This window comes from Tyto alba, unplaced genomic scaffold (genome assembly GCF_018691265.1).
Source record: "Tyto alba isolate M040663 unplaced genomic scaffold, T.alba_DEE_v4.0 Super-Scaffold_44, whole genome shotgun sequence".
Taxonomy (NCBI): Eukaryota; Metazoa; Chordata; class Aves; order Strigiformes; family Tytonidae; genus Tyto; species Tyto alba.
The window spans coordinates 14,715,960-14,787,323 of NW_024881320.1; the positions used below are offsets into that span (position 1 = coordinate 14,715,960).

The 71,364-nt window shown below is 42.8% G+C and overlaps 2 protein-coding genes across 4 annotated transcripts; one reads left to right on the forward strand and one right to left on the reverse strand.

Annotated features, from left to right (window-relative positions):
• Window positions 1-19,350: 19,350 nt before the first annotated feature.
• Window positions 19,351-25,873, reverse strand: SPRING1 (SREBF pathway regulator in golgi 1). Its single transcript, XM_033001441.2, has 5 exons — window positions 25,562-25,873; window positions 24,782-24,938; window positions 23,375-23,526; window positions 22,767-22,880; window positions 19,351-21,741 (listed from the first exon to the last, which is right to left on the reverse strand). Exons 1-5 carry the CDS (start codon window positions 25,670-25,672, stop codon window positions 21,658-21,660), a joined length of 618 nt encoding a protein of 205 aa, XP_032857332.1. The 5' UTR covers window positions 25,673-25,873; the 3' UTR covers window positions 19,351-21,657.
• Window positions 25,874-25,905: 32 nt separating this feature from the next.
• On the forward strand, window positions 25,906-59,443 carry RNFT2 (ring finger protein, transmembrane 2). 3 transcript variants are annotated; one of them, XM_033001438.2, is made up of 11 exons: window positions 25,906-25,948; window positions 26,445-26,629; window positions 29,036-29,511; window positions 32,287-32,765; window positions 33,896-33,972; window positions 35,546-35,646; window positions 38,226-38,379; window positions 51,350-51,499; window positions 56,222-56,287; window positions 57,319-57,420; window positions 59,136-59,443. In XM_033001438.2, exons 3-11 carry the CDS (start codon window positions 29,429-29,431, stop codon window positions 59,268-59,270), a joined length of 1,347 nt encoding a protein of 448 aa, XP_032857329.1. In that variant the 5' UTR covers window positions 25,906-25,948; window positions 26,445-26,629; window positions 29,036-29,428; the 3' UTR covers window positions 59,271-59,443. The 3 variants fall into 3 exon arrangements, with proteins under 3 accessions (XP_032857329.1, XP_032857330.1, XP_032857331.1); XM_033001439.2 differs by lacking the exon at window positions 25,906-25,948 and adding an exon at window positions 26,145-26,163; XM_033001440.2 differs by lacking the exons at window positions 25,906-25,948; window positions 26,445-26,629 and adding an exon at window positions 26,655-27,077.
• The last annotated feature ends 11,921 nt before the right edge of the window (window positions 59,444-71,364 follow it).

Below are 71,364 nucleotides of genomic sequence, written 5' to 3' on the forward strand. Positions count from 1 at the left end.
AAATCGAAAGTTCAGTCATCATCTCACCAGGAGCAAATCTGGTTTTCCCCAGCTCCTGAGAAAACTTGTTTTCCCAAATAATTCTAGAACAGCTGTATGCCACTGGGACATTGAGATTCTGTGATCCTATAAAGGTGATGCCCAGTAGCTAAGGCATAACATAAGCCATGTTGAACATGAGGAAGAGACCTTGAGCTCTGCTAGTGAACCTGGGAAATCAACATAGCGAGGCAGTGAGATGCTGTGTCGGTAGATAAATGGCTGCTTTTTATACCCAAGGCAGGAAATGAAGGTCACAAATGACACATCTCAAACCTTCATTTGTTGTGATACATTCTTTTGCCCACTTGCAACTTAAATTTTTGTGGCATTTATAGCTACTCAGATGCCAAAAGCACTGGTAATGTAAAAAAATGAGGTAGTAGGCAGAGCAATAATACTCTAATATACCAGCTGAGTAAGATAGAGTCAAATCCCAGACTTATGGGAAACCATAGGTCACAGAAGATTAAAATGAACATCTGATGTGATGATACAGTATCCACTTGTCCTCTTTCGCCCTGTCCCATATACAATGCTCCTAGGTGTCCTAACTGTTTTGCTACAATTCCTGTTCATTGGGTAGGCATCTTTCTGAATTAAGTACTTACAGAGACTGCTCAGTATTTCCTTAGAGACTATGGGAAGCTTGAAGTCCATCAGCAGACTACATAGAAAATTCCTAGATTATTTTTGCATGCATGTGGTGCTTGACACGTAGCCAAATGAAATTTCATCTAGTGTAATAATGATTGTCTCAGTGTTTTACTTATCTTTTCATAGACATCGCAAGCTCCGTAGCTTTTATCCACAAATTTTGAAAGCTTATGGTCCTTTTTTCCCAGGTCGTTAATAAATTTAAGATGTCAATCTCAACAGCACACCCTAGAATGATCAATTATTATTTTTGTTTCACTGCAAGAGGCAGTCATTCCTAACAACTATTTTCCTTAATACTACATTCTGTGTTGAAACCACACATTTAACCTCCTTGTCTAAGTGCTATCACATAGGTGTGTCCAAACAGTGAAGATTCCAGATAATGTGTAAATTAGTATTGCAGAGTCCTCCTCGGTATTTGTTGAGGTTCTGGCTCCAAGACGTCATCTGAAGATGTGTTCACAGAAAAAAATACTGCTGGTCAAATTTGGAAATCATTAAAGAAAAAGAGAACCCTCATATACTGAGGGGTTTATCCAGCAAAGGAGGATTAGCAGGAAATTTTCTGTGGAAAAGAATATATTGAGCAGTCTGATGTAGCATTCTTACATCAGAGAATCTTCATTGCCTGTGGTTAGAAATAGGATGTTTGCAATTGTTTATGTGACATGAAAACTCTAAATGGCTCTCAGTGGCTGCTCAGCATTCCCTCCGAAACTTGTAAGGGAGCCGTGAACGGAATGTCTGCTGGGGTCAGCCCATGACTGCAACGTCAGAATTGAGGACCTAGTTGGCCATGGAAGAGACAACCTTCCAGACTGGCAGTCTCGCTCCGTTTAATGCTGCTATGCAGCCAGTTGACAAAGTTATTTTATGGGGTTTTGGGCTTTAACTGGAAACATTTACTTTTGAAGTGACATAAAAGAAAGCCTCCAGAGTTTTTCCTCTTTCCCTCCAAGAGGATTTTTAGGTCCTGACTAGCATATACAAACAAAAGATGACTGATGAGAATATTCATCCTCTGCTGCTTGTTTCATTTACTAAGCACTTGGGAAGCAGAGAAAAAATGTAAACCAAAACCAATTCCTAATATTTCATGTGTGAGAGAGGAAAATTTTTCTGTAGAATGCTCTGATAGTCCTACAAAAATGTTATATCTGGAAAATAACAGCTGCTCATTGGGAAAGGGATTTGTTGTTGAGATGACTGACTTCCCAAATCCTTCCTCAGAGTTCATGATTCATATCTGTGAGCCCTCAGTCAGAAACTGAAGACATCCAGACAACTGATTACATTACTAGCACACCACTAGCAGGCTGTTACCACGGTGTTTCACAGAGCGCTCTTGGTCTGTTGATGGCAGAGGTTAGCACACGCTGACAGACAACACTTCTTTTTCTTTACATCACTAAGAAAGAGATTCCCACTGGGAAATTCTTGATACCTGATGCCATGAAGACACAAGAAAATGGTCAGTATTTATAACCAAGAAATCAATTTATTTCTCTTACACTCCAGCATCCTAAGCTGGCAATGCTGCCCCATGAACAGGTGCTCTACAACTGCCTACTCACAGAGAAGAGCAGCATCCATCTATGGTACAGTTTTTGCTGATTTAACTACTTCAGAGTTAACTACTTCAGCAGTGGGATGAAATTAAAACTTACTTACGCCAAATACTATGTCATTCTGAAGGATGCAATCCTGTTTACTCTTACTGCACTGGCAGCCAAGCTCCAACTGTCCCAGATGGAGCAGATTAATTTTGGTGCATTCCTCCTCTCTGAATGTCATTCACCGATCATGGCTCTGCAGTTCAAAAGCTTCACTCGTAACTCTACCAAGTGTCAGTAATTATGGTATTTATTAAATCTCATTCTACATTTCAGATTGGTGATAGCTTAAAGAGTAGAGTTATATATGTTACAAGGTCAAAAAGAGTCATAAAACAATACAATAAACAAGGTTGACTGTGCTCATCTTGAATCACGTGTCACTGGGGAAAAAGTGTCCCTCAGATGGGAAGAGCAAATCAAGTGTATGGAAGGCAGAATTGGAAAGATCACCACAAAACAAGCAGATTCCATTTTCCCTTTAGAGGCCTCCCATCTGGAACAGTACGGGGAAGAGGAACAGTTCATATTGTTTGTGGCCCATTGCTAGCTGCCATCTGCTGATCTACGCAGCTGTGTTTATAGCCTTCAAGGTAAAGCAGTCATCCATCTTTTCTCACAGCCTGCTCTTATTTCAGTGTATGCTGGTACATGAGAATATGAAATGCAGTGTCTACTCATCTATGCTAGTCAAGCAAAAGACAAAGCCAAAACCACAGGATATCAAAGTGCAGCTGACCATTAGATTAAGATGCTTGGCTCCCTGTCAAAAAGCTCCCAAGACTTACAGCCTTGAACCATGACAAAAAAAAAGAAGACATTTTACCCTAAAGTCACTTCCTGCAACCATCAGAAAGTGGTTCTTGACACAGGCCGGCAACTTGCTGCCTTTCTGAGTACTGCTCAAGCTGCCGAGGAGTTCCAGTCTAGCACATTTAACCCCTTCTTCCTGTGCAGGAAGTCCATATATTTGTGATGTGCAATGGTTTACTTCCCTCTGCTCAGAGTTAGCATTCTTCCAGCAATTCTTCCTGTGCAGGAGTGCTGACAGAGCATGTGGTAACTGCATTCGCTACATGCGGCCAGCTGTACAATTCCATTATGCAAATGACAATGTTGATAATTAAAAGTGTTTATCAAGTAACCACAGAGGAACAGGGCTCTCCTCCATGACCAAGCCACACTCTGCATCCTTGTGAGCCTATATAATCTGCCTGTTAACTTTGCTACAATTGTCTCAGTAGCTGTCCAAGACACTGGCTTCCAGTCCATATTCTTCTAGGATATGACTGACTTTCACAGGATGTTGACAAAATAAGGGGTCTGGCATCTGCAATTTGGCATTTAACATCTGGAAACTAGTTTTGAAAATCCAGCCTATTTCTCCCTCTTTTACAAAAGAAATTCACTTTTGAAAGATGAGGGCTTCATCTAGAAAAATAGAAGGGCATGCCTGTCCAAGTCGTATACAGAAAAGAGGTTTCTGTGGGACCTATTGTAATGTTGGTGTTTTCTCAGATCTCTTTCAAGAAAAAAGACAAAACCACACAGAAGATCATAAATCAACCTGGCCTTTGAGTATCTACCAGCAATGTAGAGTTTAAAGGGAAGGGAGAATGGAATGAAGTACTAAATAAACTCTGAAACTGTTTGACCTTCACACAGGAATATGATATCACAGATTTTTCACTCATAACCACTTTCTATAAATGGAATTCAAGGGAAAATTATGTGGAATTCATCTGAAAGGAAAAATTGGAGAGAAAACAAAAATGGGAGTTCAGAAATTTTAGAGCAAAGAAACCAAAGCAGGTCAATGAGCAGAGAAGCCCTGAGGGAGAGGGACCAGCTGGGGAGATGGGAAAACTTGTATCCTGTTTGTCCAGATTACTTGGGCAGCCTGAGCAGTAACACCAGTCATTCCACTGAGTGACTTAATCTTATACTTGAGTAACCAGATGCCTTTGGAAGGAGATGATGTTTTACTTTACATATCTATGAATAACTCATTCCCATTTCTTTGATTAGCCTTACAGTTCCAGCTGGGATTCGACCAGCTGTTTCTCGGGGAATAAAACTCTAACCCTCCAAGTGACTGTCAAGCACACCAAAAAGCTATCAGAGTGTAAAACCTATTATTTATGACTCGGACTGCATTTACGCTGGCATCTCTGAAGTTCATCGGAATGATTTGCTCAAAAATGTCAAAATCAATTAACAATTTTCCAAAACCAAAACAATTTAGTAATGTTTTTGATGACTCTGATAAACCTTCTCAAGAAAATGTTATGATCAACGTTTTCCAGATATCCTGTCCCCCAGTTGCTAACACTTTAAAAATAACAAAGATCTATAATTTATTTTTATTTTAATGAAGTTATTTTATTCCTTTCTTGCTACAAATATAATATGCTATTTCCTCTATTCATTTTGAATTTTTTTAGGGGTTAAGAATAGTGACATCAGCATAACAAGTAGTAAGTGGGAACCAGCCAGGAATAGATTTAGAGAGTAATTAGGAAGAGGTTCCCTAACCATCAGACAGATGAGGTTCTTTAACAGCTTTCCAGTTTCTGCAGTGGTGACAAAATGGCACAACTATTAGCTAAAAAAAGTTAGTAAATTTACTGAATCACTGTATGACCCTGACATCAGGTACCTGAACTTGATGACATGGGTTCACATAGCTAGAGCAAAAAACACCTGACGATTCTTCTTTACAGCCACACCATGGATCTGACATTGGATGCTAGGCAACTCACTTAACTTTTGTAGGGTTCCCTGCTCTGTAGGGATCTTGGAGAGCTTCACTAGATAATACTATAAGCAGGCTAGGACTTCTGGAGTATAGGCAAGGTGGGAGAAAACCAGATTTACTTACATATATAAAGATCCTTGACTAGTGCTGACAGTTGTTAATTGCCACTTCTGGGTTTTTTCCCCTCCCATTAGAAAACATGGTCCTCAACAGAACTGAGACAGAATTTATTGAATAATATTTTGAGGAGAGAGAGAAAGAGAGAGAAAGAAAAGGTGGTAAAAAAATGTTGCAGTCACTTGCAACTGTTAAAATGTGTCTTGCTGGCAGCTTCATTTGGAGGAAAAATATAATCTCCAGTAAAAGTGATTTATCACAATGACACATCTCAATGCAGAGCTCAGCAAGAGCCACTTAATACACACACAAAAATGAGAATGAGAGACAGAACGCAGAAGAGAATAAAACCCCTACATTTCTGATACCTTCAGAAATGACAGTCCTCTTTCTCCTCCACCCCCCACAAAAATGGTAGCTTTCTCACCTGGCCCCCAATCCAATCCTCTGACAATTGCACATTATCCATTCATCTGAATTTTTTTCATTGAGAAGGACTTATTCTTTTATGTTTGTTTTTTATTCAGAGTAAGTTAAAAAAAAAATTGTATCACATAAAAATTTTAAGAAAAAAATACCAAATATTCTAAAGCTTTAGGTTACTAATTAAAACAAAATGGAAACAGCTAGCTACCATTTTTTCACCCCAAAATTAATATTCTTAAACAAAAACTTTTTCATTTCATCAAAAGGCAATTTTCTTTGGGAGAAAAATCATAGGAAGCTTTAGATGGGACATTTTTATATAAAACAAATGAATTAGTAAGTTCTTACAAACTTCCTGGTTAACACTGTATTTGTCATGATAGCAATAACAGAATTTTGGTCTGTCTCTTCTTTTTAGAACACACAAGCTTTGCTCTCTCATGTAACAGCCAATTCTCACGAGGTGTTAGCAGAGGAGGACCAGACACAGCTGATGAGGTCTGAGGGCAGGCAGAAGGCTGAGGCACGCATTCCCCCAGCTCTGCACTCCTTCGTACACTGCCTTATGGTCACACAAGTCTGGTCACGCTGTTCCCCTCTAAAGGCAGTGCGGGTAACGATGTATAAGAATTATGAACTTCTCCTCAGCACCTAGCACTTGGGCAGAAAGTACAATCTTTCCTTATGACACTGTCCAGGCTCACGAAAGATGACATTCCTAGTTTAGAGGGCGGCACAGTTAATGCAGTATATATCTCCTGATTCTGTGACCTGCTCAGTGCACAGACAGGACTGTTGCACTGCTAAAACAAACTCGGAGTGTGAGACAAAAATACCCACAGCTCCCTTCCCCTCTGTGAAGGAGTTCATTAAAAAATTTTCAATGCAAGATGAAAAACTGGCCAGATTACAACTCAGGTTTGAGTCATCAAATACTGTCAAAGTTTCTTAAGAGGAAAAAACCACAGGTGTAGCACTTACAAGCACTAGTGCCAGCAACAAGACTCACTAGTATCCAACTAGCTGCTAAAGAATGGCTCCATTCACTCACCTGCAGCATAATCCTTACAACAAGGCCAGCTATTCAGTCTTGTGCCCTAAGCAAAATACTACAAAGGAAGACGGTTTTATTTGGCATCGGTTGCTATGGGTATCAGTGCATCTTGCTTTTAAGTTAGCCCAGGTGTGGTTTAAACAGTAGAAATAAGGGATGTTGTGGAATTTTAGAAAGCCTGAGGACACAGTTCCCTTCAGAGATCAAATTTACAGATGTTATATTCAACAGCATTTCCTAAAAAAGAATTCCTCAGTAGGCAGAAATTCTGTTACTAGTTGCACTGGGGATAAAATTACAGTAATTCCACTACCTTCTTCTCAATTTAAAATCACCAAAAAGATAGAGATTTATGCAGCTTGGTTCCAGATTTTCAGTTCTGTGAAAAAAAGCTGGGGCAAGAATAAAAATAGTAGCAAAGCTATGCAGTGAACACTGTCTTTGTCTACTACTCTACAGAGTACCCTAGTATAAAACAACAGAACCAGCAATAAGCAATCACAGAGCAGCGGTTTGTGGGAATTGAGTAAAACAAGGCACATGGATTAAACAAGGAAATCAGTGAAGTGTCAGAAAAAGCTGCTATTTAAATACTACATAGTAAACACTTTTAATATGGTAATACACATTTATTTCTGCAAATAAATCATAAGTGACCAATAACAAAATAGAGATCAATGAAGACCTTCATGGTAAGCAACTGAAAATGACTGCAGTTGTATCTTTTGCTGCCTTGTACACAAAATACCAAAAGAATTGCCCAACAGATGCAAAAATAAACAAACAAATGATTAAACAGCTCCCTGGCTGGGCTTTGTCTGCCAAATCTCTGCCTGGAGAGGACTTTTATGTCCATGTAATGAACCCTCAAAATTATGGACTTACAAAGGAAACAGCTGCTTAACCATAATGGCAATTACTCTGGTCAGACTGCAGAGCACCCAACCTTGAGGCTGTGGCTCAGGGCACCAGTCTCGTGCAACACAGAGATGGAACTGAATTAGTGTCATCGCACCAAGCTTGTAGCCGACTCATCTGTATTGTTTGTCACAAGACGGGTTGAGGAACAGGACAAAGCAGTGTGTTTGGCTGACTGTGTGGCAGGCCCTCCCAGGAAGGATTAAAGGCTGAGAGTGTGGCACCACCATAAGGAGGCGTGGGATATCGGACATGACTTCTTGTGGCCCAGCACCCACATTCTACAGCTTGTGGCAGTTTTTAGCCCACACTGAGAGTTAGTGAGGGCTAAGTTCTTCTCCCACTGTCCTCTGAAGCTCACCAAAAAGATGCATTGAGACACCATCTTAGGCTCCAAAAGCAGAGAGGTACTCCCTAATAATACCTGCAATATTAAGGCAGAAGTTATCATTATTCCATTTCTGTCATCCAAATGGCTGACAGACCTTTAAGCAACTCTGGGTGCACTGCTGTTCATCTTACTGATGCGTCTCAGTGATCTCCACAGAAGGCTGTGCAGGCCCATCTGCTTCAGTAGCACTGGTTATTTGAAGAGAGAGCAGAGTATGTCCTATCATAGGTACTGAATGTCCTTCTCTAGCAAACACTACAGTTGTGGCAAGCCTAGATAAAAACTAGGTGAGTGTCTGTCTCATGGTCATCTGGCAAACTGGGAGTCATCAAGACTAGAAAGCAGGAATCCTGACTCCTAGTTTTCTATTCTAGCGACCAGAAAAAAACACTGCTTCCCCCAAGTGCGATTTTCTATATTTCTATTGATTGCCTATATAACTATGAATAGTCACAAATACAACACTCCCTAAATCAACCAATAGGTTGAGGGAGGGGATTCTCCCCCTCTGCTCCACTCTGGGGAGACCCCCCTGCAGTGCTGGGGCCAGCTCGGGGGCCCCCAACAGCAGAAGGACCCGGAGCTGCTCGAGTGGGGCCAGAGGAGGCCACGGAGATGCTGGGGGGGCTGGAGCAGCTCCCCTGGGGGGCCGGGCTGAGAGAGTTGGGGGGGTTCAGCCTGGAGAAGAGAAGGCTCCAGGGAGATCTTCGAGCGGCCTCCCAGGGCTTAAAGGGGGGACAGGAAAGGTGGGGAGGGACTCTGGATTAGGGGGGTGGGGATAGGATGAGAGGTAACGGTTTTAAACTGCAAGAGAGAAGATTTAGATTGGATCTCAGGCAGAAATCCTTCCCTGTGCTGGCGGTGAGGCACTGGCCCAGGGTGCCCAGAGCAGCTGTGGCTGCCCCCTCCCTGGAAGGGTTCCAGGCCAGGTTGGACGGGGCTGGGAGCCCCCTGGGCTGGGGGAAGGGGGCCCTGCCCGGGGCAGGGGGTTGGAACTCAATGGTCTTTAAGGTCCCTTCCAACTCAAACCATCCTGTGATTCTGAGATTCTTCATATGCTGATGTTATCCAGTAGATGGAGGCTGAGACTCCCATTACCACAGATCCTGCCCCAAGTGGTGGAAGCCACTGTACTGAACCAGCCAAGTGTTCTGGCTTGCACAGAAATTATCATTCTGACACATATATACCTGAGATAAAATCAACAATTATTTATTCAGCAGCTGACAAAGGGTACCACTTGCTAACAACATCTGCCCTGTAATTCCATACTGGCATGACCATTTTTGGCTCAGTGATCTGCAGTGTTAACTGCACAGCACCACCTATGAAGTGCATCCACAGTGTGCAGAAATGTTTATGTATATACTGCTCATTCCACTAAAAGAGTACTCAGGCTGTAGAAGTTGCTACAATACTCATATGCACAATAGGGTGATTTTAAATGTGTCATCTGCCAAATACATTTTCTGACAGAAAGTGATTGCTGATATGATACTAAGTAATTTCTGTATGAATGGAGTTAAGCATGGCTTGTAGGAGACCAGGACAGCAGTATTTCAAGAAGCAGACAACAGATTAGAGACAAGTGACAAGGCTGATCTCTGCAGCTGCAATTAATTGTCTTTCCTTCAGTCTCTCCTGCACAGTTCTAAGAAGGGCTACGTTTTCCTCCTGCTGATGAAGGTTGATTAGCAGTCAGGTGGGGAGAGGCTCTGGGGATGACATGACGCATTAATTAAATCACTTCTACTGGCTAAGTGATGACACTTTGATTTATAGCAGAGCTCATTCAACTAGACACTGGCATTTCCTGGGCACCAAGATGAGGAAAAGCCAAGCTGGGAAGCAGGTGGGAGAAGAGGAGATGTGCACATAAAGGAATAGGAACAAACTGTGAAGTAAATACCTGCAGCTGATAGAAAGTATTTTTGAAACAGAGTGCTTGCAGGAGCAGTAGGAATGACCATGAAACATGAGCTGAAAATTATTTCATTCACATTGCTTATACAGAGAGTATTTCATTTTGTCTGCATCTATAACAAAAGCTGCTTTAGGATAGAGTCTTGTAAAAATCTCTGAAAGTAAACATAATATGAATTATTTCATAAAGCACATTTCAACCTGACATACAGGCACGACAGCAGCAATCTCAGAAGGGTAAGGTAGAAATCTCCAGAAGGCTGAGCAGGACAGTGACCCAGGGCCAGTTGCAGATGCTATGTCCCAGCACACGCCTCCTGCATCATCTGACAAGACTGGCATCTCCTAAACACTGTATTTCAATTTCTCCCTCTGCCAAAGGGCGGCAATGTTATTTCACCAACCTTTGTAAAGGGTTACCTTTATTCAACTTTACCTATTTTGTTTAGAATTTTGACATTTGAAAAGGCTAACTTAAACAGTCTTCCTATTAGAAAGCTTCTCTTTTGGTGTCAAGTTTATATGTTCTTCCTTGTGAACTCTGTGGTGAAAATCACAAACCTGCACAAGGGAGAAAATAATTCTACACCCCAGAATCTGAAATAGGTCAAAGCATGATTATCATTACAGCAATATTTCACTCCTTCTCCTGAGTCAACCAGGCTTTGGTAATTCTTGGATTACTTTTTTCTTTGAAAGCCTAAAAAAGGCATTTTAGAACACTTATGGTCTAAAACATTTCATTTACTCTACAAATCAGTGGTATTTTTTATTAAGATATATCTTTATTTTTGAACACAAAGGATGTTTGATTGCTCACAATATTCTGTAGGTGAACGTGTTTGGGGTTTTTTTGATAAAAACTCTTTAAAATAATTTTTAGCAAGATTTTAGCAAATTTTTTGCAAGAATCATTTTGGACCTCTTAAACTACACCAGGCTCAGCCTAGTTCCATATGTGAAGAGGTAGCTTTTAAGGAAAACATCAAACAATAAGGTTGATTCAGAGGATGTATTCCTTTTTGTCAATATTACTACCCTTCTAAATTAACCTGTTATGCTACAGCAGGCAGTCATGATAACTGCTTGTAAGAAGATTTAACAAAAAAGAGAATTCTTATTCTCTAACTTTTCACTAACAAACATAAAAAAACCCCACAAACAAACTACCTCTAAGGATGCAGCTTCCCTAGCAGTGACCAGTAGCACAAACTTTGATCAGTAAAAGATCTCATGAGCCTCTTTTCTTGGCACATGCATCATAAACACTTGTTTTATCTCATTAACTTTACTTATCTAAATTATATTTCTTCTTTCAGCTCAAAGCCTTGCTGTGTCTTTTATAAACAATTCCCACCTCTCTCAGTGATTCATCTCATTTATAGGTGCGATTACTGTTACACTTGATAATAGCTTGAACTTTTCTAGCATACCCCCTAGGACCTCCAAGTGCTTTATGGCTAATTTATTGTGAGAGTCAGATATGAGAAACCATTTCCAGAAGCAGCAGCAACACAAAAATTTGGGTCATAAAGGAACTCTGTAGCAGACCAGTACACAGATGAGTGTTTAACCAATATCGTTTGTCCTTCATGTTGTATAATGTATTTGGATTCTTTTGCATTATCAGCTCAATAACAAAAGACTTTATTTAACATTGAATTTGGTAGGTAGCTAGGTGGGGGTGGGGAAAAAAGCTAGGCTCCTTTTAAATAGACCCACATGCATCTCCTTTTCCTCATTAGAATAAATTTCCAGAGAGGTGAGCAGAGGTTTAGCTGCATGACTCTCATTAATGTTAACTTTATTTCAGTAATGAGTGCAAGTATAATCACTGGAGCTAATATAATCAGAGTGATGAGACAAAAGTCTGCTGCTGTAAATACTGCTGAAGAAGATGACGTTGACAATACTGATAGGTAAGGGAAAAATAGCTGTCAGAAGCAAAATGATGCAGTGAGGGTAAAGACCTTGTCTTTAGGTACGGTAGTAAAACTTAAAACTGACAGGAACCGTTGCACTGATGTGAATGCACTGACACTGGTCAGAGGACTATCTGGCAAGATACTGAGCACATCAATAGTCAGCTTTGCTAGTTCCTAGCAAAAACTGAGGAAGCAGGGGGCCAACCATCCTGTGCCCTTAAAAATCATTTAGGAAAGATAAGGAGAATTAACATAGTAGCAAAAAATGAATGTTGAGATAAAAGAAAACACCAGGTGTAAGAAATCACAAGCTATTGGTGACAGCCCCAGAAGACAATCCCAGTAATATATTGCACCAGAAAGACCTTATATAATGAAAAGTGTGAGAGCCATCATGCCATTGCACTCCATTACTTTAGCTAATAGAATGATCTGAACAGAACAAGGCTGGGAAGAATTTTATAGTAATTAGCAAACCTGTTAGTGCCCATTTTTCTTCAGCACAGCACATGAACAAAAGAAAAGCAGACACAGCTATTAAAGGCAACTGACAGGAAGGAAAAGTGGGAAGACAGACAATGAGTTGGGTGCCTCTGCAGAAACAAAAATACTACTTACATTTTTTTATTATAAAACCAGTATGCAAGGATTTTTAGCTTTGCACTAAAAAAATACACTGCAACACTAAATATATAGCACATAATCATCCACATTCGTGTACTACTAGTAGAGATTGAACAGAGGAAACATAATGTACACATCCACTTCATATAATTCTTGAAACATTCAGTACCTCCATAAGCAGCTCAATATAACTTTATCCAGATACCATAAACATAAGGGGTTTTTTAAATCATGTGGAACTGATCCATTGCAAGCTGTTTGTACTGAATCCATAATTTTAACCTTATAGCTACAAATGAAGTGTATTTATAATGACATGAACAAGATGGGCCCTTTTCACTCGATCTCAGTATCTTACTGACCCTTTGAAGACTGGAGCAGAATTGCTCTGAAATTGCTGATGCTCAGCAGTGAATCCAGGTGGTAAACCCTCTCACTTTTTGGATTAAGACAAAGCATATTTGGTTTTGCCATCCTGGCTTGCTGCATTGTCCTAGTCATTGTTATTGCAGATACCCAACCACAGCAAGAAGAGCCCTGATCAATATGTCTTTGTTGTGTAGACCTGAATTAACTACATCTCACTTTCCTTTGACAGCGACACAGATCACATGCAGCTGCTGCTTCCACTATGAGAAACACAAATTCTGGAAAGCATATTCATTATCTGGCTGTTAAAAGCAACAGAGCATGCAAGCCTCACCCTGCCTGGGTTACCTGAGAAATCAACATCTCCGTTTGATTAAGTGACTGCCAGCTAGTCACCTTCTCACTCTAACCTTGATGCAGCAGGACTGTGACAAGTGCATATAGTGTAACATCACAAAATGTTTCACTGATGCTCACAAATAGATAGCTTGATTTGTTTTAATAGCCTGGTTCCTTGCAGCATTTCCACTGCAAACTCTGTTTTTGAGGACAGAATATACCAGCTCCTTACAGGAAACCTACCTGAAAGCCAGCTGGCAAGAAGCCAGGGAGAATCCTGATGAGGTCCAAAGCTCTCAGTCTTTACCCAATTTACAGTACTTAATAAATTCCAGAGGAATTCCACACACCTCCCACCACCATTTTTTTAATTGTAGGACTCAGGATCAGGAAAATTGACTATAAAAATTACAGCTCCTTAACAGATCTTCTGTAGCTGAGTATTACTTGTGTACCCAAAAAAACAAATTTGCGTACCAAAAAAATCCAAAAAATGAATTTCCATTTTATATACAGAAGCAAGTCTTTATAGGGCGACGTTTGATTTTTATTTCACTTGTCTTCCAGAAATAACAGGGCTGTCAGTCGCCAACTGCCACGCTGTTTTCATGGGTCTCATAATATTTGTTGCTTTGCAGCTGCTGGAGTAAGGTGGCCACATAGAAACCTCAGTTTTTACACAATAAAGAAAAATGTTCCTTCTCTACAGTTGTAGGGAGGAACTCAGAACTTTGAAACTTCATTAGTCTATCTTCAGATGATAGGCAAGCACAGTTCTCACTTATTTTTAAATTTATTATTGTGTTAGGAGTGGACCTGGCTCGTGATTGCTGAACACTTTGAACTCTTGGCATTCAACACCACTGTCTGGGTTCATGTATCACCAGTAAATCACCTCACTTCCAACTGCAAAGCTTTTATAAATAGGAATATGCATAATACAGACAGAACCCAGCCTGAATTTACAAACTAGCAGGACAGGAAAAAAGCATGTTGAACACTAAGAACTAGTCTTCCTAGGTGTGACTAAGCAAAGGCAGAGATCGTTGTTTACATATTTTTTTAATTTAATTTTCAGCATAGGACTGGATTTCCATACAGTGAGATGAAGGTTCATAAATGCAATTCATCTGGGCTCATTTTGAGATAATAACAGAATTTTAAGTAACTAATCAAAAAAAGAAGTTTAAGTGATGTTTGTGCTATTTTGGCATTACAACAAATTCTAAATATAAACTTTTCACCATGAGAGATTGTGATCAGATAGGTATGTATACCTTATCAAAGCAAAACCCGTATTTATGAGATGCATTTGCCTAGCGGGATCCAGGCCCAAGATCTGAGTTCTTATGGACAAATTCAACATAAGTAGGAAAATTCATACTCTGCTTCATAGCCCTGCTGACAGCACCGGCACTCAGAAACACTAGTTTTCTCTCCTGAAGCTTAGGATGTGTATGCCTTTTAACATGCACTGCAATCATGACAGCATGAAATTTTGCATAAATACTCAAAGCAAAGGTGGACTGTGACACTGGAAAGCTACACCTAGTACCAGATTAAAGTGGGTTGAAGAGAAATTGAGAGGGTGGGAAAAGAGTAGAGCCATGCCCTCTTACCTCAAAAGCAATGGGGGGGGGGGAGCACGGAGCGTGCTACAATACCTCTCCCTACTTTAAAAAGCAACATTTCCTCTAGGAACTCAGTAACTACAGCCGAGTCATAGCTGGTAATCATCCATTGTGGTGAGGACAGCACTGAGACTTCCAGAGCACAAGTCTTACAAGGAGCGACTGAGGGAACTGGGGGTGTTTAGCCTGGATAAAAGGAGGCTCAGGGGAGGCATTATCACTCTCTACAGCTACCTGAAAGGAGGGTGTAGCGGGGCGGGGGTCGGCCTTTTCTCCCAAGAAACAAGTGATTGGACAAGAGGAAATGGCCTCAAGTTGCACCAAGGGAAGTTTGAATTGGATGTTAGGAAAAATTTCTCCACCGAAAGGGTTGTCAAGCACTGGAAAAGGCTGCCCAGGGAAGCGGTTGAGTCACCATCCCCAGAGGTATTTAAAAGACGTGGAGATGTGGTGCTTAGGGACATGGGTTAGTGGCAGCATTAGGCTTGATGGTCTTAAAGGTGTTCTCCAACCTAAATTATTCTGATTCTATGAGATCCAAGGCAAAGCAAGGGAAGGGAAAAGAGATATAGAGGCCTGAGGGGGGGTGGGAAGGAGAGAAACCAGAGCAGAGTGAGCTGAGAGAATTAAAACGAAAGCAGGTTTAAGGTTGGCCGGAGGTTAAAAAGCAGAACCACGGCTCTCTGCAGTGAGAGGCTGGGAAAGGGAGGAGGAAAACAGGGCTCCGAGGGGTTGAACCCTCCAGTGTCCCCCGGGGAGCGGGGGCGGCCGCGGCACCGGCCCGGACCCCCCGCAGCAAGCAGCCACAGGCTGCTTGCACCAGGGACACGACAGGGCAGCAGTGAGGTTAAGACTTAATTGCATGTTAAAATACAGCCTTGTGTACGTAAAACTAGAAAAACAAAACAAAACCAAATCAAAACAAAAAAACAAAACCCGCAGCACACTCGTTCAGCTGTAGTCTGGGGAAGCTTCTAAGCGGTTGTAAACAAAACTACTGCTGAAACAAAGCAGCACCTCGGCGTCGGCAGCACTGAGGCGCCTCGCCGTGAAACCTCAGGTGCCGAGATGCCGCCTTACCTCGTTTTTCCCTCAGAGCCACTGCCGCGCGACGTGGGAGAGGATGCGCCAGCCGAAGGGCTGTGGCCCGGACACAGTTACGGAGCTCCCGTGAACGGCGAGAAACCGGTGTGAGGGCCGTGACGCTCCGAGAGCTGGGGCCCGGTGCATTACCACAGCGGCTGCCTCAGACCAGGGCTCCCCTCAGCCCGGGTCAGGCAGCTAATGGGGGGGTGAGTAGCGTGAAAAAGGCGGGAAACGGGGCCTGAGGGGGAGGCGGCAGAGAGGCTCACGCTGCGCCCCGGCCACAGCCCTCCCCAGTGAGCCTTGGCCCTGGAAAAGCCCCGGGCTCGCCTGCAGAGCCCTCCCTTCGCACCTCCAGAGCCTGGCGCCGAGGGACGAGCCTTTTTCACTGCGTTGTCAGGGCGCAGCTCCCCTGGGGCACGAGGGGAGCCACCCCGACAGACCAGCCCACAGCAGCAGTTGGGCAAATCTCTCCACTCTCTCCTCCTAAGGGTCAGTTTGGGTTTTTTTAAAATATTACGATGATGATTATTATTATTTTTAGTATAACAGCTGTCAACCACTTTGCCCCAGTACCATGGCTATTTTCCCACATTAGCACCCATAACTGCCCAACAGGTTGAAAACCCAGGCAGCCCTCAAAGGTAAGTTTATTTTGTGGGTTTGGGTGGCCAGACCAAAGGTGAAGGAGTAATTCCAGACAGACACTCCACACATTTTCCTGGAGTAATATAATGACTCGTGTCCTGTACTTGTAGGTGTGTCTTCAATCAGCCCAGGGAAGGGCAGCTCTGAGGGCCCGCGGCCAGCCGGGCTCCGCAGCGAGGAGACCAGATTTTCTCCAAATGCTGTGGTAACCTCTGCTGGCTGATCCCCGCTGTTACACCGGCTGAGACATGCTACTAGAAGTAAGCTTGCAGGCTGACACAAGTTGAACAGACAAAAAGACATCAGAAGAGGTATATTACACTTGTTTACTCATACTTTTGTATGCATTTGCTACTACAGCGGACGGGGGGGGGTGTTAATATGTATTTTTAAGGCATCGGCGAAGACCCTGTTCATTCATGTATGAACATGTTAATTTCCTCAGATAGCACAACTTTCATTACTAAGCAGGTCTGTAGCTGTAGTTTGCAAATAATCTACATTTTTCAGTTTGCAGATGTGGATACAGCACACCCAGTATCATCTTACACAGCTAATGGATGCATTTTTATGTATGTGATATTGTCAATAGCTTAGGATGCTACTTTTTTTGGTGTTAAACATGTCACATCTGTGACATAGCCAACCTTATCCCACTTCTTCAAATGGTGATATTTCATACCTGCATAAGACAGGTATTATTCATATCAATGGGTACAATAAAGGCCTCGGGTGAGGCCACGGTCAGAAGTTGTAGGAACTACAAACGTAGAGTTATCTATTTGCTGTGAGGAGTTTAAAATCTGTTTAAAATCTAAACAAATTTTGTACAGGACAGGAACAGAATGCAGACAATTGACGTGAGATTCCCATTCACCTTGATTGCTATTAGTGTGCCTTACTCTGTAGGTGCATGGAGAGAGACTGAAAACAGAAGATAAACGAGAGCTGGATTTTAGTGGAAGTTTCCATTAAATTGGCAAGAAAGCAGGTGCTACCTGATTTCAACCATTAACAGTAGAAACAGACTAATTGTGATCTCATCTATGGAAAACCTAACACTTGCCTCCAATTCCATTTGCAATTCTAGCTTGTGGTCTTCTATCCTCTTAATTGAAATACATACCAGAAAAGCTTCTACGAGGCAGGCTTTTCAGCCAGAATTAATTTCTTAATTTTCTCTACTCTGCACCTTTGTGTTATTTTGCCACAGGCAAAACAGCAGACCACAGCAACAAACATGCTTCAGTCTGAAGGTATCCTGAGAATTCTTGTTTAAGACCTATACTTCTAATCTACTAGGAACCATGATTTCTAAGAAAAATCTGTGGCCACGTGACTGCCTCAATAATGGAGAACATCATGTAGACAATAAGCATGTTGCTACAAGTCAGACCTTGTTTGACCAAAAGTAGTAGACAGAACTGCCTGTTTAATTAGACATGGATCAAAAATGAAGAACTAAGTACTTTCCCATCATTCCCTGCAGGTTTTGAAGTTGGCATTTCCCCCCCCCCCTTTGCATATAGTTAGTTGTTTGCCTTGGGTTGTACAAAAATGCAGAGGACTGTTATTAAAGCACCAGTAATTTGCTGAACTCCATCTTTTGTGAAACTTGCTGAGTTAGAAAATTCTTTTTCACCTCCTCCCCCACCTCTCCTTGACTAGAATAACTGAAGAACAAATATGACATTATGGTGCTAGGTAAAAGGATCTAGTGTGTTTGCAGTTTAAGTGACTAAGCACAAGACAGAACAAATCCTAAAGCTCAAGCCCATTCACCTAAATGACAAGTAAAAAAAAAAAAAAATTACTTTTTTAAAGCATATCAGAACGAAGACATGTTTAGGATTTGCTGTGCTTACTGTTTTATATTCATAAATTGACTCCTAATAGTTTGTTAGAAAGTTCTCCAAGTGATTAGAGCCTGAGCACATACAGGAGATAGAGTGAAGAATCGCCACTATAATGAACGAGATTCTGAGAAGGCAGAAACGATGATCCCAACTCATCAACAGTTCAGTGTTGGCCTCAAGCCAGAAGCCTGGTTTTGCCTTCCCAGAACTCCAGCCCATCACAATAAACTTATCTCATTCTCCATGTACCATCCCAAATGGAGCAGTACAGCAGGTTCTTTCAAGGCCAAAGGCTCAAGTTTAAATTCAGCTAAGATGGGAGTTACTGCTTTGCTCTTCTGCCACAGATTAACATTTCCAGCTTGGTACAGCTAAATACTATACCTGTTCCTCATAAGATGCCAGCTGCTACTATTTTTCACTAGGATTAATATTCTTGTAAACTACAGAAACCAAGGAGTACACAACCCATTCAATTATCCCTAGCATTGACCTCAGTGCAGATAAGCAAGCTAGTCACTCCATCAAGTGCTCTCATTAAATCTGCTGCCAAAGACAAGTCAACAACCTGGGTCTCTCAGCTGACAAATAAAAAAAGAGATGTCAGACAGGCACCAACAACCACAGAATCACCAGGTTTTTTTTGCAAGAGGGATGCACATCACTTAAACCACACAGAAATATTACCAGGAAGCAGATTTGACATTTTCACCGTATCTTCACAACATGAAACAATCCTTTGCATTCCTTTCCCTGCTCAATCTGCTTTTATGAAGGTCCAGATCTTTCTGTGAATCACTGAGAGAAGCATGCTCTTTTCTTAAATTGAAATTAAATAGAGTTCCTGTTAGCATCTATTTGCTTGCCCTTATTACATGTATTCAAGTTAGCGTGTTTCTGCTCCATTGCATTTTTAAAACTTACAATGTGGTACAGTTGCCTTGTAGTTCAAGGAAAGACATGAGAAAGGGTAGCATTTTGGAACACAGATAAATTTTTAATGATTTAACATATAGTATAGACACTAGTTGAACAGCTCAACAACCAGGGAGGGAGGATGCAGTTTCTGTCCTGTTGAATGGACCAAGGTCACAATGCACTTCTGATCACATTCTGTTTTTCTAGGAGAAAAAGGGGGCCAGGAATTCCCACTATGTTGTCCAAATTAGGTTGGTTCTTACAATTTCTTACAATTAACGGCTTCAAGCAGTGGTATCACCTGCTAAGGAATTAATACCAAGTTGGAAAAGAAAGAAAGAGCAAGCTATCGGTATCTTGATCTCATCAGTCATGGTGCAAAAACAAAGTGCCAGGAATACTTCTCAGCAGGAATGATAACAGACCAGCCTGATGGTCTATTCTTCCCTGAGGAAAACAGTTATGAAGTGCTGGAACAGGGGTGATGAATCTGTTTAACACTAAAAAGAGAAGTAACCTCTGCTACCCCCTGAAGACAGCATTTCACACTGCATCTTTACACTGCATCATGTTTGCTGCAGCAAGTTGCCATAGGATGGCAGCAAAGGGGAGACAGATTTTCAGGTGGAAAAACTGCTAATGCTAAAGCTTTTAAGCTTTTGGAAAAATGAGATTTTCAAGAGAATCTGCTGATGGAACCATTATCTCACTTGATGACTTCTGGGAAAGAAGAATGAAAACACTGCAAGGGGATTTTATCGGATGGCTGGTAACATTACTTCTTATTTATATCCCATCTAATTGCAATCAAATTCTACACATCTTTTGCACCAGGATACTCCACCACTGTGCTTGTGGGGTTTTTCTGGTTTTTGTTTGTTTTGGTTTTGTTTTTGTTTTTTTTTTTTAGCCTCTGTAGACTGTTTTATTTCAGTCAGGGAATAGAAAGCATCAGTTTAAACAAGCATACAAAGTCAAAATCATGGAGGAGGCTGATGGGGTAAAAACAGGAGAAATGAGCCTCTGCATATAAAAAAGCCCAATTTTGTCTAGCACTTGGACTTTGCCCAGTGACTTGCAGGGGAAATACTAATTTAGTCAGCATTTTACAGGTTCTCTACCCAACTTTTCTGTGTTGTGTGGCCTTGAGAGTTTAAATTGCAAATTTGAGAGCTAGGGGAAATGGTGGGAAAACAAACCCTGTTCTAGTGCCATTCTGACCAGACCAAAATTCCAAATTAGCAAGTATGTCAAACAGCAAATCAAAAACATCATGACTGTTTAACTGAACTCATGCAACACAGTTGTCCTCAGAAGAGGGCTTGCACCATTGTTACAATCCTTACAGCCATGCTCCAACATTCTAATTACTTCATACACAAGGACATCATTAAACTGAAATCAACTCCACCCTTTCGCCTCCTGCACAACCAGGAGTGAAGTACATTTGAATTACCTAGGCCTGAAGGAGTTCAAGCAAACAAATCTTCAGGGCTCCCTGTCAGAAAGTGGACTAGCAGAGAGCGGTTTACAAGACTAAGATTCCTCTTTGAGGAAACTGCTGCAGAGTAACAAGGAAGGCATTTACAGACAATAAACATCTCATCCTAGGCAGATCCCTGCTCTTCTCTCATGCTGTGGGACTTTTGACAGATTAACAACTCCATTGGAGTTCTGAATGCTTTAAACTCACTGAGAGGAACATAAGCACTATAGTGACAAATCCCAATACAATTCCTTTAGACTGAGTTAAAAAACCAACTAATTTTAGTCAGGATCTAAAACATCCTTTCTACCTGACATAACAAAACAGGGACTGAAAGGCATCAACAACTAGCTATGCAGAGCATCAATACTTTCAGCTAGTAATCCATATAAAATGAATAAATAATTCATAATTACATACGTAGTGTACACCATGCATGTCAAGAAGTGCTCCAGAGAGAGAAGCGTAACAGGCATGCTTTACTCTCTAAAAGCAAAAATCCTCCAATTATTACGGTCACTCTAGAAAGTCTCTGAACTCCAGAGATGCAATTGAACCTCCATGTACATCTGCAAAGCTACATTAGATATTTTTTCTATGATCCTATATAGCCTAGATCAACTCCATGCATCCTAAAATTTAGAGAAAGTACTCAAAGAACGTACTAGTACTCTAAAGAAGGTGCATTGTAAACTGAAGAAAGCAAGATTCAATCCCAGAGAACTGAAGTCCATTGTTTATACTGTACACCTCTGGGTTTGTCCCCAGAAACAACATAAACCATTTACACTGAGGCTCTTTTAATGCAACAGCTGTTGCCTTGCTCTTTTGGATTCTAGACTCCCGTTCCTTCCCTTTGTTGCTTAGATCGTGTAGCTTTCAAACAGGCAGAAGCTCTGGGGGATATTCGCCATAGCAGTATTTTGCAATTGGATCTCTGTAGGTGTTTTCATGCTGCACACTCTGTCAGGAAGAAGAGGAGAAGCTTTAACAATACACACATATTGAAATAATACATCCCTTCACTGAGGGCCGAAGCCCAGAGCATTTATAAGCATGCAAAACATTTCCCAAATTCTTCTGCACATTAGAGCATCATCTGGAGTCAAACAACGCTACATTCCCAACGTATAAAGGACAGTTGCTGTATTATAGCACTTTAACGTTGAACCATACCCAGAACCTTTTCAGGAGACTACCCAAGTAGGTGTGAACAGATACAATATTCAGAAGAAAAAAAAACCTAAATATATATGTTTAGGCAGTATCATCAAATGTCCTAAGCAAGCAAGGCATAATAAAGTTGCTACTTGAGATGTGTGCATTTCTATTGATAAAGCTAGAGTTCAGACACTATGGGTAGAAAAACCTAACTTTGGAGACATTCGAAACTATGTCCTTTGCAATCCATCCCTATTACTGTATCAAATACTCAAGCTGCATGACATCTCCAACAGCACTTTCTAAGAGGGCCAATGACTGCCTAGACCAAAACTTCTAAGGAAATCACATGGGTAACAGTTCACCTCTGTTCTTAAAGAGCAAAAGAATTACAACATACTTTTTGAGTTACTATACAGATGATTGTCAGCATATGGGAAGTCTAAAAATGTAGCATAAACTAAGTTGCATTCTGAAGCTACTGGAACAACTCTCACTGCTCTCATCCTTATGAGATCTTGACCAGTCACTGAACTCAGCTAGTCTCTTTTTAGTTAAGTACCTCTTTCCTAAAGAGAGTATACAGCTCATCCTGCTCTAAACATGCACTTTTGCCCTTCATTTACTGCTGATGTTACTATTTCACCTTACAAATCATAGGATTGACTTCAGATTAGCTCTCAGCCACAGCTTCAGCATTTATGAAAATGCCCGTGTGCATACAAGCACAACAGACCAGCCATTTGTAGGACCAAAGTTCCACTTTCCAAGGGCACTTTTTGGGTATTTTTCCATTTTTGAGCCCTGGACATGTAGTTGTGTCTTACCTGTGATGAAGTCCTACATTTCGCCAGACACAACTCAAAGTGATCTTCCACTGCCATGAAGAGGTTTTGGAAAGCAATAGCTGCCCGGTTCAAGAAGCGTTCCAGAAGATGTTGCTAAAGTGGTTAGCAAAAATGAAGACAAAACATGAAAAACACAAACACCATACTGCAACAAGGAGTAATCAAAGCCCACCTCTAACCTACACAGCTCATATCAGAGGAATAGTAAGCAACTCCACTTAGAATTTCCAGAAAGCATTGAAATGTTAACACATCACAGAACCCCAGCAGTCAGAAGTGAATCTAGAGAAGCCAAAAAAACACAGGGAAGTGCTAATTGCAAAACTGACACTGGCTAGAATAGCTTTTCTGCAATCATTTCCCTTCAGCAAATACAATTCCCCTGAAGCAGTCTGCAAGGCTCCCAGTATTTCCTCTCAAAGTTGGCATTTTTTTAAAAACTTCATTTAGAGCTTGCCATGTGGTCCTTGCAGGCTTTCCTCCTCCTGTCCCCTCTAAGGAAAAAGCTCTTCCCAAACAAGCACTTTTAGCCACAGAGGAACCTGAGCAGCCGAGAACACCTGAAAAACAGGAGAAAGTCTATGCACCTTGCTGGGCTGCAGACAGCAGGAAACACAGTACTCGTACACGCTGCAGCAGCCGTTGGGAAGGCAGCTGTCACAGCTGTACAGCTTTGTACTGAGCACGTTGACATTACAACAGCCATTTACCAGTAGGTCCTTTCTCTCACAGATGTAGCCTGAAAAACAGAAACAGTAGTAACAACTGGCAAGACGTACTCTGTTGTAGGTTCTATAGAAATCCATAGTAAGAATCACATTAAGAACAGGTTTATTTATTATTTAGTACATTATGATCCCCCTCCGTTTGAGTCCTAACTAGCAATTCTTTGAAATAACACTTGGTCAGACGGCCGAGTTGCACAACAGCCCGGTGTTATCTGCACAACTATTATGTACCTACTCCAATATGTGGTATATACAGTATGAGTACTTAAATGCAGAATATTTAAGTTCTGATTTCTTTTTGGCATAATTCATTGTTGTGATTGGAAGGAGAAAGGTGATTGGTGATGATGACACTGGAAAAAAAAACTATGAATAGTGCTCTTTCAAGTGGTCTGTGTCTGGATAACTCTACAGTTCAATATGAAGAGACTTAGATATATCCATGAAGGATAGCTGTAATATGAATTGCTGAGCAGAATCCTTATTAGTACAGAACCACAGTGTATGTCCTTACAGAAACTGTACTACCACAGCATTAGACTGTGAAAGATATCTGTGATTTGAGAGACCTTAGTGAATCAGCAGTAAGCATAATTCAGGCAGTGCTAAATTTAACATTGATGCAAATCACAGAAGATGTGGTGGGTTTTCTACAGCCTTGATTTCTGATCAAAAAAGGTCCAGTGCCTGAGCAACAAGCACACAGGGCAGGAAAGGTTCCATGCACTTAAAACAAGTGGTTAATCTGAGAACCTACAAGAAATTTTCTTGGGTTTATAAGGGTCAGATGAGCTTGTTAACTGTGACTGAGCACTAATTATACCAGTCCTGAGCTACCTCCATACAAGGCCCATCAGGTTTCCCTGATTACTCTCCCTAACATACCTGACAGTAGGAATACACTGCAGGGAGGCAGCTCTGCAAGCAGCCACACAAAATTGAGCAGGATTCAACGTCTGAGCTCTGTACAAAGGTAACTGGAGGTGTTGGTGGCCCTGGAAACAGTACAGCCGCACTCATAAGGTATCATGCTTGAGCTGAGCCCGGCTGGACCCAAGCTGCTGCGCACAGATCACAGCAGCAGTGTCTGCAGCCACCCCCAAAAAAATAATCCTGTCTGAGGATGAAGTGCCAACAGCTGAGGTTGTGCAGTAAGAATGACTTAATAAGGAGCAGTTGTTATCTGGAAGTGCCGTGAACAATCAGACAGGCAAAGCAGCATTCAACACTGCAATATGCAGAATAAATTCTTAGTATCAAATATACCCAGTTCATCTGTAATGAGGAGCTTCCCCTGCACAGAATTCCTGCACTGGTTACTCAGCTGACTGCCGTTTCCTGAACTGAACTTCACCTTCCACATGATCGGCTGCTCATGCTCTTGCACTTGGAGGAGATTTCGATCTCTCACTGTCCTCTCTTCCTGCAAGGAAAGACAGAAATGCAACCAAATGTATATACAAGTTCCTTCTGCCACTCTAATCCACATACTTTTCCCCCAATTAAAAACGCCTAGTAGTTGCAAGCACCACAGCACAGGAAACTCAAGTGTCAGCACCGTAAGCAACACACTACTTGCAGTAGCTTACTTTCCGCTGTACACAGCACAAAAGCAACAGAAGCCAGTAAAACAGGGATATGCAAGTTCACCAAAAGTTCAGCTAATGCAGCTGAACTCCATCACTACAACCAAAAAAGTAGCATATGTTGTATTAGATAACTATAGGTACACATATTTCTCTTCCATAAGTTTCTTGCTAGCAGAGTTACAGTTCACAAGATATATTACAACAGTCCCTTTGAGACTTTTTTTTCCGGTTTTGGTTCAAAACACTATAGCTGTCAAAAACAGTATCAGATGTAACACTTTTAACTCATCTTCATCTAATAATTACGATGCAATTCTTACGGCAACGTATCCCAGGAGCTCAGTCACAGCACCTGAAGAACTGAAGTTACCCTGGGACAAGAGATGTTCTAATACACCCCGCAGCGTGCCGGGCCCGGGCCCGCAGCTCCCGCCGGGGCTCCGGGACGGGCACTGACCTGCTTGAAGGTGCTGGTGAGGAAGTAGACGAGGGAGAGCCCGAAGACGACGCCGAGCACCCAGCGCTTCCTCAGCAGCCGCCGCCACAGCACCGCTCCCCAGGGCACCATGGCGGCGCGGCGGGGGCTGGGCCCTCAGCCCGCAGCCCCCCGCCGCCGGGAGGGAGAGCAACGGCGGGGGCAGCGCTGATCCGGACCCGGCATCACCGGCGACGGAGAGAGAGAGGGAGGGCGGGCGGGCTGCCCCCGGCCGCTGCCCCCCGGGCCCGGCCTCCCTCCCCGGGAGCGCGGCCCAACCGCTTCCGCCGGCCGCGGGGCGGGGGAGGCGGAAGCCGCGGCTGTGCGTGCGCGGGGCGGGGGCGGCGCGCGGCAGCGCGGCCCGCACGGGTAGGTACGGGGGCGCCGCGGCTTCCCGGGCCGCGGCTCCTGCTCCCGGCACCCGGCCTGCCCCCGCCCCCGCTGGGAATCGCCTTCCCCAGCCTAACTGGGGAAAAAAAAAAGGCCTCACCTATGGCTCTCCGTGTGTATACATACATACATGTGTATACCTACATACGTGTGTATGTGTATAACTGTATCTGTAGGTATATATCTGTATATGTGTACGTGTATACATAAATACATTCGTGCCTCTATTTATTTATTACACACACGTCTGTCTGTATATACACAACGAAGGCAGAGTACAGCCCAGCAGGCGCTCGGGGAATGCCTGTGCAGTGAGCAGGGCTGCAGGTGCCAATCCCAGAGGAAAACGGCGTTGTTGGATCATGCATGGGTGCAGGGGCTGAGCACCAAGGGCTCCCGCTCCTCTTCTTTACCACAGAGAGGTGAAACTCACTGTGCTGCGGTGAAAATGACTCTGTGCTTGTGCTTCTTACAGATGCCCCTCTTTCAGCACTGTGGTTCGGGTGCCTTCCAATCATCCAGCTTGAAGGACCTGTGATGAGTTTGAAATTTGGACCATCGTGGTTTATCTGAAGGACTCCATGTATGAGATGTCTGCACCCTCTTGAGCTTTCCTTTCTCCTACCACAGCACCTTGCACCTCTGGTTAAACCTGTTCAGGTACTGTTAAAAAAACGTCCAAGTGTTGCAAGATGAAAACCCCTAATCAGGAAAAGGCAGAACCAATAAGTATTGAAGTTGACTGTCTTATGGAAAAAAGTCTGTTTAAATTTATCTCAAGTCTATAGGACTCTGGGCACAATAGGTGATTACTGCTCAAGAAGCCTTGCATCTTCAATACTTAGCATTCATGTCACCATCCCTTTCATGGCTGATGCCAAAAGAAAAAGTGTCTCCCCATATAACTGTCATTTTGGAACATGAGTTCACCCCACATTACAATCTAATAGACTTCTAATGGTCTGGAAGCGTGAAGGATTTTCCAAGTTTTAGAGTTATCTCCACGCTGACCCTAGCTCTCAGCTTGTAGCATGGGAAGATGGACAGATTTCTTTGTAAGCAGTGACCCCAAACTTGTTCACAGGTAGGACATGCCCTGCCTGCATAGGTGAGCCTGTTTTGGCCTTTTCATCATATCTTAATTACTGTTTTGGTTAAAAAGAGGATAATACTATATATTAAGTCAACAGAGATACTGTCAGGTTAGGATTAAATAGCTTTTACTGCAGGGAAAGCATAAAAGATTCCTGGAGTACTAAGTGTTGTTACTACAAATGCAGCTTCAAAAAATCTGAGGGGGAGAAAAAAAAAGTATGTATTTCTGAATGTATAAAACTTACCGATCCTTATAAAACTAATTTTGACCTTGTAAAACAGAATACAAATTGAAATGTATAGCTGAAGATTAAAAAACTGCTGGGAATTACAAGACCAAAATTTGTAGTTGAGAGAGTGTTGGTAACGTAGGGTGCCTGAAAACTTTGGTTAGAATTAGATTTCTTTTATTTATGATGTCCTTCTGCATCCTCTCCATAAAGTATGTTAAAAACTGTGGGGTTTTCTGCCATATATGATAATTCCAAATTTTATTTACACAGATATTTGTGTATTAACTCTCAAGTGGATGTCCAAAGTTGCCATCTCATATTAGAATCTCCGTGTTCTCTGTCAGTGATGACTCAAATCCAGTGTTGTCTCAGTTCAGCCAACTTGATGGGGTGCTTCAGGGCTGGATATTACAAACCAAGAGCATTTCTCTTTTTTGTAAATGTTAACTTTTTAAATCTCGTTTCAAATTCAATACAGTTACCTGGGTGATTTAACTGAAATACCCTTTCTTCTTTCACTGTTTTGTAACTTGTCTTCTGGTACATGTACTTCTTGTAACTTCTGGGCAAACTACATATACTTTTACTGCAGGTGTATGTGGTAAACACAACTGTCTGTTTATGCAATGTGAGCTGCGTGATTTGGGCTTTATTAAGGAATTGCATTTGAATTTAATGCAATTTTTAATTTAATGCAATTTTGCATGGACTAGTGGGTCACTGAAAGTAAAGAATATGAATTAAAAGGTGAAAATATGGGGGGGGGGCGGGAAACGCCATATATTCTACTTTTCAGCTTCTGTACATCTGTCTACAGACAGCTGGGAAATGTTCTCAGACCCATTGTGCCTTTACAGAATACAGATACAGAGCTATGCATTTATTTACATATAGTCAAGCAGTATGAAAGGTTATAAATAATGTTATAACTTTAGGTACTCAAAAGTATTTAGAGCCTTTACATTTTATTTGTTGTATTTTATAATTATATATACGTATATATATGTATAAATAGATACATATTTGGCTATATATGTATGTATATATAAAAATATATATGTATATATCCCTGTAATATATATTTATATATATAATTTATGTTATTTACATTTATTTATTATATAGCTATCATAGTCTAGAATCAGACTTCAATATTTAATGGATGTCTCTCTAAATCTATTAAATACTTGGGGGAACCTGGACAAATCACTTGCAAAAATAGTCCATTCCACAGGTTTTCTATAACTAATAGGACATGAATCAGTGTAAGACTAGTTGCCAGGTACTCTGTGCTGTGCCTTGATGATGATGATGATTCTGTGTTCTTATTTGCTTTTGAATTAACTTTATTTTAAAAAGGTGTAATGCGTTTAAGGTTGTTCCCTTAAAATTAGACACTTGAAAACAGAGATTTAAATAACTAAATAAAGAACTTCTCTCCTTGTTCTAGAAGAAGGTCCTGAAGTTAATACAGTTTCAGTGCCTTTTCATTTCCTGCTCCAGACCTTACTTTATTTAAGCTGACAATTCCAGGATGAGTGGAGCAGGAACGTGTGACCTTTTGCATATGTGCATATTATTTATGACCATGGTGCAGAGTTTGCTAATGGCATTTTTGTGTTCTGAAAGGAATGGGTTGCTTATTTGGAAGAATATTGTCATGATCTGATTGTGGTTTTTCATAAAAGAAGTTTATGCATTTTCTTTTTTTCCTCCCTCTCCGTTTTGTACTACAAAGCAAGTTTCTTCAGAAGAGGAAGAAGGGATTTCATTTCCAGAGTGAATGCTGATTCACGTGTCACATCGAGAGCTACTCTGTTAGTTGTGCTCACGTTCTCTATCAGAACACGCCGTCACACCGCAGCACGCTCCCTGTGACTGCTGCATACTGCCGAGGGGCATCTGACTAGTTCCTGCCCTGCCTGGAGACCTGTGTGCGTGTGCTTCCACTTGCCAGTTGCAAGTTGTTTCTTCACAAGTGTACTGAGAAAGAAATGCAAGCTTGAGGTGCTCTTTCAGAGAAGCAAATGATTTATGCCAGCCATGTCACTAGCTGAATGGGTTTCACAGCCCTCTGACTCTGTGGGCCTTTCTTAGTAGTCACGCTGGGATTTGTTGACCTATAACGTTAATGTTGAGCGTGTTGTGTTTTAAGGTTTTGAGAAAAATGCAGAGACGGCATAGCAGCAACACTGACAACGTTCCTCCTGAAAGGTAAATCATTTTCCTTCTTTTTTCCTCTACTTTCCTCTCCAGGGGACAACGTTCTGATTGAAATGTATGGTGTGCTTCAGAAGATGAAAGCTCAAAACTGAGAAATGCATGTGCTTCCTGTGCATGTAGAGTAGCCAGGCTTTCTGCTTGGGTTTAGAAAGTTTAGAGACATACTTACTTTTCTCCTTTGTGTCAGTGACTGACTGCTGCCAGCTACGGTGTTTCAGGTTTCATGATCCAGTATGGCACATATGGAGACAGCTGGCTCAGCACAGGCAGGACGTTTCGTAGCTCTAGAAGAGCGATTCATGGCACAGTCCTGTGGGGATCCTGAGCACTATCAATCTGAAAGGATTGATCTGTATGAAGAGAGGCTATTTATACTTCTGATATTAAGGTGTTTAAAAAGTCTGCTGGTCTGAAGATCCCAACTATGATGACTTAGTATTTTATAAAGAGTTTAGGTGATCCTTTATACTATGCCAGAATATCTAGCTTCATGTATGTGAATATTTAGAAGTAGAATACCTCTAATTCATTTCTGTAATTATAACATCAGCAGGGGAGGCTTGCCGCTGTTGTTGTTCTGGTACTAAATATTCCCTTGTGTTTTCCCAGGGTTAGAGCTTGACTTTTTTTTTTTTTTTTTTTCCTAAAGAATGGACTAATCTAATTGCTCTAAGACAAAGATGGAACTAACAAATTACATTGCTCTGGCTGAGCTGATATTGTAAGTGAAAGACTAAGTATTTCTCAGTGGTTTTGCACGTAGAGGTGAAGCTTGATGCTGTGACCACTTTAGCATGGTACCATTCTTAATTTCAGGAGAAAAGAAAGCCGTCTTCAACTTTTACTGCATGATGCTGCCCAAGCCTCAGTGCAGTCTGTGGGTTTTATATCAGCAGGCAAGGCTGGGGCTTGAGAGGCACGTAAGATGTTGTATAGACCCTCTCATCTGCAATGTAGAGCTCTCTGAGTCTGTACAAACTTGTAAGGTACTTCAGGATCTGTCTGAATGCTTAAAATATGATCGTGATAGGTGTCTTTTACTGACTCCAAAAGATAAGCAGAGTAATGTCAACCGGTTTTTATAAATGCTTCTGTTTTTTAACAAGGGGAAAAACATATTGTCAGTAACACAGACTGAAGATTTTCTAACTGTAAAATGAAATGCTGTTGCCACCGGTCTTCACTTCTGTTAACTTCAGCAGACTCACAATTTCATCCTTGTTTATTTGGTTTTAAATATGTCCCTGATTAATTCCTTCCTACTGAAAGCATGGTAGTATTGTTCCAAACAATAGCTGTGTATTTATCTGTAACACAGGGTGCCACCCAATTTGTTATGTTCCCAGACAGAAGTACTGTCACATTATGTCCCTGTCTTGTTTATACATCCCTGAATTGTAATGTTAGATGTAAAATCTAGTATCTGGTTGACAAATATTTTGAACCAAAAAGAGGTGTGCAGTGTCTTGTTGACTTGATTCCTTGCTGGAGCCTGCAGAGAGATGTTGGGAATGGGGTGTAGCTATAAAAAGCCTTATTAGGAGTTTACTTAGTGGGAAGGTGTGCCCAGAGAGGATTGAAGCTATCTCCAGAGTGAGATGAAAGGCAGTACTCTGTGCCCTGTAAAATGCCTGGGGAGGCTTTTGAACCCATGGGAGAGAGAGGGTTAAGGGCCCTGTGCATGCCTGCATGTGCTGTCTCAGCTTGTGACCACTATTTCTAAAGTTGGAGATCTCCAAGGAGTAAAATCAAGAGAGACTGAAGCTCTGCAACATGCCTTATTTGTGGGCTTTGCCTCTTGCAGAGCTTTATTTATTCTTTACTCTCCTTTTGCAAGTTATAGAGGAATTTTCTGTCTGCCAGGACTTTACTGCCTAATTATTGTTCTACTTGTTATCTCTATTGTTCCCTGTCATCTAAACTTTACATGTATTCATTTCAGTACCACAGTATTGAGTTTGGGTGAAGAAAGCCTATTTTCTTTTGGTATTAGGATGAAGATATTTAAGACTTTCTTTTTGGAATCTCTCTATAATACAACAAGCTCAGGAAAGAATCAGTGTGAGATCTAATTCTGTCCAGTGCCCAGTGATTTGGGTACATCCATGTCCAATTTGCTGAGAATATAAAAATAAAACAAATTCTCTTGACCCATGAACACATCCTCCACTTATAATATTTGTTGGGCCAGGGACACACAAGCAGCTCTGAACGCTTCTCTTCCCCAGTTGACTCTGTCTCTTGTTGGTGTTATTCATCAAGTAGTGATCATCCCTAAATAAAGACAGAAGGTTTTGGGGGTAGGTCATTTCTTTGAGTTAGCTTGATTAACTTGTTTATATATATTGTGACCTGTCTTGGTTGTGCTGTGCCAAGTTACATGAGGTTTTGTATGTTTTTCTTTAAATATTAAAATCATTATAGAATACGTTGAATTTGGTATCAGATGTGTTCTTTCGTTCCTCGAAAAGTAAAGGGGGTGTTTGGGAACTCTGTTCCTTAGATGAAGGAACTGGTGCATTTTGATCAGTTCTTTAGAAGTACTCTGGTCTTATCTTAGGACTGTGGTTACTCGCCTCTAGTTCTGCAACTGTGACTTTCTAACAGCAAATAGAGGGAAAAGCTTCTGTCATCTGAAGCCTAGGTATTCTGATAGTGTGTGAGGAACTCTTAAATTAATATGGTCAGAATTGGGTGAAAAGACTGAGAAATTCTGTGGCACTCATTTTTGTTTAATTGCCTTTCTCTAATCTCCATCCACTGCAGAAACCGGAGCCAAACAGTCAGTTCTGAAACCAGTGTGGATGAAAGTGGAGTTTTTGAAAGTCTGAAGGCTGAAGCTTCCTCACCACAGCAGCTGTTCTCAGGCCTGGCAGGTATCCCGTCGGGCACCATCACAGCCACGCCGTTCCAGTCAGGTTTGGTTCTAGGTTCTTCCGCAGGAGGTGGGGAAGTATTCATTCAGATGCCAGCCCCAAGGGAGGAAGGGACCAGTCGTACAGAGGGAGCCCCGTTCCACCACCGGCAGTCGTCCCATCATTTCCACCATGGCCATCACCGGGGTTCCTCCCTACTGCATATGGCAGGAGGGGACCGCCACGGGCATGCTGAGGAAGGCAGTGACGAACAGGCTGGAACTCCAGCCCCAGCTCTCTCAGAGTTAAAAGCTGTGATCGGTTGGCTGCAGAAGGGACTTCCCTTCATCTTGATCCTCCTGGCTAAAGTTTGTTTCCAGCACAAGCTTGGTAAGCATCTACTGGTTTTGGATTGTAAGTGTATTAGCTTTCTCATGCTATGGTGTCTGATACATTTATCTGTGTGACAGTGTCTAGAGGTAGTCTAGCATGAAGGGGACATAAATGCATGGAATAATGCATTTGGTAAATTCACCCCACTTTCAGTCCAAGCTGTTTTCATCTGTGTCAGTCCCATCTGTTTCCTGTCCTGACCTCTGGGAGACCAGATCTGTTCCATTTCCTAATCTCTCTTTGACATTCCCATAGGGGCTGAGAATGTTTCCAAGGCTTCTCCCTCAGACGTCTCTCTAGGAGAGGTAGGGAGAGCTTACATAAGTGACTAGCAGAGGCTTCTGTGTAGCACAGAAGGGTTCAGGGGGATGAGACACTTGTGTAGCTAGAAGGATGGTAGTTGTGAAATCAAACCAAACAGCATCAGCAGTTACATTTTACTATCAGGATCTTCAGAGTTCCCTAAAAAATATGTCTATCCAGGTCTCTTTAATGGTACCTGAGTATTTCAGCCCTCAGTAGTCATGTAAAATCTATTCATCTAATCCTCCTCTTACTACAAAATTGTATGTGTGGTATGTCTGAGGATCCTTACTCACTTTGGGAGTAGTATGCTGTGACTATCATCACAGGGAAGCCAATAAAGCTTGAGTGTAGTCCACTTACAGCTCTGCCAGTATTCCCCAAATCAGGTATTGATTCATGTATGCAACATCTTGCTCTTTGGACCCAATATCCCATATGTTTCTGACAGCATGCTCTGTCCTGCATGAGCTGCTGAACTGCTATTGTAATACTGCCATGTAGCTGAGTTCTGTTTGCACAATGCAGCCACAACTTGCAACACTTCTGTTCTCCTTCAGCACAGAACCTGACATCAGGACAGAGTGTGTTGGGCTGAGTGGCAAGTGCTCACTGCAGTAGCTTCATTTTAATTTAGCTTGAATTTGAACTTTATATGAGCCCAGACTGCCCTTAGTTGTCTATATGTTTTAATTCCCAGTGCATCCAGAATATCACCCTTTTTTTTTTTTTTTTTCTAAGCTTGTGATGCTGATATCAAATGGCTTAGGACTGCAGATGCTCCTGCTCAGCCTTCTATACTTTGACAGTGTCTTTCCCTGCAGGGATTGCCGTGTGCATTGGTATGGCCAGCACATTCGCGTATGCCAACTCAGCGCTCCGAGAACAGGTTGCTCTGAAGGTGAGTACAGCATCTTACTCTCTTATGTTCCCAGGCAACATTGCTCTTTGTCTACAAAACAATATCTGTGTTGAACCTTCCTTTGCAATGTAGGGCTGAATGCCGTTATATGCATACAGATCTGTCAGAATAAGAGTACCGTGCCCTAATCCTTACTCCCTCTTCCTACTTCTCCCCATTGATGCTCTCCCACAGTTTCTATCCTGCTCTTTTGTGAAAGTGTGGCATAATAGAACAAAGAGAGGAAAGGTCAGGGATACTGTAATCTGCTTCTGGCTCTACCACTGACTGGCAGTGCATCTTCAAGCACTTCTATGTGCCTTAGTTTCCTATTATGTCCAACAGAGGTGCTGAAACCTATTTCATAGTTAATTATGAGATTTAATTTATCAGCATTTAGATAATGTTTTGAGATGTTCAGCTGTAGGATTTTGTAGATGTTTTGCTTGTTAGTGTCTTTATAATGTTCTGTTGTTAATATGTTTAGAATATAAAAAACCCTAGCAGATCTTTTCAGGTCTTGTGATCTTCAGTGTCAGAAGAATACCTCAACAGCACGAAAAGCACAAGACTAGAGTTGCTTTTTTGTAAAAATGACATGGGTGGAACAAGTGTGAACTTAATATCTACCAGCAGCAATGGAATAAATGCGATACAATGCCTAATGAACAGATAAATTGCACAATTGTGTAATAGATTGCTGTTGCCTTGCACTTTGCACCTCTGTCTTTCCAGTAGTGTGCCCCTTAATCTGTCTGCTTTAAATCTCAACCTAACATTGCTGGCTGTTAATAGCTACTAAGAACTGTTTTCTTAATAAATCAGCTCACAAGAAAAATGCTGGGGTTTTTCCTCCCAGGAGTAAAATTTACTCTCTAAAATTACACTTGGACAAGACCCAGGACAAGATCTTCTGCCATCCAGCTTCCATCTATAATGTTCCCTGTCTTCTGAAATGCAAAATCTGGACTTTTTTGACCTTTGACCTTTAATTATTTCTTCATTTAAAAATGCATGTTCTAGAACCTACATGCATTCAGATAACGTTCATATGTGCTGCATGTAGTGATGGGTTATGTTATATTTGATTTAGCTAAGCCTTCCTCTAAGTGACTTTGGATCTATTTGTAAAACACCCCTTTGATGAAGTGTCATTCCAAACAGGTGACAGCTCAGAATTATAGGACAATATATGAAACTAACTTTTTTTTCAATCTGCTTGTCAAACTGCATTTTAAATATCAGAGGAATTTAGACATCCCAAGAAAAGTCCCAACATTGAAACTTCCGTTCAACAAGGCTGTCATTTTCACCATCATATTTCAATTAATTTCCTTGAAATTACTTTATATGTAAAGGTTAGCTGAGTGAGAGCCATTTCTGCTTGTGTTTATATATGTCTTTACCTAGCAGCCTATTTCTGAGTCTTAGCCCTATGTAAATAAACTAATTACTTAACTCTTAGTTGCATATTTGTGCCCCCTGGGTTGATCTTGCATTTTTCAGCAGTCGAAGGCTCAGCACAACCCTTGAGACTTTGAATTAGTCTTCTCTGTTTCTTTTTCTTGCTCAGGAGAAGAGATCAGTGTTGGTTGTCTTCTGGATCCTGGCCTTTCTCACTGGAAACACCTTGTACTTGCTTTACACCTTCAGCTCTCAGCAGCTGTACAACAGGTGGGCAAAATTTACATTGTACATGATGGAAGCAGGTGATAATTGACAGGGAGGAAAAGAGAGAAGCCCACTTTTTCCCACACTTTGGAAGGAAGTGTGTATACTTCAGGCATCTGTTGTCTTTGCTACATATTTGTAATGCTTTTCAGTGGAAGAAAAAAATGTGTGTGTTGCTTCTACCAGTGAGTGTGCTGCTATCAATAAATGACATAACTAGGGTCTAAATGGGCCAGGGTGTAATGATACACCACAGTGTTGTTGCTTGAAACATGTACACTTGCAATTTTCTTATGTATCAAAGCAGGGTGGATACTTTTTTATAGTGGGACTTGTGAATCTCCATTTTGACTGCTGTGACTGAACAGAAAGAGCAAGTGTTAGAAGCAGATAAGAAATTGACCCACTGATTTTCCTCCTCCTATAATGTTTTCAGTCTATCAGGCTTTGAGGCTATCACAGGAGATAAACTGAAGATGAAGTAGTAGTGTTTTACTTCAGTGTTCTCAGGGCTTGGAGGCATTTGGATGTGAGGTAATTAATATAGCCTCCACTTTCAAATTCTGACTAAAGTGGTTCTCAAATACAGAAAAGTTAGTACCTATTGACTTGGTTGAGTACTGTCCCTGCTTATTATAAAGCAGGGATTAAATGACAGATAGGAAGCAAAGGTACGGAACTTAAGCAAGGGGCTTTTAATAGCATAAATAGGAGGTAGTTGAGAAAGTAGTTTTGATATTAGTAACTAAAACTGTATGAATTATCTTCACAATGAAAATTTTATTTATTCCACTTAGAACTTCAGGCTGAAAATACCTGTGACATACATCAGTTGGTTTATGGTTAGATGGCTCTTGGGTATGTTTTTTTCTGTCATTTATTTAATTGTTACCTTGCTTCTTCCGACCAATAATGTCTATGCAGTGGAACAGTCAAGGTCTGCCCACAACCCTGGTATCCTTTGAAATTGCCCCTAATGTATTTGGGTTTTGATCACTGGAAAGCTATGTTTGTAAATGCTTCTAGAAAGGGGGAGAGATGAGAAGGCTTGTATGTGTGAGTCTGAATGTGAGATGGCAAGCCATGGAGTACTTGGTATAGGGCTCGTGGGAGGAAATGAAAGAGAAGAAACATGTATGGCAGAAAGGTGTGAAAGCATTAAGAGGAAATTTGCTTGCACCACAGGGAAACAGCGTGTCTCTAAGAAGGTGGTTAGGGTTAAAAGCATGAATAGGAGTAGTTTAAAATAAAGGGTAGATCAGCTAAAATAAAAGGGTTTCAGCAAATTGGGGCCATCCTACATACTGTTTAGGGCGTTGTTTATTGACAGTGAGCAGACTGGGCAGCAGCTTCACTGAAAAGCCCTATTCCTGCTCGTGTTGTAGTGTGCCTGCTGTGTCATGCTTGGGCTAGTGTAGCTATTGCTTGCTGTGTGGGGACTTGTGACTATTCATGAGGCAGGCTTGTGAAATTAGAAATAGTTGCTTCGGTTTTGTTTCTTTCTGGCTTATTTTTCATTTCCTGGTTTATTTACTTTTTGCTTGTTTCTAGTGCATGAATAGTAGTAAAGTCTCTGATTCTGTTTCTGTTTTTAGGGTGTAATTTTACCTGTTGTGCTGTGCCAGTGTTGTGAGTATTTTAAATTCATGTTCAGGCTTTTAATTCTGGGTTGGTTATTTTATGTTTTCTTTTTTTTTTTTTTTTTTTGTTAAGTTTTTGCTTTCTACCATAAGGCTTTAGCAGGTAAATATCCTGAAGATAAATTCTGTTTCTTCAGTCTGAGTAGGGTCCAGTCCTCACTGCTGCCCAGGGCAGTAGCTCCTGCGTATTGCTCTATGAAGTTCTGCTGTCCTGGACTCCCTTTCTTTAAAGAGCCCAGTCAATAACATTATGTAAGGGGCACTACCTTTTTGGATCTTTGGTTCAGGTCATAGTTGCTAATTAACACAGCCCAGATCTTGTTCTGCTTTAGGCAGTGGCAGGCCACTGTCAGAGCACAACACACCTGAAGTTCTTTCTGTGTTTTGAATACAGTGCTTCCTTTGTCACCAGTTTGTTTCACAGGCACAAGTAGCTTTAGGGCCTGCTGCCACTGCAGTAGTTCTACCCGTGGCAAGCCAGCCTCAGAGGACATAGTGGTCTTGACCTGGCCATAACTTCCCCAAGGAATCATAACTACTGCTGACTTGGACTTCAAAGGATAAGCTTTTACAATCAGATCTGATAGAGCAAGCCTGTAGATGAAAGGCACTGTCCTTAGACCAAAGGCTCTTTCACAGTGTGGATTGCAAGTTACAGAGATTGCAGTCTTCCAAAACAGATTTTGTACATGTTTGGGTCCTGTTTTCTGATAGTGGGCAAACCTGTTGACCTCAGTAGAACTGGGCAAGAACAGACAAAGTCAAGAGACTGAGAGGAATGATGGGACTGATTTGCATGTCTTATTCCTATTGCCCTTGAGAACTTCACTGAAGTTCAATGAAGTTTCTAGTCTTTCTCTAGCCAGCAGTGGATACAACTAGCATCAAGAAACTTAAGTGATGTTCTCATTGGTATTTGAGCCTTAGTGTCATGCCTTTCAGCCTTATATTTCTGAAACCCAACCTTGAGAGGCTGGACTTCTTTGACCTGATGTGGATTGTGGGGATTGCAGACTTTGTACTGAAGTATCTCACCATCGCATTGAAATGCCTAATTGTTGCCCTGCCTAAGATCATCCTAGCTGTCAAGTCAAAGGTAAGAGTCTCTTTTCTTCTTGATATACAGATGTTTGATAACCTGATACCTTTACAACATGTTTGCCTCATGAAATGGAAGAATAAAAATAATAAAATCTGATAAAACTGTGGCAGAAAATCACCTAGGTAGTGAGTTTTGGTTTTTGAGTCATCACAGACCTGAGCATGGGTTTAGTAATACCAGCAAGTAATTAAAGTCCAGAGAGAGAGAGGTAAGTATTGCTTGAGAAGGAATAGGTACTTGCAGTGAGATAACTGCTTTTCTGGTTGACTTTGTTCTAAGTCTTGTTCTCTGAGCAATCTCTATAAATAAATATTTCAGAAGCACAAATCTCTTCATTTAATGGAAAGAACTTGCAAGTACTTGTCTCTTTGGCTTTCCACTCTGGTCAAAGAAGTAATGGTATTAAATTGAAGCTACTGATGCCACAAAAGACAGCACCATTTCTAACCATGGTTAAAGAAATATTTTAACTAAATGGTTAACACACTTAAATGTTTATAAAATCATATCTAGACTAGGCCTAACTTTTGAAACTTTCTCACTACATTTTCTCTCTTGAAATACCTTTTCATATTTTTTTACTCTTACAAATCTCTTATGCTGCCTCTTTCTCCACTTAGTAGTGTCTACATTTCAGTAGCAAATGTAGCAATGTGTATTATTTGCATTTAGTAAAGAAACTTTCTGGCAGCTGTTGGGATGAAAGGCACTATATAGATGCAAGATATTATCATTAATTGCTGAAAGTCTCAGGCAGGGCACTTAAGGGGATATCTAAACTGGGAATAGTTTTGCTTACAAATGACATGGGTGGCAGGGGAGTTGAGCAGTTTGTTCCTGCACAGCAGGGCTATTCGAGATGGTTATTAATTTATTTCTGGCAATTGTCCAGCTCTTTTTTTTCCTTCTTCTTCTATTATTATTATTTTATTTTGGGAGATTAATGTGCTAGGTCAGAGCATAATCCAGCCTGGGGAGGGAGGGAAAAGTGATGTGAATAGTCTTCCCAAGATAAATTGCAGTGTTGGAAAAGGTTCACAGCCTTTGCTTGCTTGTCTGAGAGCTATCCCAAGTACTCATTAATCCTTGTCGGGAGAGAAGAAAGAGAAGGGGTCTTTATTTGCAGCTACAGTGGGAGGCTGGTAAGATCACATCTGTCAAGGGCCTATAATGACTCAGAGCACAGATGCTTCATTTTTAATACCTTTTTCTGGATAGCAATATTTCTCACTTTTTTTAAGTCCTTTTTTGTCTTAGGATGTTGTTGATGGTCTCACTGTCCCTTGACATCTGAGACTGCTGTTACCTACCACTATGGATCTGGATTTATTTTTATCCCTCTCTCTACACTGCATCCATTAAGCCAACCAGGGATGAGATCTTGTGTAACAAATTAAGCAAGATCAAACTGGGATGGGAGAGCTCCAAGAGAGCCCCAGGATGCCATAGAAATTGTAATTGGTAACCACATAGCTGAGCTCTTTCCCTGAGCCTGATGGCCCAGCTTACTTCTACAGGCCAGCACAATGCTACACATCTTATTTTTCCGATGAGTTTTTTTTAAATGTAAGCTTTTTCAGTGTTAGAACAGTTCTATTGCACTTTAGACACATTAACTTTGACCAAACTCTATCTCAGTCTGCTATCTTATCTGCCATCTTAATACTTGCCAGACACAAAGTATTCTCCCCATATGCTTGTAGTACTGTTTCTGCTTGAGGTCTAGCTTGTAGTTTGTGAACTTCTGGACAGCTATCACTTAATAGTAGCTGGTAGCAAGCTGCTGGAGAAACTTAAATTAAATTTACCTAGTAGAACTAGAAGATTTTTTTCAAGATGCATATAGTAAGAATTTTTCCCTTGATATAACTAGTTGGAACAGCAGCCTCTAGCTCACCATAATACAGGGTGTGAAGTGGAGATTGATGCACTGTGAGTGATAGAGTTCAGCACAGCTGTGAATGGGATAGAGGTATTTAATCTTGAGCTTCCTTGCAGTACCTTCTTGCTGGCAGTCAGTAATAGATGATAAAACTTGCCCATGGATGGGATATCAGGGACTTTGATCATTCTGCACTCAACCTCTGAGCAGGCTCTTCAGATTTTCCTCATTTTGGAAATTAAGGCACTTCCAAAGCTAGTCTGGCTTTTCATGCTGCTCCTTGAGATTCTAGTCTTCTCTGAATACTACATGGTTTTCACTGATGTTTGCATAGCCTTTCTAGTACAAGGCATCTGGTCTGAATGTCTTTCTTTTGAGTCTCTTACCTCTCCATGTCTGTTGTGATTGGAGCAAGATCAGATTCTTCTCTTTCTTTTACACATCAAAGTCTTTGTAGCTCCCCTCAGTCTTCTCTGCAGACTGAACAGCATTTTTTTGAGCCTTTTCTCAGAGATCATTCAGTCCAGATCTTATTATTCTCTTCTAGACTGTCTTCAGTCCCCCCTATTTTTCAGACTATTTCTCCAGTCTGTCAGTTTGGATTATAGGCCTTCCTTCCAGTGTGTTTACAGCCTTTCCCAGTTTAGTGTCAACTGCACATTTGATAAACCTCCACTGTTCCATCAAGATCATCAACGAAACTATTAAGCTCTGCTTACCTCAGTTAGATGCATCTTTTCATTTTGATAGTGAACACATTAAAAATTTGGTCTAGAGCACTCATTTCTCTAAAGTACCTGGGTCATGTGTTTGTAGTGTTACATCACAGGAAGGGTAACATTTGATTTAAGATGACATCAGGAACCGTCTTGGATTTGTAGTATCAGTTTCTGCTTTAACTGAGAAAAAGCAAACTAAAATTAAGAGGCAGAAAAAGAAGTTTGTCTTTGCAGTTAGAATACAGAGGGCAGTAAACGTGATCCTGATCCTGAGAAGCATGACAACTGCTATATTATCAGGATACAGCTAGCCAGCATTCTCCAAGCTTAAATAACTCAGAAATGGAATATCTCTGCAAGCACTCCTCCAAAGAATGAGGAGAGATTGAAAATTTGGCAAAATAATCAGGAAGTTATAGACCTATCAGTCTTTCAGTCCCTGGGAAAAGTATGGAATGAATTCTCCTGGGGATTATCACAATTCAAATGAAGCACGTCATTGGGAAAAGCCAGCACGGATTTACCAAGGGCAAAACCTACTTGACAAACCCGATTACCTTCCACAACAAAGTGGATGCTGGGGTGAGCAGTGGACATTGTCTACCTGGATTTCTCCAAGGCTTTCGATACAGTTCCCCACAGCCTCCTCCTAGAGACACAGATACGTTTCCATCTAGAGAAATGTCGGTGCGGTGGGGGGGAACTGGCTGCCAGGCTGCACCCAGAGCAGGGTGGGAGATGGCTCCTTTTCAGACTGGCAACCCGTCACAAGTGAAGTCCCCCAGGGATCGATACTGGGCCCAATGCTCTTTAATATCTTCATAAGTGATCGGGATGACGGATCAAGTGTCCCCTGATGAAGTTTGCTGCCGATACCAAAGTGGGGAAGTGGACACCTGGGAAGGGAGAGCCACCCTGCAGGAAGAGCTGGATAGGCTGGAGGAGTGGGCTGACAAGAGCCTTGTGAAGTTCAACAAGGCCAAGTGTAAGGTCTTGCACCTGGGAAAATATTATCCAGGAATGCAGCAGAGGCTGGGATCTACCTGGCTGGAGAGCAGCTCTGTGGAGAGGGACCTGGGGGTCCTGGGGGACAACAGGCTCAACGTGAGTGAACAGGGAGCTGCAGTGGCCCAGCAAGCCAACGGGGTGCTGGGCTGCATCAACAAGGGCATCACCAGCAGAGATAAAGAAGTCATCATCCCACTCTACTCAACGCTCGTCAGGCCACACCTAGAATACCGTGTTCAGTTTTGGCCCCTGCTCTACAAAAAAGGTGTTGACAGGCTGGAGAGGGTCCAGAGAAGGACCGCAAAGATGATCAAGGGACTGGGCAGCCGTGTGAGGAAAGGCTGGGAGAACTGGGTTTGTTCAACCTTGAGAAGAGAAGGCTTAGGGGAGACCTTATCCCCATGTTCCAGTGTTTAAAGGGTGGGTACAAAGAAGACGGAGACTCCCTTTTTACAAGGAGTCATATGGAAAAGACGAGGGGGCGTGGGTACAAGCTACTCCTGGGGAGATTCCAAGTGGACAGAAGAGGACAATTTTTCACAAGAGCAACCAGCCACTGGAATAATCTCCCCTGGGAAGTGGTGGATTCCCCAACACTGGACACTTCTAAGATTCAGCTGGACAGGGTGCTGGGCCACCTTGTCTAGACCAGGCTTCTGCCAGGAAAGGTTGGGCCAGATGATCCCTGAGGTCCCTTCCAATTTGGTATTCTGTGATAATCCCAGACTTTCCCGGATTCCAAACCAGCCTGGAAGACAGAGGTGCCAAGAGATGCTGTGAGACTACAGTCAGACTGGAGGCAGGGAGTGAAGAGCTTGCAAGTAGGAGAGAAAAGCAGAAAAAGGAAGGTAATCCCAAGATCAGACTCCAATCTTACACCTCGGCAATCGAGGAGTTTGTGGGAGAAGGAGCATACCTGTGGCTAAAGATGTCCCTTCCTCCCCTATCAGCTGTGATGGGCACATCAAGCTGAGTACAAGTTTTAATAGCAGCTGGGCTCATAATTTCTTGGGAAGGGGGGCTTGGCTCCCACCCTGCATGCTGAAGGCTCTCCATTAAAAAAAAGCAAATAAGATCATTTGGTTCAATATAAAATGAATTAAAGTAAATTAAACTGCAGGAGCCATGTGGCCTGCAGAGGCTTCCATTGTTGTACATACATAAATGGCAGCTTTTCATTTTCACTGCTAAGGAATGACAGCTTGAGGGGGGTGGAATTAAAAATAAGGAAATAAATAATAAGACACAGTTGCCAAAGATTTCGTTTAGGAAATCCCAGGTGCCTGCAAGTCTCCCATCCCCTCCTCATGCTGTTGTCAGCAATCTAAGCTGGTGTCCTGGAGAATGGAGTGATGCGTGCAGGGGGGAGAAAGAAAACCAAACCAAAAGAACTGTAAGAAACTGGTATCCCATATTGTTTTATATATATATATCCCTATCTCCATAGGGCAGAAAGATACCAAGGACACACTTTTTTCCATTGGTCTTAATGGCTGGTATGTAAGAAAGGCCTAAGTGAGAATTTTCTTTGCATGCTCAATACAGATGTGCAGCAGAGTTACAAGGGGATGCATTTTCAGAAGTTTGAAAATTCAGAAGGAAAACACTAACGTTTGTTGAACACATAGCATGAAATTACTATTGAATAAATACTTGTCAGTTTTATTTGAAAGCAGGATCTAGACATTGCAAATGAGTTTTTTTTACAGTAAGATTGGCATCACTCATGAAGTTTTTAGTTTATGCTGTTTAAATGGAGTCAGTGGCAAGTGTACGAATACTAGTCCACACTAGCACTGTGGGTGGACTCCTCACTGAATCTTTGAACATATTTTATTGGTGGGTTTTTTTGATTGACTGGTTTTCTTGGTGCCTTTTTTTTTTTTTTTTATACTACCATCTCACCAAATCTGGTTGGAGAAAACTTGCCCTGTATGTGGCAGCCATTCTTTACATAGTTTTGCACTTGGACTTTTGACCAGATACCTGGTCCAAGTGCATACCATGTTTCCTAGCATAGATGGTTACAGTTCTGCCATGTAAACTGGCACATTAAGCTGTTCATATTCCTTCTGAAGCTGTACCTTGGACATGAAGGAAATAATCAGAGTATCTTTTGCACAAAGTAGTATGATTTGGATCATTCAGCTGAAGCAAACTATCTAAAGGCAATGTATTACAGTGTCAGCTGCTCTGTGGTAACTGTGTATTCTGTGATTCTGAAGCTAGTAAGACTCGATTTTGAGAAGCCCCAATGCTTTTCTATGTTCTAATGGAACACAAGCATGTCCACAATTACTTTGGTTATCATATCACCACCTGCTTCTGTCTCTGTACACAGCCATGTGCAATTAAACAGTTACTGTAAGGAAAAGGAACACTTACCTTATAATGATTAGAATTGTTCTGCAGCCCGCCTCCACCTTGTGTCTGAGTGCAACTCCCAGCAACTCCGTGGTCCAAAATCCTGGTGCCCAATCTTTCTCACTGGTCAAACTGTACTTTCCTCCACCACGTGACTAGTTGCACAAGTGACTTGCATGTGCAGTTTTATGCTCCTTGAGCAGCAAACTTCTTGTGGTTTGAGCTCAGAGGGAAACTGAGCACCATGCAGCCACTCACATATCCCTTCTCTCCCAGCCATGAGAAGGGACAAATAGGCCAGGCTTGGGATTCAAGATAGGACCGGGAGGGGCAAATCACCCATTATGGTCACAGGCAAAAAGCAGACTCGTTAGGGGAAGAAAAAAGAAAAGAAAATAGATTTATTACAGATACTAACAACACTTAGAGTAGGACAGTGAGAAGCATGGCCACATCTTGAGAATACCTTCCCCCCACCCCTCCCTTCTTCCCAGGCTCATCTCTGCTCCCAATATCTCTACCTCCTCCCCCGGCGGTTCAGGGGCAGGGAATGGGGGGTGCAGTCAGTGCTGCCACTTCTATCTTTGGTGGTGGGAGCTCCTGGAACTTCTCCCCCTGCTCCATTGTGCTCCCCCTCTCACAGCAGACAGTCCTCCACAGACTTTCTCCGATGTGAGTCCCTCCCACAGGCCGCAGCGTTCCCCACACTGCTCCGCTGTGGGTCACCAACTTTCTCCAACTGGATTCCCTCCCACGGCTGCAGCCCTTCCCGAGCTGCTCCGGCGTGGGACACTCCCGCATGCTGCAGTCCTCCCAGCGCTCAACTACAACAGTGGGGGCTACTTTTTCCCCACAAGATCCTGGCTTCTTCGGGCACAGTCACCTTGATCAACCATGCAAAATACAGGCCATAAATCAGTGCCTGCTCCACCATAGATCTTCACGGGTAGCGGGGGGGCCGCCCTGCCGTCTCACCACAGGATACGGGGGGGCCTCTGCTCCAGCACACCTCCCCCCCTCCTTTCTTCCTCCGTTCCTCCACTGACCTTGGTGTTCACGCAGCTGCCACAACTCCTCCTCACCACGTCCCTTCTTAAATACATTATTGCAGAGGTGCAGCTGATGGGCTCAGTTTTGGTGCAGAAGTGGAGCTGACTTGGAGCTGGGGGAGCTTCAAGAATCTTCTCAGAGGGAGCCACCCCATGGCCCCCTCCTCTGCTACCAAAAAACCCCACCACTCACTCAAACCCAGGACAAAGCTCCTCTTGCATTAGGCATTCATGGAGAACAACTCATGCCATAGAACAAAGTCCGTCCTTCTGCACTGGGGGAAAGAAGGCAAGTTGGAGCAGTTTGCTTCTGCTAAAGCATTTTTCTTTAGGCCACAGCCTCTTCCAGGAGGCTCACATTAGGAGAGAAAGTGCCAGAGGTAAGATGTGTTAATTGTGATGTGATGGCAGCAGGCCTTCTAATGTCCCTGCAGCCTCTCTTTCATCATGGGGCCAGATATTTATCAATCATTTAACATGAAGTTTGTGTACATTTTCTTTTCATCCTGAGAAAAACAAGGTCTTTGGGAGCATTTGAGTCCTCTAGATGCTGATCAAAAAATATGGAAGCATTAAAACAAGCACTGGGAGAAGGCACATAGATGATGTGTTACAAAAAATATCTGGGTAAAGATCTTGCTGTTCCTTATCTGTGCTCTCTTGTACTGTGCAATATGCAAGTTAATCCTAGTTGTCTCTAATAGTGTAGCTAAAGGGCCGTTTCCAGATAGGTGAGAGCCTATCCTCTCCTTGATGATCTTGGATGCTCTTCGGGGCAACTCACTCAGAAATAGATTCACTCCTCTTGGACAGCAATCTGAGCTTTTATCCTCCAGAGCCATAGGAACTACGTGATGGTTCTGCAGAGACTTCTCCCTATTGCAGCCTGGGACAGATGTGGTGCTCCAGAGTCAAAAGTGTGGGATTTATTACTTATGAAAGACTAACTAAAGCATAAGACTAGGTACTGAGGAGCTGGGACTCTTTTCTGTCCCTCTCCCTAACACACTTTGAAAGTCACTGCTCCTCAAAAAAAAGGTTTTAAAGGAATCATTGCTCTTAGGTGCCTTCCAACTTCAACCTTCCAATTTAAGATATCCAAGATGTGACATTCAGGAGTGCTGTGCACTAACAAAATCTCATTTTCCCCTCTAGTTCCATCTTGGAATTAGTCCTCATTAGTCTTACATGGATTTTCACCAGCATCCTCTGTGCCACAATCCTGTTTACTGCTCCTACCCAACACTTTCTTATATTGGCAATATGACCTGAAATCTCAGCAGAGCCTGCTCTCCTCTGATCCAAATTGCCAGCAGGTCTCAGAAGTTTTTTCTCACATCTTCCTGTTTCAGAATATGTCCTAATGCTGCTGGCAACAGAACAAGTGAGACTTGGAACTTCCCTTGAGTGCTAATCACAACTTACAGTTGCCTCATTGCAACTTCTCTCACTTTTCTTACATCCCATTTTAATTCCGTTGTGTAAAACCTTAGCATGCCTTTCTGTTTCCTTCTGTGGAGGCACACATGCACACTTATGCAAAGCCTTATGTCAAAAGAGCCTTCAAAGTCAACACTCCGTTAGGCTATGTGGGAATTAGCATTCTTCTGCAGCTGTAATTTGCCCCCACTGTTGTGTATATATTGTGATTCAAGTTTTAATTACGTGATTCCATGTTATTTTTCTGTAAGACTTCTTCCATCCATTACCAGTATATACTGTGCCCCACGGATGAAGCAAGGTGAGGTATTGAAAGAAGCTGTTGTAGAAACTGGAAAGTGCATAGAGAACAAAGAGACCATTGGAAGAAGAATGTTGTGCAAGTTAAAGTTGAACGCTATGCTAGAGAATTAAATTCCATCCTTTACTTTGGCAAGTAATTCCTATGTGATTCTAGGAGAGTCATGTACAACTACAAACTGAAGTCAGTGGTTTAGCTTTTAATGGTAATGTGATCTATAAAATTAAGTGCTTTATAAAAAGTCTAATCCCAGACATCTCAGCTTGGACACCAAAACAACCTTACCTTAACCTTAGTCTTTCCAGGTCTCAAGTTTTCATTTAGAAAATGCAGAGAATAGCTGTCCCTTATGTCAGCCAGCGATGTGACAATAAGGTGTTTTTTTTTAAAAAAATCTTTTACTGTAGTGGTGATGTCATAAAGAGACTGAAGAAATTTTAGTAATTTGTTTCCCTGAGCAGAGCTCAAATGGCATGATCTGCCATCAAGTAATGAGGATATAAGAAAATACTAAAAAGTTACATGCTTAATGAGTAGCACTCACCCTCTGTGAATAATATGTGTTCATTGCAGACTATATAATACTGCATGTACAGAAGGAAAATTGCAATAGCATGAAAATCTTGAATTCTGTTCTTTCAAAATAAGTGCTTGATTTAAAGTATAAAAATAGCCTATGTATAGAAGGAGGCAGAGGAAAATTGGAGGTTATACGCGAGTCCTTGACTTAGTCTTTAACAAAGGAATCTGGAAAAAAAAAGGAATCAGAATTTCACCATGTGGTATCACAAGGCTCATCAACAGAGTTGCTATAATTAGATCCACAGCACAGTCCTTTACCACTTGTGCTAATTAAGTGTTTGATAACAGTAGTAGTGAACTGTTAGCTTTTACAGTAACTGACCCTACAGAGGAAGCAGGGTAAGCAACATACATCTTTTTAGTCAGGCTTAACTCCAACCTGTGCCACTGGCTTGACAACAGAGCAGAGCCTCTTTTCTGGTATCTGACTCTACACTAACCAGGAGCTATAATTTCAGGTAATATCCTACTTAATCTTGGCAGTCCAGCAAGGTAGATATGCTTACTCTGGAGGGCTGGCTCCTGCACAGTCCAGTCATGCATTGGAGCTGGCTCACAGGCTCACCAAAAATAGCTCTTCCTGATCTTAAAGAGCGGTTCAATTTCTATAGAGTATATTCAAGAGAAGATTCCCAGATTTACATGGATTTTTTTTATGAAATAGGAAAAGTCACTTAACTGAGGCAGGCCTTGCCTAATTTTAAGTTGTTCCCAGTCATATGCACGGGAGAAATAATTGTATTTGTGCTTAATATAGCACACAGTTCTTCCTAGTCTTGGTAAGAAACAGCTGAAGTACTTTAGCTGAAGTTTTCAAATAAAATACAGCTTGAGACAAAGATTTGGCTTTGAAAATTTCAACCCCTAGATAGCCAAGGTGAAAAAAAAACCTAAACAGCAGAAGACAACATGCTATATTGAATGCACTTACAAGTAATGGGTGCCATCTGCAATAAGTTACTGCTATCAGAAGGCTAAATTTTGCTGCTGAAATTATCGGGAACAACCCTTGTTTTCTAAGCTGGCTCAGAAGGAAGACCCCACTTCTGCTGCAGCCCTTTGTAGAATTACTTCTGATTTTCTAGGCACTATTTGTAGTTTAAAAAAGGGTTGGTGCGTTGGCCTGAAATGTCTGACAAGACTTATACTTCTGTAAGCATCTACTGTAGCAATAGTTCTCTTCTAAATGATGCTCAGCTGTCCTCATACTGCTTTCCCCCTCCTAGCTGTAATCAGTCTGATCTTATCAACAGGCCTCTCTGAAATGGTCAAGTGGGTGGTGTTAATGGGCTGGATGGAGAGATGCCTTCATTTAAAACTTAACTTCACTCTTGTGAAGGTGTTAACAAGTATCTAGCTGCTTAAATATCCTGATACTTTGCAGTTACCATTGAAAACTGGAGATTTGCATTAGATAAAGGAATTCTAAAAGCTTTGTAAAGGGTGGAGGTTGTTAGAAAACTGAAATTTGTCACTTGCTGCATATTCATTTTAGAGCCACACTCTGCCACTTCCAATTCCACAGCCTGTCTGGAGCTCTAGGGCTGCCTGTGACCCATCTTTCCTCACATCTTTCTGTGGGCACTAGTGTTTTAGTGCCTCAAAAGCTTCTCTTGTAGAAGAATTCCAGCTTTGATGTCCCAAAATGCTGGATCCAGAAGTTCCATCTGATGCAATGAGATAGTAAGCAGTGATCTGTCCCAGCCCAGCCTGCTAGGGAAACAAGGCTAAATAAAAGAAGATGAGTGAGCTAGCTGAGAGGAAGTCAGAGAAAGCAAACATTTTGCTGCCTTTAGCTTGCTGGTAGCTTTCAGCAAATCTGGCTGAGGAGGGGGAGGCAGAGAACTGCCTGTGCGAAGGGAAGGAAGTGACAGCGTAGTCATTAGCAGACTGTGACCCTCTGTCACAGGGGCTCCTGACATAAACGATGATTGTATTGAAGCATGAGGCTGGATAGAGACCTCTGTGCTAATTTAATAAATTGCTTGCATTTAGGGCCCCAGATTGTTGCTGTTACATTTTTTGCTATGTGATGCCACCTGGGATTAACAAGGAGGAGGGGTTGAGGGGGGGTGGGGAGAGGAAGAAAGCAGCCCAGGTCCGTTAGCAACCGCTGGTGTGACCTCACTCCTTGTCCCAGGGGGCATATGAGATCATGAGAATGCCAGAGCTCTCTGAAGGATTCGATTTGTTCAGTACAGCAGGATGGCCTGCCGAGTGATCTCATCTCTGAGACCCTAGGGAAGGGCGCTAGCTGCTGCTAGCCTTGTGGACTGCAGAGAACTTAATCCCCACTCCAAATCTCACCAATTAACGACTGACCTGTGATGACATCACTGATGACAAAGCTAACTGGGACAACACAGCAAAATTCCAGGGGAATTTCCCCTTCTCCATGATCTTACCAAAATAATTTTGACATGTCAAAACCAAATCTTTCAGTCCAGATAATGTCACTGCAGATTAAGCATAGTTCTGGGCTCACGGCTTGCCCTGACTGAGTGCCCTGTTACCAGTTCTCCCTTTTAAACAGTAGGACAGAACATAAACAGGTTCTCGTTAAGATTGGGAGCCCCTAAATTAGATCACCTAATTTAGCCAGCTTCTCTAGTGTTAAGTGTTTTAAAATAGAAATTATGCGGTAAGAAAAATCCATTTCAGTTGTTGCACCTCATGGTTGTAGTAAGCCAGGAGGGAGTTTATGTTACCTTGCAGGAGTCCTTCAAGGAAGGAAAGCTTTCTAATTGGAGTAACACCAGAATGGCAAGGACAGCTTTGATGAAGGTTCACAAAGGGTGTTGCCCATTCTTTGAGTCTCTTTTGAGAGGAAAGTGTCTCAACCAGCATGCTTCCCTCCTCCCCACCTTTTCTTCCTTAAGGTATTCAGGAAGGTTTTATATCTTTGAGTTTAAAATGCCTTGAGGGTTGGGGGTTTTTTTGTTGTTTTTTTTGTTTGTTTGGTTTTTTTTGGTTGGTTGGTTGGTTTTTTTGTTGTTTTTTTTTTTTGTTGTTGTTGTTTGTTTGGTTTTCAGCACCATCCTTTTTACCTGTGTACTGTACAAGAGCCAACGCAGAGTTGAAGGGGCAGGATGCTGGCAGATAGATAATTTCATTCTTTGGAATTACCTAGAAAGCTGTCAGAAAGACCAAATTTCACCTTATATTTCATTGCTGTGCCTTTGGAAGGTATGTAGGATCAAAGAGGCCTACCTTGCATTCCTTTTCTCTATATTAGTAGTACCTACAAGATTATATGACATAAAATGGAAGTCTTAACCTCTGTTGCTAGTGTTCTGTAGCATTGTCCAGATATACAATAAATTGTATATCTGTAGCCTGCTCCAAAAGTTTAAGGTTCAAAACTGTAGAATAGCTGGATAAGTAACAGAGCAGGAGGAACACTGTGAAACAGTGAAGAGATAGGTATCCTTTCTGGGCACCGAATGAAACGGCTGCAAAGAAAGCTGCATCTCCTGAATACTGGGCTTTGTACCATTAATAGAGTGTGTAGGTGGACAGTGAACACAAGTCTTGTAAGCTTCAAGCACTGCACCTGTTAAGTGCTCTTCTTTTGGCTTCCTGACAGTAATCATGTATCACTTGTTTGGTTGTTTTACAGGGAAAGTTTTACCTGGTTATTGAGGAGCTGAGCCAGCTGTTCCGCTCCCTTGTCCCCATCCAGCTATGGTATAAATACATCATGGGAGATGATCCATCCAGCAGCTACTTCCTAGGTGGGATCCTGATCATCCTGTATAGTCTCTGCAAGGCAAGTACCACCTCATTAATAACATCTATGGAGCTGTATCAAAGGCAGGAGAAACAACACAGCTGAAGGGAACAAATACACCTTTTGATTATTGCTATCACTACCCAGGAAGGGAAGCTGCAGCACCTGGAGACACCAGATGCTTTAGCTGCCAAAAGCATTTTGCTTCAGCAGTATGTGGGCATTGCTGAGCTAGAGGAAGATCTGTGACTGCTCGTGTAGTGTTGCATCAGGCTTATGAAGTCATTGCTGCTTTCTCATATCTTTCTATAAAGGCTAGAAGAGAATGGGAGTGGAGTCTTTGGGGACCAGTCCTGGAAGAGATGTTAGCTGCCTCCAGACTTCTAGATTATATTTTGAAAGAAAGGTTGCAGACAGTTAAATGTTTCTCTAAGCCTTCCTGTCTTTCAAGGCAGGGTAGGTACTGTGATACACAGTACTGAATGCAGCAGGGAGAGGGAGGGTCACCCATGCCCTGCTTAGATAAAACAGGTAGTTCTGGCCCCATTGTAGGTCCTGGTCTAGCAGATACAAGTCCAGCATCCCAGTGATGAACAAGAGTAATTAATGTTTCCTCAAAAACAAGAATTGTAAGAGCACAAAGTCTGCCTGTACAATTGTAAATGAATAGATATGGCTTATTTAGAAGAGTCCTGAGTCTGAGGTCTAGAAATATCGGTATTTCTAATTGTGTGTATTGAACTCTGCCTGGGGGCAGAGCAGTAGCTGAAACAAATAATGACATACCTGTGTTATCCATCCCCCTGAGAAAGGACAAGCGAGTCAAGCTTGCTGCAGCCCTGATACTTGTCTCTACCTAGGAGAAAGGGGTTATGGCTTTGCAAAAGCTGACTGAAGAACAGAGAAGAGAGAGTATATCTGAGCTGAAAACAGCTCAAAGGGGCTAATGGACTGCTGAGCAATATTAAATCATACTATAGCTCTTTTGTGAGCTGTGGCTGCAGTTGCAGCTCAATGTTGTATTGGAATGGGGCAGTGCAACCCCTGCTGTCAAGGAATTTACGTTTTTTGCAAACAAGGTAAGCAGAGGAGGTCACGGAAAGTGAAGTGACTTGGTCACAGCATGTCTGTGATCAAGCCAGAAACATAGCAAACAGTGCCAGAATAGAAGGCATGAGACCAGCGTAGTTCCCTGCAGAGCCATCCATTCTCTCAGCTGTGTGCTTCCTGCTCTTTACTCCGTGCTGTGGGATTGTTTCCCCTTTCAGAGGTGTCATTGTCTGGATCTACTCTAGACAGTGGTATCAAACCCTTCCATTCCCTTCTAACTCGTCAGATCCATTATGCAGATCACAATCACAAGAACAGATTTCAAATTATCTGTCTGGTGTCCCATCTTTCAAAAGTTACTCAACACTCGGAGGAAGGATACTTGCCTGCAGTTCTACATGCCATTTCTTACATCTGAAGAAGTCCTCCTAGAGTGAAGCAGCAATGGGGGCCATCTGCTCCTTGGAGAAAGGGGAGCGGAGCACAAACACACAGCTGGCAGGGCAAGGGCCTCACCAGCCAGGGCCCAGCCCTACAGCACCCAAACAAAGGAAGCAGGGAAGGCCTGGAGGTGATATCAATGTTCAGAGAGTCCAGATCTACAGGTGGTACAGAAGGTCCAAGATAAAGCCAAACCATCAATCCCCAGGGCAGGATCAGGTCTGGTGAAGGCAGCCAGCGTCAGACACAGCCCAGTAATTGTAGGGCATAGCTATGGCAATGAGGCAGGCTGAAGGTGAAGAAGGGAAGGTCATTCCTTGTGCTGGGGAGTCCGGATCAGTGGGATCTGTAGCCAGGCACAGGTATGGCTCTGGCTGAGCTGGAAACCAGCACTTGCATAGCACAGCTCAGACATGAGCTGAGGCCTCCAGAGCTGAGTTTAAGTAGAGCTCCTGGGCCCATGGGCAGGGACTGTGGGCGGAGGCCCCAGGTGAGGCTCATCAGGGCCATGAAGGCCTATTAATGCCCTCTGGGCTCCAACACAGAGGTGCTGGCAATTTTTAATGGATTAACTTGATGTTTCTGTACTACAAAGCCTTTATAAGTAGTGTTGTCATGATCAAGACTGGAAAAGCAACCTAATTTTGAAAAGTTCTTCTGATCGGTTATTTAGAAGCTCTGTGAGAAGAGGACAGCTATCTACTGGCCTTGCCTACAATTTAGGACCAGGATTGTGGGGTACAGTTTCGTGAAAGTGCCTTGGCTATAGCCTATGCCTTTAACATGCATGTTTCTTCCTTTAATTCATCTAGTTCATCAGAGGTGTAAATGGAGGGCTAGGCCAGCTGAAGGGTGATAGGTTCAGGAACATGTCCCAGGCCATTGTTGGCAGCTACTTAGCACCACAGATGTGTCCAGGTTAGGATTAGAACTCTGCACTCCAGAGACTTTGCTTGGAAGTGAAACAAAAGTGGGAGGACACTCTTCCAATACAGACCATGAAATGCTAGGTGCATTCATCCCATTTACAAGCACAAGAGTTGCAGGTCTAATTCCTTGCCTGAGACACTGAAAATATACCCAACGGAGTCCACATTAGCAAAGCCACAAACCACATTAGAAAAACCACAGAAGCCAATTTGGCACTCAGACCTTCTGTGCTCCTGGCAAAAATCCAGGGCTCAGCTAGGGCTGCGTCCCCTTTCCCTACACAAAGGGCAGGCTCGACTTTCAGAAGGTTGTATATAGTGCAGCTGATACGAGCTGTCTTGGTGTCTTGTCTGGCCTGCGTAAACATGAACCTCTGATTTTGGCAAAAAAATCCCAGATGTTCATCAGTAAGTGCATCCAGGTCTTATTTTCTCCCTATCCTGAACAGAAGCACTCACTGTCTGTGAATCCAATTGTTGCAATCATATTGCTGGAAAGATGACTGATGCAACATAGACTTCAGTGCATGGGGTAATAAGTGGACGTTAAACTACTGAAACATGCATCTTCTGGGGGTACAGGAAACTCCAGAGGGAAAAAAATTAAAGAGGGGAAATGGATTGGGAGAAAGGGAGACATCAGAGCCAGAGCAAAGGCATCAGAAGACACTCTAAGCAAAGCAACCAGAAAAAGCCGTGAATTGGACTGTGGAAAAGAGCCGATTCCTCTCCTTGTTAGAAGATAAAAAGTCTGTAGCAGTCGGCAGCCTCAAATGCTAGTTGCTGACTGGAAGCATTACTGGAAGGACCCTGGGAGCCTTTTTACGTGCTGACTGGAAGCATTATTGGTGCCTTCATTTGATTCCACATCTATTGCACGATGATCTCATTGGCATTCCCTGCAGTGAGCCCACTTAATCATGCTAACCAAAAAAAAAAAAAAAACAAAAAAACCCAAGCCAACTCCAGGCATTCTGGTGCCTTTGTACTGCTTGTCCACTACCGCTCTGCATATTCTGCATGACATCTTCCCCTGCCCTCCTAGCCACTTCTCGCCCAGACAGGTTAGAAATGGAAAGGTCCTGTCTGTTATGTCGTCTGGCCCTTCTCCCAACCAATGCAGGGCTGTTCTTTGCACAATCATTTCTTCATACCTTGTCTAGTTTATAGTGTCTTTTTCCCTGTGTTCTGCCAGAAGATAAGGAAGATGAAGCTGGCATACCAGATTAGGTTTTCAAGCTGTTTTCCCTTTTATTAGTAGTAGCCTGTCTTCACTTTAAGAACTCTGAGTGTCTCCTCTCTTGCTCAACCCCTTGATATTTGGAGGCAGTTTATCATCTTTTCCCTCCATTTTCGTACTGCTCAGCCAAGCTGTAAATATTTATGTCTTTTAGTCTCTTTTCAGAAATCATTTTCTGCAGGCTCATTTTCTGCCCTTCTCTGAACTGCTTTTAGTCTTTAATGAGGAGCCCAGAATGAGCGCTGCTCTCCAGATGCAGTTACATCATGTTTGCTGGGCAATGGAGGGAGGGGGGAAAGAAAAGAACCTGGTATTGGCCCCGCTGTTGGCCATCTTTGGGCATCTTCAAAGTACCGGGGTGCTGGAAACTCACTCCCTTCCTGGCATTTGAAGTTTCTCACTCTTTAGGCAGATGGGAACAAGTCAGCCTCAGTCCTGCTTCCCATTCCTCAGTCTGTTCTTTTCTTGGTAGCATTTAATCACTGCACTCTGCTAAATCACTCTCTGCAGCAGGACAGGCAATTCCCGCTCCTTCTTTCATAATATCATCTGGGCCTCAAAGTGTCAAGCTGTGTGGCAGAGCCACACAATCCTGGAAATCCCGCTTATCCCCAGAGGCTGAGGAAAGCCATTTTGTGCTTCTTCCGTGTGAAAAGACAGCCCTTTCTTCCCTCTTTCTGAAGCTAGCCACAGTATTTTCTAACCTCACTTCTGGACTTCTCAGGCACTCGGTTTTCAGAGCAGGAAGGGGTCCATTTTAGCCCTTTCCTACTTAGTGGAGCTGGGCAATTTACCCTACCGCAACGCCCTGATACCTGCTCCTCTTCCTGTCCTGTAAAATCCCTGATTTGTAATCCATTGTTATCAAAGCTTTCTTGGCTACCCTTCTCCACTGTCAATTCACATTTATTGCATACTTCATGATCACCATGAAATCTTTTTTGGCACCATTGTCACTTAGGATCTTTGTTCCCTCTGACTATCCATTTCGAGACACTAGTTCCTGAGTTTCTGGACTGTACACGCACACATACACGCGCACACATACACACACACACACATTTTGTGAAAAGTATCTAAAATAGAATGTCTTTATTGCAGTCTTTTGACATCTGTGGTCGTGTGGGAAGTGTCCGGAAGGCACTGAAAGTCCTTTGCACCCCACAGGTAAGTATTCATAAGTATTCACAGTTTCATAGGTGAAACCTTGTTGCTATTGAATCATGGAGTTGAAAATTTCTCAGTGTATCAGGATCATAGAATAAAATAATTTGTTGCCCTTTGGCTGGATAAGCTGGTATCTCTTGTCAGGGATGTTAGGAAGCTTTTGTGATATCTGCCCTGTCCCAGCTGTGGTAAGAGATTGTTGCTCATCTGGCCTGTTTTGTCGGATTGGAAACGCCGTGTCATGAATTAATCCATTGAGGCCAAAACTGCAAGAAGCTGACAAATCTTTGTAGTGCAGAGTGTGAGAAAGACTTTCAATAGAAGTATGTAGTGCCTGATGTGCAGTGACATTAAAATAGATCCTACAGTACACAGAAATTATTCCAGACATTGCATTATACAGTGCTGATATTTAGATCTGTTGTAGTAAAATACTGTGACTTATATTTTAAAGACTGTAGAGGAAAGAAACATAACATCATAGAAGTTTGTTAAAGCTTCCCTTGCTTATTCTGTGGGCTTGGGCCAGTTACTTTTCCTCCGCATGTTTCCATTTCCCCTATTACTGTTACAAAAGGAGAAGCAACATTTACCATCCATATATTTAAAAAGAAAAGTGGGAAGCCTGTGGGTACTGCTGCTGTTATTCTTTCTTCTATTGTCTAACTTGCTAATAATAATACCTCCCACTATCTAAACACCTCTGCAAATGATGCTGAATTAATCCTTTCAGCTCCCTGTTGAGCTCATTAAATTTCATTATCATTGCTCCACAAGTGCAGGCACTAAAAGATGGAGTCAGCTCGAGGGGAAAACAAAACAGAGAGCACAGAGCTCCAGGCTCCCTCTGTTCTGTGTGCTGGGGCCCAAATCTCCCTGCCCCATACACAGTGACATAGCACCGGTGTCCTTCCCAGGTCACACAGGGAATCTGGCTGTGAAAAACAGTGTCTTATGTATATGCTTAGCCACAAACCAGATTATCTTCAAACCCTTTGACACTGGGATTTTTTTCCACCTCTCCCTAACAGACCTATGGAGTTCGTGCTACCAGCCAGCAATGCAATGAGGCAGGTGACATCTGTGCCATTTGCCAAGCAGAATTCAGGGAACCTTTGATCCTTATGTGCCAGGTAAGACCCCAAGCTTTCCATGTCAGCTTCCCCTGTTGGCATTCATTTGGTTAACTTCTGCAGCTGGGGAGAGGCACAGTTAGCCTAGGTACTTCTAAAATCATTTGCTGGGTCTTTATCTAGGTCCTGTTTATTGCCCTCTTCCAGATAGCCAGTGATTCATGGTAGCTGAGCTGCTCTTTAGGGGCTGATCATAGCTATTGAGAGGGAAAAGACCAGCCTTGTAGCCCAGGGACTGCCAGTTGGCAGTCCAGATCTTGGATCTAGAATGCAAGACATTTTTATCTGACTCCTGGGGAGACTGGCTAGTCAATAGTCAAAGCGAATGATCAGCAAGTGCCACGAGAGGGGCCGCGATCCAGAATGAGCCTGATAGGGTGCATGAAGACTGATGCAGCACCATGTCATCGTGGTCTGGCCCCGGAACACCTGGACAGGAATAAAAGTAGTTCTGCATATCAAAGTTAGTCACCACTGCCAATAAATGGGAATTGTCCTGTTTCTCACTTGGTAAACACCGGCAAAACCTAGACCTTAAGAACGGCATGCTCTGAGTAATGCAGTAATCCTAATCTGGTGCGGGTAAAACCCTTCGAACACACCACGCTGCCGTGGGTTCTGTTAATATGTCAGAGGCCAGCTGAAGGAATTGCCTCCTGGCCAGACTGGTGATGCTTCTCCAAAATTTTCTTTTCAGTTGCTTGTCACTCAGTAAAGCTTTGTCTGTTGAGGTTGAAATTCTACGTCCTGGAGGTTATTATCTCTGGCTGATGTGTGGTGTGTGCTGGAAAACCGTAGGCAGAATGATTCAGCCGTTTCTGGAAGTGGAATTGGTGGGATACATGCTTTCTTGTGATATCAAAATAAAGCTCAAGAGCCTTTTTCTGAAGAGCTTTAACATTTCCACACTTTGTCATAGGGTTATCAAACTAAAGCAAGTAGGTCCCCTGTGCATCAAACGTGCCTCTTACTATTCCTGTGAACATCTGTGCAGATGTTATCAAGCTGGAAGCCCCAGAGAAGCTATTTCTGTATGTGCTTATCAGAGCCGAGATTTTGAGGAGTAACATTTCTGCTGACTCCAGATGTGTTGAGGAGGTCTCGGATTCTTATGGCTTCTGATACACCCTCCTTGCCCCGTTCCTGCTCTTCTGGGCTGGGGTAGATGGGGTCGTGTGCTGGACATCCATCCCTCCTGATCTCTCTACCCAAGGCAGGCTGGAGGGAGAATCCTGTTGAGGCTCAGTGTAGGAATGAGAGGAGAAGATAAGGGGTGAAAACTGACATTTATAAAGAAGGGGAAGCGAGGACTGTGAAGCTCCTGACTAGAACCGGGTGGTTTCAGCAGAAAAAAACAAATGCAATAAGGAGTAGGGGGAAGGAAGGGGGTTGTCTGAGCTAAATAAAGGCTTGTAAAATAAACAGGGGAGCTGAGGATGCAAACAGGGTAGAGAAGACCCTCTCTATGTCATCGGCCTTTTTAATGTTTATTGCAATATTAAGAAACAGAGTAATATAGCAGTAGGTTTGGCAAACTGATGTACTAGTAATGCTGGGATTTATTTTTCATATCACGTGAGTACTACTGATCAGCTGCACTGTCCACCTCAGCTTGAGTTGTTCCTTGCTCCCATCGCTGTCCTGTTGAGTGTGCACACTTAGTGACAGGACTGGACCTCTGCCCTCACCGTGACAATGCTCTTTTCTCTCCACAGCACGTGTTTTGTGAAGAATGCCTCTGCCTCTGGTTTGACAGGGAGAAGACCTGTCCTCTGTGTCGTTCTGTCACAGTAGAAACCCTGCGTTGCTGGAAAGATGGCACTACCTCTGCTCATTTCCAGGTGTATTAAAACAAACACATACCAACAAATGGAGTAACATGTGCAGAGAGAAAAAAAGCTGGAAAACGCTGTGATCTCATACCCCTATTTAGTTGCCTGTGGGTTTTTTGTCTTAGTCCTTCTTCCAGCTCTGTTTCTCCAGGAGCCAACAGAACAATTGTTACTAGCCAGAAACTTTATCCTCAAAGGCAAAAAAGATGTGTTTTATGTTATGGAAAACTCCATGGCTAAGCTAAAGCCAAGATTTTTTCTTGAACTTACATGGTTATGATCTGCTTGGGATGTTTCCTTTTTTTCTGTCCTTTTAGTATAGCTAAATATTGCATGTATAGGGCAAGTGTACTGCGAATTGCATGTGTGTAACCAGGTATACTGGAGAAAAGCTGCCCCTCCTCTGGTTCAGACTACTCATGAGATCTTTGACATTAAATGGCACTAGCTTGTCTGAATTTGCAAATTCATAGCATTACACTGTTGCTGCTATATTACCTTTGAGAACTCTCCCAAAACAGTGCTTCAGAACCTCATGCCCAGAGTTTATTTGGGGTCTGAGAAATGTCATTTCCCAGCAGCTGTGTTTTTGCAATTGATTCCACGAATTGTATGTGTTGTCATCTTAATAAAATGTCAAGGAACTTGGAAAAGACTATGCTACTGAAGGTGGAAAGGACACTTGCTTTTCTTTGGAATGTTTTTCCTCTTTAATTTTCCTTCAATTTTCACAGATTTTCTGATTTCCTAGCCTACAGGGAGGACAGTGGGAGGCAGGGAGAGATTGAAGTCAAGTTTGATTTATCTAGGTGAAAAGTTGACATCCTAACCAAGAGCATCTCACGAATTCAGGTGTCTCTGCAACGTGCTCCTCAGCACAGCCACGTAAGGCAAGGCTTGCCAGCTTTAGAAACCAGCGCCGCTCAGCATCCAGAACCTGCCTGGCTCCAAAACCAGGAGCAGTGTGCTCATGCAGCACACAGCCCGTTCAGCGCCGCTGGTGCCGGGAGCGTGGGGGCATCGGAATGCAGGGCCCCTGCGGAGCCTGGGCTCAGCAAGACTTACTGGCTTGAGGGCAGAATTACAGGGAAGCAGCTTCATGGCTTTGGGAGCTGGTCTGGGTTATACACAAGCTGGCTAATCCACCTGTGATGGTGGAGACTTGATTGTAGCACCTCCGCTTCAGAAAAAGCCCTTCGAGGAGGTACCTTGTATTGTTAACAGGAGAATTATCATGCTCGAAGTGCTGCTGTCCCCGTCTCTGCTGAGGGGGCTGCAGTGGCACTTGCATGAAAATAGAGTTGCTGTTTGTTCACTGGAGCTTTCCCTTTCACTAAACAACCTCTGCTTTTTGCTGCACGTCCAGAGAAAGTGCCTCATTAGGCAATTGTGGCATCTTCCATGCTCATTACTATGGAAATGGCCGTAAGGTTACAATCCCACTTGAGTGGATAATCAGGAAGAACTGTACCTGGGGGAAATGAGCCTATGTGTATGTACTGACTGCCGCCTTCCCCTCCTGCTGTGAAACTCCACAGGGAGAAGAATTAAAGCAAACAGGAGCTAATGGTAACAGCATTAAGGCTCAACATTTCTTTGGAAATAATATTTCAGTATGGCTAGAGGAGAAATGATGAGAGGCAGAGCCTGAGCAGGGAAGATAGTCCAAATCTGGCTTAGGAGATATGGGGAAGTAGAGGAGAAAAGCTTTACTTTCCAAAACAGAGTGATTTTATTCTTGTTAAATGGATCCCATGAAAGTGGAGACCTAAGGCAAGAAATCCAGTGGCTGTCTCCCACGGGAATAGCCTTTTGGGGATGGGGGAAGAGAGTTCAGTAAGGAAGGAAGCCAGATTTTCAGTGGGCATAAAGATGTTGTTATGTACAATAGTCCGGTGTATTCACCAGGAAAAAGGAAAATTCCTGATTTTGTGAGCAGGCAATTTATGAAAGGTTTCAGTGTCAATTTTCAGTGCAGTGCCAATTAATTAAAGGGTTGTGGGTATCTGATTTCAAAATGTTTGAAAAGCCACTTCTGATTTTTTTTTTCTAAATGCTCCTGGAAAATGTATTTGGAGAAGTGTATGAAAAAGTCAATACAAGCCTAACACTACAGATAGCATTTGATACACAGTTTCAAAATCACTGCTTTTTGCTTGGAGATAATGAAGGAAAGCAGTCAAAGGCAAAGTACAGGGAATATTTTTTGCCATTCTTGTAGTCCTTCTTTTTCATTCTTTTTCTTTATTGATTGATCTTTCCCGGTTGTCAGTGTGAGAGAAGGGACTGTCATCATCATATACCTGAAACACTTTGCTACAGCCCAAGGATTCGGAGAGATCAGTGAGGCTCCGTACCAGCAGGCAGCAGAACTGCCGTGTGCCTCGGGTGGTACCCATGTAAGAACCCCTGCGCCAGCACCAGAATTTTCTAAAGAATTTAGGATGATTAATTTTCCTTCTGCTTCATCTCAGCGATTCCCTCACTATTACAAGGCAGCGTTCAGGTCTCTGTACAGAGGTCTGGCTTCTCTGGTGCCGTGCTGCCGTGGCGTGTGACACCCGTGTGCAGGCAGCCCACCACAATCCTCCTGTGCCTGGGAAGCTGCTGTTCGGGTGGCCCCCGGGCCAGCAGGCTCCTGTTGCTGTTCAGATACTTCCGTGACAGAAAGCAGCGCTGTGACCCGTACGCGAGGCCGTCCCCAGGGGAGAGCCTGTGTCTGAGGACGTGGGCGCCTGGGACTCGGTGGCCAGCCAGTGCTCCATTTCTCTGTTAAAGTTAATTAGCGCTAAACAAAGATGAAATGTTATGCTGTGGATATTTATTCTCCTGGAAGCATAACAAAGATTGTCTTGATTCCTGCAAAATAAAGAATTTACTGCAGGCCACTCTTATATAGTTGTGACATTAAACTGACATCCTTCAGTCCCTGTTCTTCTGGCCTGGACGCTGTGGAAGAGCGAGCTCTGGGCTGTTAGCACTCTGTCAAACCCTCCCTCCTCGGAGCAGTTACGGTGATGATTTTGTGAGGCAGGATGGTTCTACCCTCTCCTAGAACATGGCATTTGGACCAGAAAACAGGCAGGGGAAACTTCCGTTCTAATGACAACTGACGAGAAAATTCTGTTGACTTCCATGAGAAAACAGTTAGGGTTGCGGAAAGAAATTATTTTCTCAAATTTCAGAGAGGAAATAAAAACTGGAGCCTTTTTTTGCCATTGAACAGTTGTTTTTATTTTTTTTTTATTAAAGTCATTATAAATATGTACAAAGAGTCTCAGCATATGAAAATCCTTTTACAAAAGAGAGAAGCCACATCCAACCATAAACAGGAGCCTTCATGAACTCCTATCAGCAGCGAGCAAATGCTTTGCTCTTGCTTTAATGAGGGTGGAAACTTGCACAGTGACTCTGCAAGAGTTTACATCCAAAGAGTACTAAATCAGTAGTGTGCAAGGAATTGGGTATTCACTGCATTTCATCTGGTTCATTCTGTTAGCAATGCATCTGGGAGCAGACGGGAAAATCTGCAAATGTCCTAAGGGCTGAAGATGATGGGGACATTTTTTCTTGTGATAAACTGTGGTCTTCAAATTGGCTGGAAAAGTTATGCTGTGAATACCCATGAAAACTAAATCCCACTGTAGTCAGTTTTCCTCTCTACTTTGGTGGCGTCTGTAACTAATAATGGATGTAACTAATAACGGCAGTTCAATACCCAGATGCTTTCAGTGAATATTTGACAAGTTCCAAAGTCACTTTCTGTAAGTATTAAAAAACCTGCGAAATTCAAGTATTCATGCAGAGTGAACACTGATGAAGTCTGACTGGAGTTACATGAAAATTCACTCTTGTATTCAACTAAATATCGTCAGGAAAAAAATGTTCACTCATTTTGGAGTTCTAAATTTCTCTTGCAGATGGGGAATGGCAATTCTGCAGCTCTGACTGGACAGTCAGCTTCCTCCCCCAGCTGCCCCGGGCAGAGCGGCTGGTTGGAAGACCCGCGCGTGGGAGCGCGTTCGGGGTGTGCTGGTGGAGGTTCCTGTTCGGCAGATGGTGCGTGGTTCAAGCCAGGACTGGCGGCGGGAGGAAGCGCACGAGAGCCTTACGCTGGGGACAGGGGCACACCTGTGCTGCGAGCAAAAGGGCTTGCACACCCAGGCCAGGCCAGAATTAGAAGACCAAGGTAGGGGCAGCACATGGGGATTCCTCTCCTCTGCTCAGACTAGCCGATGATTTGGTGTTTTCCTAAGGAAGATCAAGCCCCGTGTTATTTAGCCTTCCCTAGGTGTTTGGATTTTGAATTAACATGGCCAGTGTCCCCTAACCATCTGTACTGAGAGGGACACGTTCAGCTCAGCATACAGCGAGCAGTGCCTTGCAAAGTGCTCGACAAGAACAAGGCTGACTTTGAAGCTCGGACTCAAATTTGCTCTAAGCAAATCTGCTCTAAAAAAAAGTTGTGAAGCGAGTGTTCATCTGTTGTGGAGGTAGGATATAGCCAGGAGGTTTTGACATGGACAGAAAATGTGGGTCCAAGATTTCACTTGGAGCCACAGGTAGTTAGTTAGTTGTATGTATCTCAGACTTCTGTCAAGACCATGGGCAGATGTTTTAGAACCGTTTGTAGGAAAACTGAAATTAAATGTTAAGGTAGTTGTACTATTCTGTCCTCGTCATGAACCATTTTGTACATGGTAGTGCAGTTTTTAAGATCTCCTTCAGTTTTGTTTCCCGATTCTCCATTGCCCACCCAGGTGAGATTCTCCTCTGCCTGCCCAGCCCACGAGGACCACAGCAACAGCAGTATTTAACCCAACTGGTTTGTCTCCCGAGGCAGCGAGGAGAAGCGCCGTATTCCACAATGTCTGCAGACACAGAAACTGCACGGGTTTACCCGAACCTGTTTGTAAGCAGTTTCACTAGAAGGTACTGTTCCTGCTTTTGCAGTGGATTTAAGACCCTTACGATTTTAGCATGATACAGAAACAAAGCAAATTCACAAATCGGATCGCACTGATTTAACAAGTGTTTCTGATTTAAGTAAATTGCTTTAGTAAAGGTCTTAGCTGAATTAGATCAATTTCTGCATGCCCACATCTCTAAACCAGAAGTGTGGTGGGTTTCTCATTCCTCATCACTGACAACGCATCGATTTTGGTGATTGGCTGTATGTTTTTATTGGGTGATGCCTCTCCTGGGCACATGAAAGTGTATAACAGGAGGCCTGGTCCCATTCCGTATTTTTTTTACCTACTGAAAATTAAGAGAAAGGAATATGAAATTAATGGGCTAAATCCTGTCCTGGGTGTAACCCAGCTGTCTGCAAGCAGGGAGCAGTGCTATCCTAGAATTTGGCCAAAGGACTTATTCTAACAATCAGGGGGAGAGAAGCTGATTAGTAGTCCACACTAGACTGCTTTTTTAACTTGAAATATGAAGTTCCAATATGTGATGGGAGCTATCTTGGTGGAGTGCTGCTTTAAAAATTAATAAAGACTTTCCTCACAGCCACATTATGCGGCGTTCTATATAGACTATGATCTCATAACCTCCTCCTCTGGCTTGCACACGCACTGTCTGCTGAAACCTAAGATGAGGTCTTTTTTTTCATTTAGAGAGCACTCCCCGGTCTTCACGGAGGCGCAACTGCGAAGCTAATCAAAATCAATGACTTCTTGGCTGCTGTAAAAAAAAAAAAAAGAGGAGCGAGAGAGAGGAACTGTGCTGGTTTCCTACCCATTAGTACGGTACAGAAACCCCCCACCATCTCACACAGCTGTTGCAATACAGTAAGAACAGCACTAGGGGAGTATGCAGCATGCTTTCTTTTCCAATACAAACATCAACCAGGGTTAAATCAGCTATTTTAAAAAGGATAAAAACACTCCTTGTCAAAAAATGGAGGCATTCAAGAATAGCAATTATACCAGAAAATGTAAGGCTTTGACAAATACATACCCTCTAGTAAGTAATTCGATTTATGTACAATGAATGCTGGCTATAAAGTGCTGGTAAGCTGTTTCTCTAGCAAAGCTCGCTTGACCCAGCAACTAAGAGATGAAAGTCTCCAAAACTTAACCCTTGGTTCACACTAAACATCCAATTTAGAACTACAGAAGTGAAGCAAATCAGGATTAAAGCAGGGCTGGGGGTACTGGACCTGCTCTTGTTCACACTTGGGAAGCACCATGGATTTGGTTGTTGTTTCATGAGAGTAACGGTAGGCAGCACATGTCTTCTAACATTTTTGCTGAATATTGGGAACCACCAAGGAGGAGACTGCTCCCCTGGGAGTTCTGGGGTTTTGTTTTTTTTACAGAAAAGCCCGTCCACAAAGGGTTAGGACTAGGGGAGATTAGCCAATCGCTTTGCTACTGAGGTTGATCACTGATCAAGGGGCTTTCCCAAGGTGAGGACACTATGGTAAGGCCAGAACTTTCTTTCCTTTCCCTCTGCTGTGCTGTCATGTTTCAGGGGAATTGCCTCTTTGGGAAAAATGCTGCAAGAAGTCTCAAGGCTGCAGCCTCAAATAGCCGGTGTGGCAGGAAAAGCAACGGCAGTGCAAACTGTATGCACAGAGGATGCAAGGGAAAATGGAATAAAGCACGTTCCGGGTGAGATGTTTATTCAACATTCAGAGCTCAGGAGCTAATAATTGTTAAAGGTGAGGAATATGCGGGAGAGCCCTCCCTCTTGCACTGAGAAATGTAAGCCAGCTCCTACGCTGGGTGGGCCGTGCGTGGGGTCCACACGCAGGGTGAGGGAAAATCGCGGAGGGGTGGAGGGAAGACCCGCAGGCTGCGTGTCCCGTATGGCAAGGTGACACATCCAGTCTTCCCCATCAATCATTTTCTGTTCAAAATTGACTTGTGCAATACCATACACACGATTTCACTTCCTCATCTGAGTGGTTTGCAGAAAGTTGTATTTTTAAGACTATGCCCGATCCAGCAGTCACTAATCCTGCACTTGCGACACTGCTGAAATCAGCTGAGGCTCCTCCTTTTGCCAGAAGAATTCTTACTTATTTCAGTAGGAGACTGAGCTGGGAAGGAGCACAGGATGCCAAGTATTACTGAGCATCAGGCCAAAGATGGTAGGAAAATGTTTTATTGGTCCCTGTGGCTCTGAGACCATCCAAACTCTACCAATAGACAAACTACATTCAGCTACACGATCCCTCCCAACACTGCACATAATATAAAGCAGGGCAAGGTTATTCATTAGGAACGATTTGCTCCTTCAGCATAGCCCTTTCTGCTGTTTGTGAGTTGACTTGGATCAATAATACCCATGAATATGTGTGCAGGGGCCCAAAACATTGGTGAATATTTGATAAAGGGAGAATGTAGCTCTTAGATTGCTTAGAAACATCTCTCCTGCAGTAACGACAAATGCAAGGTTTGACCAGGACATAGCAGCCGTTCGGCTTGTTCCTGGGCTGGGTGAGGGTTAGGAAGTATTTTTAAAAGACAGGGAGCCAAACTTCCTTTGGAAATTGGTTTCTTAACATTCCTTTATGCCTTTGAAAATTGCCCCCCTGCCATGGGAGGGTCAATTTTCTGGTGTAAATATCTGAAGCTGGGAAAATATTTCAGAAAAAATGTGCATAATAATTACTGTAAATAGCATCTGGAAGGTATCCTGAATCGGACAGGTAGTTTTGGCTGCAAGAAAAAAAGTGCTCAGTACTAGACTGAAAAAAGCCCTTTGACTTCTAAGGACGAGTTCTCCTGGTATCCCCTCGTCTACTGATTAGCCTAGATGTAGTTGTCTTCCCCGTTCACAGGATTTGAGACTACTTAAATCCCCACCCGGGAGAATGCCCAGCTCTGGAGCCGTAGGGGATCCTGCACTAGCAGACTTTGACATGTACACTGCAGTGAAAAGAGCTCGTGTGTCTTTGCCACCTCAGTGAATGCTGCTTCCCAAGCTCCGAACCCTCAAAAGAAAAAGAATTGCCCCAATGAAAATTAGTTTTATAAAGTTCTGGGCAAAATCATTTGTTTTGTCTTAATTTATGCAGAGTTTGAAAGAAAGAAAAAAAAATAGCACCTTCTCAACAAGTATTATTTTTTGCTATCTTGTGTATAAATATTAATAACCAAAATAGATTTCTCCTTGTCCCATGTTTCAGAACATCCTCTTGGGGAAACTGTAGCACCACAGAGAGGCAGTTTAGCCCCAGACAAATATAAATGTAGCACCAGAGAAACTAAAGTCATAAGAAAAGCTTATCTCACCTGGTGCTATAGAGCTTAATATATACACACACAAACTGTCTGTTGTCCAAGCTGCTAAGCACCTGTTCCCCCACCACCACGGCTAGGACATGCCCATTTTGCAGCAAGTTCGGTCTCTCATGCTATTATTTAACTCTGGATGTACAGATTATTTTTCATCCTGCTGCATTGAAAAGAACGTTTACGTTGCCATAAACAAGGTGCAGTGGAGAAAATGCTAGCATTACAGCAAGGACATCACTAATCTTTTGACTCAGACTGCAGGAGCATGAATGCTCAGACCACCATCATCTACAAGGAATGTTGCTTACGTTCTCAACAAGGCATGCACGTTTTAACGTATGCATACAGGAGGGTTTACATTCTTCTATATATAAGCATGTATGTGTCTCTGTTTTGCTGCTGGGCCCTTGAACAGCTCCTTCCGTGCAAATCCTTCTTCATGTTGCCCAAAGCACTTCCAACATCTTCCACTTCTTTCTTTATCTCCACTCTTCACAGCTGCTGCTCAGGCTCTGGATTCCCTGTAGGAAAAGGGGAAACAATTTTCTCCAAGGGCACAGGGTTTTCTCCAGCCTAAGAAAGCAAAAGAATTGTGTTTGGTTTTAATTATATTGATGCATTGGTTACAATAAAAGCTTCTTTTAAATTTATGCTTGAACCCTCCTGCTAAATTTACTGACAAGAAGAGGTATATAATTTACGAGGAGGATGGTTTTGTGGTTCAACACAAGAGATTACGCCTTTATCCCTGTGCCGCTGCATGATTTCTGGTGAGCTCTTGTTTTGCAAGGCTCGTTCTTTTGGGTGCTCCATCTTCATTTACATCACGTTAACAAAAATGCTAACTTTCAGGGAAGCCATTAATTTTGTTACAGGTAGGCAAGGGGGTGCACCGAGTATCACAGGAGACTGGAAGAACTCACTCTTTCCTGGTTCTGCCACTGATTAGATTTGTGGCCTTGAGCAAACCACTTCTTTCACTCGCTGCTGTAAAATGAGGGCAGTAATAACTTATTTGCCTCACAGGTGGGCTGCAAGCCTTAATTAATAAAGTGCTCAGAGAAAGGCACCTATCTAAGTGCAAATTAGCAGGAGAGGTGCCCAAGGGGCATGTGCTATGAAATTCCCATTTCCCACATTTATACCTAAGTTTGTTGATACCAGCATTTGCTGGGGTAGATCCCATCTTTCAGACTGTGTTGTCTAGTTTGCAGAGACTGTGACAATGAGTGATCTTACAAAAACCTCAGTGGAGAAATCTCTGCTGGCCTTCTGGATGAGGTGATTTCACCCGGGGTGGGAGAAAGGAGGGGGGAGTAGCTGACTATGCAACTGCATCAGCTATGAAGTCAGAGTGTAATTAGGGTTGGCAAACAGCTTTGGGGCAGATTCTGATCGGCATTACCCCGGTGTAAATGCAGAATCCCTTCCTTCTGTAATACTGCCCTCTTTATGCCAGTGTGAAGGTTATCACAATTCAGCGGCACTGCCTCGGAGATAAACTGAAACCTCCACTGTGAGGAAAGCGGGCAAATTCTGGTGCTGCGACGGACTCTGAGTAACCTAGAATGTCCCTGGTTCGGCCTCAAAAGATTTATCTGCTTCATCCCCGTTACTGTCAGCTGCTCAGGCTGCCGCTGCGCACAGGAGGTGGCAATTACAACCTCTCCCTCCCTCAGTTTACAGTCTTGCTTTCTAGTTTTGAGGAATCTGAAGCAACAGTGAAAATAGCTTGAAGGACTTAACTCAGAATGAGTCATCTAGACTGGAAGCACATTTTCATTTGTCTTGCTGCGATCAAGGCTACCAGCTAGCCACACAGTTTCTGTGGCGTTCTGCATCTGCGCGCACACAGACTTTCACATGCCCACCCACTCTCCAGAAGCACTGGAGGCATTCTAAAAGATGTTTCGCAGAGCTACTTAGCGTTTTTGGCAGAAGGTAAATGGGAAAGGTGTTCACTACGTGAGCAAGTATGAACATGGTAATATTGGCTGCACAAATACAGCCGCCAGAGCGCCGCCCGTCAATAAAGAGCCGCCGGTACGTAGCCCAGAGGCCAAAATGTGCTGCTGTTCAGCCTCCCGGCCTGCCTGCACGGGACACGGCCCCCCCGGCAGCCCCGAACCCCGCACAGCCCTCCCGGGAGCGCAGAACGCACGCTCGGGCCTGGGCCAATGCCCAGCACGGACGGACGGACGGACGGCGCCGCCGCTTCCTCTCGACTTGTGAAACGTCCCAAGGAGGCGATGCTGGGCACCTGCACGTCTCACACCAGGTGTCTGTAAAGAGGGGTCTTCAAACTGAACCCTGTCAGTGCTGCTGGGGTGGGGAGGCAGGGCAGGGCCTGAGCTGACGGCAGGGTACTGGGAAGCAGTGCCGCCGAGACGGGGGTTGAGCCTGGGCTGCGGTTGCTTACGCTCAAGGAGCTGAGGTATTTACTCAAGTCACACTAGAATACAGACTTTGGGAGCTGATTAAAGGATTTCCTCCCAAACAAAAAGATTTAATCCTTATTGATTATTTCTCCTGTAGTGGCACTTCCAAATGCCTGCTGTGAACTCTCATCCTGTGCCATCTAGGCCTGCAACAGATCATCCTTGGTGTCGTTATGTTTTACAAACTGTCTCTCTGTGTCACTTAATGTACAGAAAATCTTTAAAAACCTGTAAAAGTTGACAAATCCTAGACCGTCTTGAACTCCAAGTGATAAATCTGCTCTGGGGCAGGCAAAGAGCTCAGCACAATGTTTATGTGTCTCACAAGCCCTATTCTAAGAGCTTAAATGGCTCTTAAGTTCTGCATCAGCCTCGTGCTGGCCTTCTGCATAAAGGTGAATTTCATGGAAAGAAGAAAAGAGAACCCCAGAATCCTGGCCTTCAGCCCATCTTTCAATAAAACAATTTTGAATATCCTAGGCTGTGTTAAAGCCATTTCTAGGTGCATATTGGCTGCATTGCCAGTATCTGACTCATTAATGGAATATACTTTGAGCCAAATTCTGATCTCATTTACAGCACTGTAAATCCAGGGCAACCCAATTGACTTCAGTGGAGTTACTCCAAATTTCCCACAATACGCACTCAGCAGATACAACAAAATTTGGTACTTTGGGTCTGAAAAAGGCTGAGGAAAGCCAAACTACATCCCGTTTATATTACTGGAGTGGATAGTAAGGAAGGAGTGCCAGCATAACCCCTCTGTAGATAAGCTGGAAAATTGTTTATTTTACATGTCAGTCTTTTAATGTTGAAAATTGGGGGGTGGGGTGTGTGAATTGTCCACTACTATCAGAATTTTTCATTTACTTATAGAAAAAAAGGAATTACAGCAGAGTTCCTATATGAAAAATATGCTGTCTATTGAAAACATGCATTGAAGTGATAGAGAAAAAAAACAGTTGCTTTGCAATTTTTCGTGGGAAGCAACATTCCCTTTGGTGACTTATCCCTCTCTTCCTGGTCATTTAGGCAGATGCAGATTTTGCTCAGAAAGTTGCTCTTATTCATTGCACCAATTAAGCAGTAAGGTGGTGAGACGACAAATCATGTTGGCTGGTATTTGCAAAATCATCTCAGCCAGCCTTGTCACATCCCATTGCTTTTAATAGATACGGGCATCTTGACTTCTCAATTACTTTGAACTCTCCGGCCTTAAATCCTACAGTTTTATCAGACAGCTTGCTAAGTGATGGTTACCAAAAAAAAAGCAAGCTGCTCTTCTCTGGGATGCTGAGTAGGATGCCATGAAATGACTCGGGTAGGGGGTCCCTAGTCTCATCTCAGCATTTCTTTGACTAATCTTTATTCAGAGCCAGGACGCAAAGCCATGCTTGGGTACCACCTGCATAAAGCCATAGG

What these genes read in the sequence shown, in the direction of transcription:
- SPRING1 (XM_033001441.2), bottom strand. Translation starts at nt 25,672, where the DNA reads ATGGTGCCCTGGGGAGCGGTGCTGTGGCGGCGGCTGCTGAGGAAGCGC. An exon ending in TCACCAGCACCTTCAAGCAG is followed by an intron (nt 24,939 to 25,561) that starts GTCAGTGCCCGT and finishes CTTTCCTTGCAG; the next exon opens with GAAGAGAGGACAGTGAGAGA. An exon ending in GCTGTCTGCAGCCCAGCAAG is followed by an intron (nt 22,881 to 23,374) that starts GTGCATAGACTT and finishes TAACCACTTTAG; the next exon opens with CAACATCTTCTGGAACGCTT.
- RNFT2 (XM_033001438.2), top strand. Translation starts at nt 29,429, where the DNA reads ATGTTGAGCGTGTTGTGTTTTAAGGTTTTGAGAAAAATGCAGAGACGG. An exon ending in TCCTGTATAGTCTCTGCAAG is followed by an intron (nt 51,500 to 56,221) that starts GCAAGTACCACC and finishes TCTTTATTGCAG; the next exon opens with TCTTTTGACATCTGTGGTCG. An exon ending in CTTTGATCCTTATGTGCCAG is followed by an intron (nt 57,421 to 59,135) that starts GTAAGACCCCAA and finishes TTCTCTCCACAG; the next exon opens with CACGTGTTTTGTGAAGAATG.